Source organism: Chaetodon trifascialis, chromosome 5, assembly GCF_039877785.1.
Source record: "Chaetodon trifascialis isolate fChaTrf1 chromosome 5, fChaTrf1.hap1, whole genome shotgun sequence".
Classification (NCBI taxonomy): domain Eukaryota; kingdom Metazoa; phylum Chordata; class Actinopteri; order Chaetodontiformes; family Chaetodontidae; genus Chaetodon; species Chaetodon trifascialis.
The window spans coordinates 25,615,637-25,687,725 of record NC_092060.1 but is presented as its reverse complement, the minus strand read 5'-3'; the positions used below and the strand labels follow the sequence as shown (position 1 = coordinate 25,687,725).

The 72,089-nt window shown below is 41.2% G+C and overlaps 2 protein-coding genes across 2 annotated transcripts; one reads left to right on the top strand and one right to left on the bottom strand.

Annotated features, from left to right (window-relative positions):
• Positions 1-25,876: 25,876 nt before the first annotated feature.
• Positions 25,877-32,625, bottom strand: tmem144b (transmembrane protein 144b). The gene is made up of 12 exons (XM_070963321.1): positions 32,535-32,625; positions 32,257-32,424; positions 32,030-32,152; positions 30,436-30,535; positions 30,225-30,305; positions 30,024-30,102; positions 29,710-29,786; positions 29,003-29,121; positions 28,641-28,760; positions 27,381-27,478; positions 26,172-26,225; positions 25,877-25,960 (listed from the first exon to the last, which is right to left on the bottom strand). Exons 1-12 carry the CDS (start codon positions 32,623-32,625, stop codon positions 25,877-25,879), a joined length of 1,194 nt encoding a protein of 397 aa, XP_070819422.1.
• Positions 32,626-33,768: 1,143 nt separating this feature from the next.
• Positions 33,769-40,993, top strand: gask1b (golgi associated kinase 1B). The gene is made up of 4 exons (XM_070962905.1): positions 33,769-34,792; positions 35,687-35,901; positions 37,789-38,015; positions 39,707-40,993. Exons 1-4 carry the CDS (start codon positions 33,904-33,906, stop codon positions 39,912-39,914), a joined length of 1,539 nt encoding a protein of 512 aa, XP_070819006.1. The 5' UTR covers positions 33,769-33,903; the 3' UTR covers positions 39,915-40,993.
• The last annotated feature ends 31,096 nt before the right edge of the window (positions 40,994-72,089 follow it).

Genomic DNA, 72,089 nt, shown 5'->3' with positions numbered 1-72,089 from the left:
GTAATCATTTGTCTGCCTGAGTCTGCCTCTTTCATTCTACCTGCTGCATTTGCATTGTTTGAATCTGGATGCTGTTTTCTGCAGCTCTCCTGAACCTTGACATCTCTGACAGTGTCAACTAGATTCAGTTTCATAAAAGTATTGCAGTGTTGTTGCATTACAGTTTTCCAGGACTTTCTGTTAAGACTGTCCTCCACAGAAAGACACAAGCAGCATTTGTTTCAGCAAATGACCCAAAACAACAGGTTTACGTTCAGGTGACAAGGCCGACAAGACTCTTCTGTGACGTCCAAAGTCCAAAGAGGAGGAGGTTATCAGATGGATCAACAAAGCATCTGACACTACCTCTGACCATGATGCTTTTGTGCCTAAACCGAACCAATTAACCACAGTGGTGTTGGATGAGGCAGCAGCAACACATCAGACAGTACACCCCACCCCACCCCAGTACATCCCACTTTTCTTTATCCAGTGCCAATTGTGTCAACCCTCGTTGCCAGTGCCAAGTACCAACTGGATAGTGATGCTTTCTGTTCTGTGGACTCACTAGAATAATTTTTATGTAAGGTAACATGCAGCTATGGCACTGAGGACTGAACGTCACTAATAGCAGATTGTTTTGTAATGAACTGCATTTACTGGGGGTCAGTCACATCGTGGTCGATCAGCTTAATGAGGTTCATTCGGATCATTGCATCCTCATGTGTAACTCGAGGTTTGTCCTTCTCACTATCGCAATCAAAGAGCTTAAAACGACAGTGAAACAAAGTGTGTTAGGCGATGCAGTGTTACCTAATATCCACAGTTAGGAAAAAATCTCTCACCTTCACTGCATTCACACAATTTGTGCTCACGCAACACACTGTAATGTTTTCACAAAAGTCTTTATTCTTCTTCTTTGTGCTGCTCTGCAGAACAAAGGACCAAGATCTGTAGAACTGAGTGAATCCGCTCATGCAAAGATTATAAAGACCCCAGAGTCAAAACGTTAACCAAACCCAAGTAAGCTACTATACTGAACATTTAGAATGGGCTGAAACATTCAACATAGAGAGTGAGCAATATTATATTTCAAGTTAATCTTGTTCCCACTCTTACTCCAGCTCCACTCCTCATCAGATTTGTTAATTATCTACTGATTAATTTGCCTTGCCGTTGTCTGTCTGTTTAGATCGCTCTCATCCTCCCTTTATTTTATCTCTGTAGTAATTATGGTAGTAGTAGTGCTAATACACATATATAATGTACTTGTTAATTAGCAGCTTCTTTCCTCTGAAAGCAGACTCCTTTATATGTTTTAGTCGTGGTGGTTTTGTGTCCGTTCTTGTGCTCTCATCATTTCTAGGACTCATAAATGTAATCAGATCTTTCTCAAAGGCTGAAGGTGAATGTTTCAACGGTTTCTCAGAAAATGCTGCAGAGATACTGAACAATACTGAACCCGAGAGACTGCGGGTAGGGACTGCAGTTGTCAGTGACACAACCTCAACCTTTTCTTATCTTGACGCAATGATCTGTAGCTTAGCAGCAGGGCAGACCGGCAGATTACATTAATATAATGAAGCTCTTTTGTTATGAAAGTTCATACAGGCTGATAGAATGTACTCTATTACCAGGACTGCTTTGAAGTTAAATTGAAGTTTATTATATAGTGGACTCGAGAAAAAACTTTGATTTTTTTTTGGTATACAGCCACATTCATGCTACTATATGATTTTAGATATTTCAGATAAAACATGTCAACATGACAGAATAAGAAGATCCTGGATCTGTGCATGTAAAGAATGCAGATCAAGAGCTTTTGTCCAAAATCAGTTAGAGACTGTTGTTATGGAACAAATACGGTTGTTATGGAACAAATACGGAGAAAATATATTAAAACCTGAGATACATCAAATTATGTTAACATTCAAGTAAAATTGTCAAATGAATGATAAAAAGTGATTTAGAGGATAGAGAGACAAAAAGTCCTGCCATGCAATGCATCTTCACCCGTTCATTTGACACATTCACAAGTGCAAAAAGGCAGATAATGATGATGAATTACGGAAGAATTCCCTTTAAACATAAATCATGAATCACGTTGCAAACCAGCTTGAAAATCTTTGATGGCAGTTAAGATTTATTACAATAGGAAAGACTTAACTAGACACAGCGGATAAAGTTTTTTATACAGACTGTTGCAGCGTCTCCTCCAGCGTGCACCTGCAGGGCCAACGCTTGACAGCAAGCATCGAGGCGTGAACCAAAGCGCTCGGGTTTATGAAATGGGATTTCATGTACCGTCATGTTGTCGTTGCTTCAAAATTACAGCTGTATCAAAGCTGTTTGCCGTGTGACATCAGTTTGACTCCATAAGGGAAATGACCACACATGAAGATTTTATATTTATATAACAATTTACATGTAGAAGCAGCTTTGTGAAAATTTATATCAAACAGGATACTGGAAAACAGATGAGGACGGTGTGATTCGGCTGATTTGTTACCTGTGAAAATAAATAAACTGGTGTTTCCAAATAAAGTTGCTATATTCTATAGTATTAACCTGAACAAAATGTTGGTTTCTACATAGCTGCCAGAGCAAGAGAATGAAAGGCTGAAAGGCTGAAAGGCTGAAAGGCAGAAAGAAAGAAAGAAAGAAAGAAAGAAAGAAAGAAAGAAAGAAAGAAAGAAAGAAAGAAAGCCAAATTTAAACAAGGATTGGCTCGATTTAGTAATAAAAGTTTATGCTGTAAGGAAATCCTTCAAGATATGTTAATATTCTACTGATCTGCTTCGCCAGAAATGCTTTTAATTGTTGCTTGCATGAGGTTCTCTGGCAATCCAAGAAGTCAGGATGGATGGTTGCATCTACAAAGCTGAAGACTTTGACACCAGAGTCCTGTAGCTCACATGTGGTGGAGAACAGTCTGCCTGTATGTTCAAGATCAACATTTCCTCGTTATGTTAGTAGAAAACATCTGATCTGCTTTCTGTTTATCCAATTTAGTTATATATGCAATTTGAATGGAGACAGGGCCGCATCAAGATCACTTAGAAGATGCTATAATCACAAAGAAATCCACACACACTGAACAAAGAAGCATGATGTATGTTATGGACAGATGAGTAAGTAAAGCCTGATATTAAACCATCTCAGACAGTCCATTTCACACAGGAACAAATTACACCACCTTCTGATATTAAAATTGTCATGAGCAACATCCTGGCCAAGGCAGCGTTTAGTCAAAGAAACAAGACAAACTGTGTATGTCTGTATTTTGTGAAGTGTAGGGTACAGTCTGCAAGCAAGGAAAGTCTTAATCCAGTTCTCCTGCACTCTCGGTGTGTGCCTCCTTTGAGTCAGTGTTGAGGTGATGGCCACAGAGAGAACCGACCCTGGTCGCAGATACAGAATGCTTTGCTTCGCTGACACGCAGTAACACATTTCATGAAGCGTCCTTTGATGTCCAACTACCTGCTCTTAATGTCTGAAAATGGTATGGTCTTCAGACCTGAGAGAGTCCACCGGTGGAACGTCTGTCTGTCGCTCAACACCGTCCACTGCGCTGACTCTGAATGAAACCGCTGCTGTGTCTCAAATCAATACTGCAGACTGATTAGAAATAGGTTTTTAGTATGTTGTTTGCTCACACTGGATAAGTCACACAATCAGATTCATCAAAACAGACCTCTACTCTTATTTCAGTTATATGAAGCTCCTATTATATATATATATATTTTCTTTCTCTACTCATCTGTACTGATTTCTGTTCTTGTGCTGCTGCAACAATCAGTTTCCCCTGCTGAGGATTAATGAAGTCTTATCTTGCACTAAATAGCTATTTAAGGACGTCTACTGTCGAAGTCGCGGGTGAGGATTAGCTGTCAATCAGGACTTCACGTGCCCTTTTTATAGCATCAAAAAACTAATTAAAACTTTCACTTATCTGAAAAATGAACCTTTGAACATACATCTAATGGCAGAAGCCATTCATTGATACAGGGCCTTTCATCAAAGCAGAGACCTTCAAACTGAACGTCAGCACCTAAAAGCTTGTTTCATTTGAATTTTGGTGGGCTGGAGGAGAGCCACTGCATGCACCGAGTCTGCATAACCTCTTGACCAAACTGTGTGTATGTGGCTGGTTTAATGAAGCAGGATATTTGTGACATTTGAAAGGCCACGTCTTTCTTTTTAAATGCAATTCTTAGAGCTTGTCCAATGATGCTATATCGTGAGCTTTGATGTTGCCTGTGGACACCGCCACAAAGCTAAAAATGCCAAGCATGAACACTTGTACTGAAACAACACTGCTATTTCAGAGGTAGCATAAAAAAGGGTGACAGTTAAATGTATAGAAACACAATCAGCTGTCTTTATGCCTCCTTCCATCCTCTTGTCTTTCACTCAGTAATGAGGTTTCCGAATAGGTGTCCATGTTTTTTCATTCTCTGAGGGAAAAAAAAGCCATTATCGGACACACATAGGCCTAATAACAGACAAACTGAAATGCTCTCAGTATCTAAACATCCAACCATATCACTAATGTCTCGAGAGCTACTCAGCCCTTTCGAAGTGCTGATCCTCCAGCGAGGCACTCTGTTTTCAGTGTGGGTTGCAGTGGTACTTGATAAACATGGCAGACAGCAGCAGCTAATGATGCTCACATGAAGAGCGCATTTGGATTCAAAGACCTGTGACACTGAATTAGTTGTAGCAAATGAGAAAGCAGTGCGTGGGATCATTTTGAATACAAACCGTACTATAAAAGGTGCTTGGTCCCATCTGGCGGCAGACTTCAACAGGAAGGGAAAACCCAACAAATCGACAAATGCACCTCAAATGCTTACATGAGATTCTGCTCTGAGATGATAAGACATCTAAAAAGATTGCTGACAGCGCAAGCCCCCATGAGAGGTAAACAGCAGCTAGCGAGGCGTCTGTAATGTTGCGCTTCAGTAACGCTGCTGTGGTCAGAACAGGCAATAGAAAAGCAGAGAAGGAATGCTAATGACATTACTTGTTGAAAGGTCTTTTTGTGGTATGCAAAATACTGTGCACTGCTTTTTAAAGGCACTGTGGCATGCTGGGACTGAAAATAGAAAATGCCCACCGAAGTTTATAACAGCTTTTCCCCCCAATTTAAAAAAGTCTGAATTGAGAAAATACTACTATAAACACATAACTATATGAACAAAAGTAAAATGAAGTCAAGAAAAACTCAATGAAAACTAGTAGAAGTTTTCTGTTATGTAGTCACTAAATGATCTCCATGCAGTGAAACAGGGTCAGAGTCAGTCCGTCCTCTCTTCAAAGATAAATGTGGTATTAGATCAAGGACCGAGTAACAGCAAAGACAAGTTAAACAGCACATTGAACATATGTGTCCTTCAGTCCTAAAAAGAGCTTAGAAAATATTATGAATAACAAATAAGAAAACAAATTTTTGATTACTTTCAAAATGTGCACCCACGGCTTTTTTAATAATGAGCAACACTGTGAAATCTTTACTGTTGAAAGAGCGTATCAATCTCGTTAAACATACTGTAAGACCCTGACACTTTCATTTTGTGATGGCGTGTCTGAGAACCTGCAATCTTAATCTTAATATTTGTCATTGTGCATAATGATAGAAGCATATTTCGCCTCATGCTGCCATGAGGAAGAGTTCAGGGGGAGGTTTGACATCTGAGGAAAAGTGGATCTCCAATGGAAAAATTATGCAATCATATATTAATTTCAGTTGCTCTTGTGTTTAGATGCTGTATTGCTTTCCATGCATTGCTATGTGTAAAGAAACAGGCCAATTGCATTTTAAACCTGCACTATTTCATGCAGAAAGGAGCTGAGACTTTCCAACTATTCTGTCCACTGATAACAGCTCTCTGTCCACCGACCGTGTTCCCTTCCTGCTTTGAACCACACACCTGTGCACCAACTGCTCCGGAAACCCAAGGCTCCATCCTTGGCCCCTTGTTGTTCTGTGTATACATGCTGATATACATTCAACACAATATTCCATACCATTGTCTGCAATGACATGGAAATTTATGTCCCATTGAAAACCACTGAAGAAGGCAATTTCCATTATTATGTTGTCTCACAGAAATAATGGGCTGCATGTCAAAACTTTCTCCATTTGAATGAAAATAAATCTGAACTAACTATTTTTGTTCCTCTCCCAGTTCTAGAAAAACCTCTTGGCTCCCTGCAAATGTCAGAAACCTGAATGTAATATCTGACAGTGGCATTTTATCTGAGAGGCTCAGCTGCTCTTAAGTCCCGGCTCAAGACAAAAGGTGACCGGGCTTTTATATTCAGGGCCCCTCTGCTCTGCAACTTCCTGCCTGAACATGAGGATTCTTCATTGATGCTAGCGCACAACTTTATTTCCAGCATGCCAGTAAGGGCTCACTTCACAGCCAGCGTGGACAGGAGGAATGGCTACAGACAGGCCTGGATCAAGAGGGCAGGCGCCCCTGAATATAAACACACATAGACCTGCATCAGCTCCATCTCTCTCCTCCTCAGCTCCATCTCTCTCCTCCATCAGCTCCATCTCTCTCCTCCTCAGCTCCATCTCTCTCCTCCATCAGCTCCATCTCTCTCCTCCTCAGCTCTGTCTCTCCTCCTCATCTTCATCTCTCTCCTCAGCTCTGTCTCTCCTCCTCATCTTCATCTCTCTCCTCAGCTCCATCTCTCTCCTCCATCAGCTCCATCTCTCTCCTCCTCAGCTCCGTCTCTCCTCCTCAGCTCCATCTCTCCTCCTCAGCTCTGTCTCTCTCCTCAGCTCTGTCTCTCCTCAGCTCTGTCTCTCCTCCTCATCTTCATCTCTCTCCTCAGCTCTGTCTCTCCTCCTCAGCTCTGTCTCTCTCCTCAGCTCTGTCTCTCCTCCTCATCTTCATCTCTCTCCTCAGCTCCATCTCTCTCCTCAGCTCTGTCTCTCCTCCTCAGCTCCATCTCTCTTCTCCTCAGCTCCATCTCTCCTCCTCAGCTCCATCTCTCTCCTCCATCAGCTCCATCTCTCTCCTCCTCAGCTCCGTCTCTCCTCCTCAGCTCCATCTCTCTTCTCCTCAGCTCCATCTCTCCTCCTCATCTTCATCTCTCTCCTCAGCTCTGTCTCTCCTCCTCAGCTCTGTCTCTCTCTCCTCAGCTCTGTCTCTCCTCCTCAGCTCCATCTGTCTCCTCAGCTCTGTCTCTCCTCCTCAGCTCCATCTCTCTCCTCAGCTCTGTCTCTCCTCCTCAGCTCTGTCTCTCCTCCTCAGCTCCATTTCTCCATCGTTATCGCTGACTACAACTGTTTCTTTCACCCATTTTTTTTTTTCCCAACTACTTCCCCACGATCCAGTCTGTTCAGCACTGTCATTTACGGACAGTGGCGTGGGGGCGGAGCTGGCTGTTACCATGGTTTCCACACTTGCACTTGATCATTGTCTTTAATTTTATTAGTTTTACATGGTGTCATTATCAGTGACTGAGCGGAAGAGAAACACACATTGCAGGACGGCGGACTTGTATTGTGAGCGGGCATGACAAGACGAGAGAGTACAACGCCGCTACACATGCAGCCATTTTAAATAATATTTATGGAGTATGTATGTGTTTATTCTGTGAATGTACATGCTACAGTTACAGACCATGAAGCTCTCATCCTGGTGTTATCTAAGACTGGAATACCAGCCTATCAGGACTTTCCTCAAGGGCAAGATGTTGTGGCAAGACTTAGAAAACTGCATTTGTGGCAGCCATTTAGTTTGAGCCCTAAACTACCCTCCTGAACTTAAATATACCTAAAAACCACTCCAGTACTCTGTCATGGAGCTGGAAAAAACACACTCTGCAGGATTAGCATCAAAGACAATCAATTTGCTGTTATCAACATCTAACAGATTTCAAATTCACCATCTTGAATTCTGCACATTATTCCTCCCTCATGGTTGTGCATCTGCTATCATATGCATTCAAAAAGCTTTCGACGTGTACTTCAGTTCATCTCTCATGGACTTGAATGTAGCTCCACTGTGGCACATGGAACGATCTGGTGAAGGACTGGGGTTTACGTACTGCAGCCTTCAGGTGTAGCTGATGAGTGGAGTGGCAGCAGGTGCACAGGTGAGCAGGTGGGAGGAGGAGACAGGGTCACCACACCCTGAATGAAACAAACACACCCAACACTCCAACAGAGAGCGGGTGCTTTTCATTACGTTGAATTGTGCCTCCTCGCCTCCTCTCACTGACGCTGTGGAGCGAGGATTTTTCATTTCGGAGTTTCGTCTCCTCCGTCCTCACGTCTCTTCCTCTCATCCCTCTTTCATGTCCTCGCTGGGCGGAGCTAAGACGCGAGGAGAGGAAGCGAGTGGAGGAGACGAGGAGACCAATTTACCGAATGAAAGGTACCCAGAGACATGACACGGCAGGGACAGAAGAATCTCGGCAGCAGACTTTCTTCTCTCTCGTGTGTCACAACAATTGAGAAGAACTTTTTATTCTAATTATATTCATTTAATTGACTCTTTCTTTGGGATTTAGCCAAACCAGAAAATGTAAATTCCTGTATTGAAATGTGCATTTCTTTTTACCGCCTGGAGGGAAAAAAATCTTCTTATGTTGCCGTTTGCCAAATTAGGCCTCAGTGAGGCTGAGCCATAACTTTTATGTTTGATATCAAAGCAAAAGTGGAGCAGTGCGTCACCACATCAGCGTCTACATGCAACATGTCTACAAAGCACACATGTTGACTTTGTTCTCTCTGTTTCAGCCTGTTTTCACCTACAATACTGCACAGTTTTGAAAAATGCTTGTCGTGGTGATTGAGTGGAAGAGGAGGCTGTGAACGGGGGAGAAGAGTGGGCACAAGAGTGAAATATTCAGCAGCAGATGAGGGAGAGAGAGAGACAGGCAATGGATATTTCATCCTTGAAAAACATTATTCCTGATCTAACTGCAGATTTTCACACAACATTTTAGAGAACACACTCGTACAAATGAGCGTGCAGGCTTGAAGAAAGGTTAATCCTCTGAGGTTCACATTAACAGTCTTACTGATTTCTCTTTCTCTGTCTTTGCAAAATGAAAAACTTGATCCTGACGTTTCTATTCTTTTCTCCTAAAAATGTACTTTTTATCAAATAAATATATGAACGAGTGTCTTTGGAAGGACATTTTACAGCTGACAAATACACCAACTCTTTGGTGGACAAAGTATTAAATGGTGACATTGTTTAACATTTATTGGCTGACATTAGTCAGGCTCTGCTGTGAGTCACCAGTAATTTCCTTTTTCCACTCGACTCGACCAGTTTTATACACGTTCTTCCATGAGATAAATGAGAATAGATTCTTCTGTTTTTTTCCCTATATTATTTTTCTATATTTCTTTATCTCTTGAGGTGATTTCAGTTTGACATTTAAGATATTATTGTTCAGCTTTTTTTGTTTTTTTTATTCTGCTTTCTTATATAAAATCAAATTTTGATAGAGGAAATCACTTTAAGATAAAGTTAGTTCAGGTTCAAGTTACTTTATAGATAGATACTCAATACCACACATTTTAAACTTATTATTTAATGAAAGTCTGATGTATATGTTTTGTCTTAGCTGAGGTTATTTCTTTTTCTTTTTTTGAGCTTCAGTTCTTTGGCTCAGTTCAGGTTATCTGTCAGCAATAAACTTAATGTGCACAGTTATCAATTAAAGTCAGAACCATTGCCTGCTTTTAGATGTTCTTTTGGAGAACATGTTTTTAAATTGGTCTCTCCATAACACTGATTCGCTGCGTTGTTTGTTCACAGCTTTAAAATGAAGACAAGAATTGCTCCGAGCACCTGGTGTCAAGTCCTCCCCCGCAGCACAGTCTCAAATGTGTCTGTCTTTGTGTCTGTCAAAACAGATGAAAATCTGACAGACTGTCACACGCACGCACGCACACACACACACACACACACACACACACACACACACACACACACACACACACACACACACACACACACACACACACACACACACACACACACACACACACACAGTTTTCATCCAGCATTAATGATCTGTGAGTAGCCAATGATATCTGTAAAACACATAATTTAACTGAACTCCACAGCTCAGATGTGTTGATTAAAAGTGTGGAAAGTTAAATTGCGCTCTCACACACAGATAACTCTAATAAAGCTAAACATTATTACATGACGCCTCTAAACTCACAGCGCTTCACCACAGGCAGAATATCATTCACTTAGTTGTATTATAAATAAGAGGCATCAAACGTATGTGAGCGCATTAATAACTGATCGGGTATATGTTTTTATATAAAGGATAATCCTCTGGAACTCAATATGAAGATCTAACTCCTTTGAGCTTTCTGTCACAGGGCTGACAGCAGTTATTATTTTATATCCACAGAGGATTCAATTTATTCAAACTGAAGGGGACAGATCTTTTTCCAGCTTGTACCAAGGCCCAACCTTTCAAGATTTTTCTCTATGATTAATTATACGGGACAGTCCGTCCATATCTGCTCCCTGCGTCCACTCGACATGAGGACACCTTGATGAGTGTTCCCTCCTGGGAGCTGAGCTGCGATTTGGACTAAAGTGGAACTTGCTGTCTCTTTGTCGACGATAAAGTTCAAGGACTCAAAAGAGCGGTGAAAAATGTGTGAAATAAGCAGCTGCTGAAGCAGGTGGTGAGAAATGTGTGAAATACGTAGCTGCTTATTTCAGACGTTGTTGATGTTATCGGGGAAGCGATGTAAGGCGTGACAGTGGAATGGAGAGTGGCTGGTTCAGAAGTAAGACTGACGTTATGGTAAATTATCCTCATCCTGAATTGATATCAACATTATTCATGATAAACAATGATGCAATGCTGCTTTACTATTCAGTTGGATGCAATCTACAACCTCACCACTAGATGCCACTAAACTTAAACACTAGTCCTTTAATGCTACATTATTTAAAAATTGGCATTTGATGTCAGTATTGTCAATTTCTCACTCTATTTTTCAATTCACCTACATTTCTTCACTTCCACTCTTAATTCCTAAGCATCGTCACCAGTTCAACTTTCTTTTTTCTTCCGTTTTTGTCACCCCCAGCTGGGAACACTTTCCTTGAATGATCAATGGCAGCTCTGTGCTGTGAATGATGGGTGGTGGATGTAAGATGGCGAAGCTGATGAAACATGACATCATGTCACTATTTTAACTAAATCAGCTTTAAATTAAGTCACTTAATATTTTATTGCCCCATTTTTTGCTATCTCCACCCCCATAGCTGTCATTTGCAACTGATACAAGTCTAACTCCTTGCATTGGAGATTTTTAAGATGAATAATTGACATTAACAATGTTTGATATTATAGACATACCCTTAAATCTGGTTGCGTACTGTAGCCTTTGATGGACCTACTCTGGATGGCTCAGATTAAGACTCAGGGAATATTAAACATCTTTGGTGAAGTCCAGTTGAGATTTATTCTGTTTACATCTGCTCCACTGTTTTTCTGAAACGATGAGCGAGAGGCTTCAGGGCAAAACTACTGAACAGATGGTTAATAAATGAAAACATGAGTAAGAGTACAGCTCAGGGCGACTACTACATTTGAGGAGGCATTTAAACAGCATTTATTTATGACGATCAGCAAATAAATTATGAACCTGCATACACTGTAATCTATGGTGTATGATGAAGTGGTAACAGTTCTTCAGACTTTGGGCATGTTGTGACAATATTAATAGTATATTAGTGTTGTTATAGTCGGTGTTTGGAATATTTTTGCTGTATTTATGCTGTACTCTACAAGAATGTACTGTCATTCTACTTGTTGAACCCTTGTCCTTCACCAGAGCTGAGAGAAAAATATAAACATGTCTACTGCCAAAATGCCAGACCTTGATAGAAGTCTTCATGAAGTCAAATGGTTTTCTGACACTTACACTGAAGAGAAAGATGCTTTTAACTGGCTACAGAAATGACTGATGTGTCAGGTAATAATTTGCCCCGTGTCACAATAAAGAGCTGCTTGTGACATTGCAGTTGTGGAGCTACTGATCGACAGAAGAAACGTGTCAAAAACCTTCGGACAGCTCAGCTAGAGTCATGAGGTCCTGTTCAGAACGGGAGCTGGCATGTAAGTAAGGAGTGTGAGTCTGAGGAGCATGAAGTGGCCTTATATTATCAATGTTAATGTGTGATAACTTCCCCGTCAAAGACGGATGGACAGATTACTTTTGTAGGTAAAAACTGCTCATGTTTTAAAGCTGCTGTTTGCCTTGTGGTGATTTTAGGATTCACTGTCCCCTTGTCTAAATGTAAGGGGTATGTGGACAGAGCTAATGGTCAGCCCAGACGGGGACCGGAAAATTTCCCTTATTTTTAAATCCCAGTGTTGACAGGTGCGGTCATCAGTTTGAATTTAATGATGGTGCTTTGTAGTCTCACTTGTCAAATTCCATCTTATACTATGGTTCAGGTTTGGAAACCAGCCGTGAGAGTATGATAGCCCATGACACATGATCTGCTCATATATGGCAAAACATGTCGGCTAAATCCACAAAGATCAGTAAACCTTGGAGCCACAGCAGCAAAACTAGTGGGATACACAAAAAAACGTCAAGAAAGGGGAGCTCAAAGGAAGGTCAGCCCATCTCACAGCCCGTCCACAAAGAAAAGAAATCCGGAGTACGAGCTCAGAGCTCACAGTATGAACCAGTTAGCGAGGTTTTTTGAGAGGAGTCATTTTCCCCCCACTGCACAGCTGCACTGGATCTTAGGGTTCCCCCACACACTGAATCCCACTTAAACCCCTGTGTACAAGTTGAATCTAATAAGGACTGCTTGCATGAAGTCATTTACATTACAGTAGCAGGATACAGAAATATTCAGCTTTCAGTATTACTGACAAAAGCCTCTTTGATGTCACATCAATCAGGACCGGGTTTTGGTGTTAAATGGACAGTAAGGTGTTTATTACTGTCACACCTGTCCAGTCAGAAAGTGGGATTGCATGTGTGTTGTGATTCCCATCTCAAGTAATGGACCTGCTTTATGTCCAGCGTATGCAGTATTATTTGAGTGTTGGATGTGGTCATTGATGGGGAACCCACTTGTTGCACAGCAGGTAATGAAGTGCAATGAAAACTCACAGCAGTTCCATCCACACCAGCAGGCAATCAGCAGCTGCACACTTTACGGCTTTGCCTTCAAAGATATCTTCACAATGTCGTCTTTGAAATACAAACATTTCATTCTTGCCTTGTGAAGTCACCAACGTGTGAAATTACCCTGAGAAGTTGCAAAGCTGAAACACATTGGATCTTTTACATAAAATAACCAGACTACATATTCAGTGAGGCTTTGGCGACAACAATAAGAAACAACAGGACTTGTAGCAGACGAGACTCCCTAAAAACCCTGCTGCATGAGGCAGTGACGATCCCTGCATTGACTCCTTCAAGACAATATAAAGACAAGGTGGTAAAAATCAGAAAACAGAAAATGCATTAAAACATTTCATTCGATTTTTAAAAGTGTGCTGCATGCTGAGGGAGTCGAATGCTTTCCTTGTGTAATTGGGCGCTCAGGAAGAACTTCTGCATGTGTTCTTTTGCATATTCAATCACTCATTTATGTGTTGAATTCAACACTTTTTGGCAGTGCAGTGTGAATGAATGTAATTTGGCTGCTGTGCAGTGTAATGACATACCTGAAAGGAACCTGGTGATTTTCTAACTACGGCAGCCCTGTTGATGCTGACTTTGTCCAGCACTTGTTTTACGATGACAACACTGCTCTACTGCATTTCTATGCTAATGGAGGCAGTTTTCAAAGTAAACATGCATCAATGCATTGCCAGTTTATAAGGTGTACCTCACTAAAACTAATGCAGTATAACAATAATGTCATACCTTGATAAAAAGTTGTAAATTTCAGGAATTGTTTTCTAAATGTGTGAAATGTTATCCTGATTTAGGAGGCTGTAGTTTGTGGTGCTGTTGACTTATATTCCTTTAAACTGACATGTCTCTTATATTTCATCCACCCCATTTGCACCAATGAAAAAACACCTCTCAGCATATAAATAATTCAACAGCATCACAAACTACAACCTCCAAAATAACCATTAAGTTGAATGAACTGCTCAACTGAACAATAGAACCTTAATGGGGGTCGGATTCATAGCAGAATGCATTAGTTTTAGCAAGATGTACCTCATAAATTGATAACTTCCTCTCTGCTTTGTCGTGATGCCAGAGTCAAGAGCATTTTACTCAGGGACATTCCTGCAGGTGAAAGAGGGGTCATATCTGCAAGACATGACTGACATGCTGTGGGCCTAAAAAAGTAAAAAAAAAAAAAAAAAAAACATCAGGGCCCATGTCCTCTTCTTTTTAATCTTACCAAAAGGACTTCTGCAGATATTTCCTCACAATATTCTTTTTGATGTTGATTGAAAATGTGGGATGGCACATTTTACAGCAAGAAAAAACATTTAAAAAAACATTTTTAATCCAGAATCCAAAATTTTTAATTCACTTTACCTAAATCCAGAGATGTTAGCCGTATTGCCAATTAAGTTAAATCACTTGCTTGCTGTGTTCAAACACTGTGGTCCAGACAATTACATCCCAATCAGGTCTGTTGTTTTGGTCCAGAGTGAAGATTTTTCCCTCACTGGCTCGCAGGGAGTTTAAGTTTAATCTTGTCCTCTTATCAAGGAATTTCTGAAAGGAAAATAAATGAAACTAACTAAGTTAATTAATGACACTTCTGTCACCAGTGTTCTTTATCATTTGAACTGCAGAAAGTGAAGGTTAGTGCTGTGTAAATATGACCCTAGACGGCACTTTATCCCATTTTCTCCACTGAAAAGACACCTCAGAGGGCACTTTATCATGTTTTATCTACCACTTTTGCGACATTTCAAAGATATTGAAAATACGCTCACATTCATCCTCTTTAATTTTCACTCGTATGTATGAGTAAAGCGTGGGAGTCATTGAGCAGAGCAGCAGTGCATCTGTAGCAAGCTGAGAGGAGAAACACAGCAGAGCTCAGTTAAGAAAAGATGCCAGGATCTGGATGCTAGTATACTGTACAAAAAGCTGTATGATAACCAAAAAAAAAGGATGCCCAACTGCTCAACAAATCCCACTTTTTCTTGTGATAAATATCTGTGTGTCATTGATTTCGGACAAACACTCCTCATCAGTCGAGTCATGACACAGCGAGAACAGAGCTGTAAAGAAAATGAAAAGAATGAGAATTTCATCACTACCCACATGAAAAAGAAGTGTCTTCAGAGGTATAAGAAGTCCAATCAAGGCCTCATTCGCATATAGGAAACCCATTTAAATTTTCCACAAGATACAAATAATTTAAATCCTATTTCAGCATTTCATAACCACCTTTGTCCAACTAATTGTATTAAAATTCTAATAAGTGGCAAAGTTTCAGGAAAGGTCAGTCAGGAGAACAGGACAGTGAGCATCTAAGCCCCGATTGAATAACTGAGCAATTTATGCCAAGGTTGGGTTGTTGGTGCTGTTGTTGCTGGTCTTGAGCTGTATTTTGTTAATCATTCAACATGCCCTTGTTGAACTCCATCATGACAAGTGCCATACCATTTCTCTAGAAAACTCAAGTGGCAGATCGACCCTTCGAGGGCTGAGAGAGCGAGTCACCAACAATGTTTGCTTGGCGCTGCAGATCAATCACTGTTCTTTCCATGATGCTTCCATTATATGTGTGTGCAAAACACCTCTTTTTCTATTCAAATCTCGCTCTGCTTTCCAAACGTCCTTCATCCGATGCATGTTACCAAGGACCGAGGAGAAGTAAACGAGGGGAAGCTGGACGAGTCTTTTCACTAACTGATTGTCCAAGTGTTTGTTCTAGTTCGGCACCTTCTTTGTCTCTTTGTGGTGTGCCAAACCATAACGGGCTCATTACTGCCCTCGGGGGCCGCTGGGCAGAGCACCTCCACAGGTACTTGATTACAGCAAAATGCAGCGGATATTTTTTCCTCTAAAGGCCACAAAGGGAAACAATGAGCCCATTCTACACTATATTCTGAAATGTTTGCAAGAGAGGGGAGAGTGTACATGACACCCCCAGTGTGGAATAAGTTGATTTTAACAATGTTAAAATAATCTAAAAAAGGAAATGAACACATTATGATTACATTCTGTGTTGTAATATCAATGCTCTTTTGTGCACGCTTGCTGACATGATGGCAGATTATGTTGGGCGCAGCTGCTGGTCTTCTCTTAATTGAGAACTGCGGGTGTGCTTTTTATCAATAGAAAGCACAGCAGGACAGTGACAACATTACCAAACAGTGGAAACAACTCAGTGTTTTCATCGTTGTTTGCTCATGCGTTGGAGTGCTGAACAAAAGAGCTCCTGCTCTTGACTGAGGAAGGAGAATGTGGACACCTACAGAGAAACACATGTGAAAGACATATATGTTTGTGTAACTGCAGTTATTGTGTTCAGTGTCACATCTGCTGTGCTTTCAATACCAAGTCACAGGATGACTCATTACTGGTTTAATCACAAGAAGTGCTGCAATGAAGATGTTAATTTATATGAAAATATAAAAAGTTCTTATAGTCAAATTTGATTAATGCAAAAACACAGTGTAATTCCATCCATCCATTATCTATACCGCCTATCCCTTTCGGGGTTGCAGGGGACTGGAGCCTATCCCAGCTACAATGGGCGAGAGGCAGGGTACACCCTGAACCGGTCGCCAGCCGATTGCAGGGCCACATACAAGGACAAACAAACATTCACACTCGCACTCACACCTACGGACAATTTAGAGTCACCAATTAACCTAATGAGCATGTTTTTGGTCTGTGGGAGGAAGCCGGAGTACCCGGAGAGAACCCACGCATGCACAGGAAGAACATGCAAACTTCACACAGAAGGGCCCCGCCTGACCCGGGGATCGAACCGGCAACCTTCTTGCTGTGAGGCACGCGCACTACCTGCTGCACCACCGTGCAGCCCACAGTGTAATTCAGTTTAGAGAGTTATTATCTCCATGTGTTATGCTTATTTATGTATATTTCAGATGGATAGGTCAGCTGTCTATAAGAAATAAGAGGATGAATGCTGAAGCCAGTCCAGTTGGCTAGTGTATAGATTATAGTTAGGATGAATTGGGTCATTTTCAAGGTGAAAAACATTTTTAGAAAGCTCACAGATGTTTACTAAATGAATACAGGATATAAATTCAGCCATAGACTGTTGTCCTGTACTTCACTGGCATTCCAGCTTTTTGCATTAGGGTGTAACACACCTCATTTTTAGCATTACATTCAAATTATGATAAGCAGAAACATGCACTCTGGTGCTTCCACACTAGCCATCCAAAAAGCATTTGGTTAATGGCAGCAAGTGGCATGGCAAGTCTGACATCAGCCAAGGAAGCACAAAGCCGTAACAATGCATCACATTTACATGGTTCTTAAATGCACAAAGCATTGCTGTGAATGACTGTGTATATTCTGTCAAGTTTAGCTTTTCAGTGTCAACACAAGCTGTAATATCAGCTCTTTAAATGCAAAATGCTTGCTGAACACTGAACTCTGGCTCTCTCCTTCTCACCGTCTGTCTCTGTCTGGACAGATAAGAACCATCAGGAGATGGCTGTATTATGAAGCACGATAGCATATAATTCCACTGGTTCCACTTCACACATGAGTTCAAGCATCAGAAGAACTGCTGAAAATCACCTCAGAGATCCTCACTTTCCATCTAAACACCCGATGCCATACCAGCTAAAGCTTTAAATATGTCACAAGCTGAGTCATTGCTCTTCTCCCAGACTGCTGGTATCAGGTGGCACTTATATATTCGAGACTGTGCTCTTTATTTAGTCACTATTTTTGTTACAAGTATGCACTGGGACTACAAATTCAGCAAATCGAATGCATAAAACATTGGCAGTAAAATGCTGTCACCCTGTAATGCAGTGGCAGCTTGCATAGACGATTGGAAACAGAGCTGGCCTGGAGGCTGCAGAGCCTTATTGATTGTCATATTATCGGAGAAAAGAGTATTCTTCACACATTTCTTTTTCTTGAGAAAATCATGTGAGCTAATGATAAGGCGCCAATGAAGGTAGTACAGATACTAAATAGACCTGATGGTGAGATTATTCTTTAAGTTACATTATGTACATTAAGTACATATTTTAACCCAAAACATGATCTTTTCCTTAACCTCACCAAGCAGTTTGGGTGCCTAAGTGGAAGCAAATCAATGCTGTCTAAACATTAATGGTACAACGAAGGTTCGGCTTGTCGCAGGTACTCTCCGCTGGTCATATATGCTGTTTTAACACTAGCCTATTCAGTCATTAAGGTATGAGAATGTGCTGAAAATTACTAAAACCTCAGAGCATTACAGAGTCATTACCCAAATGACCAACGGCCGTGCAAATGTGAATCATGGATTCTATAATTCAAGTTTCATACTCAAGTTTAATGGCCCGCGCACCTGAGGGGCCTATTTTGAAGCATTCCTGATATTAAAAACCTCTGCAGGAGCTTGTGGGGGGGGTGGGGACTGGGGTCTGCTCTTACCTGAGAAATTAAGAAAGAGAGCATAAGACGACGGGAGAAATATATGACCATGAACATTTTAATGAACCCCTGGGTGCAGGAGCTGTTTCCACAGAGACCCTCAGCAGCAGATTTCGAAACAGCGTGAGATCCCGTGGTGAGCTGAAAAGAATGGCTGTGGTTTCCATTACACAGATGATGGAGAACAAAGCTGCGGCTTTTCTGTGGGTTCAGTTAACTGCCAGCAGGTATGCTAAAAGTCTGGAGGTAATGTTGGTGCAGAAATGTTCCTGTTTATTGAAGACTGAAAATGTTAGAAGACCAGTATCTGCATTGTTACTTTAAACTGCACCTTTTTGAAGTAGCCCAAAGCTGACCTATGAAAAGACCATTTGCAGGCTTGCTGTGATGTGTTATTTACACAGTCCAGCACAGAACGGGCCTTGCATGCAAAATGAGTTTCACACAGCAAAATATTTGTTTCCTGTGCTCAGTAAAAGGTTGTGAGGGCCGACAGATCACAGTTTTGGATGTTGTTTCAAAAGAAGGTGATGCAAGAAAGAAGCAGAAAGTGATGGAGACACGTCAAATAAAATGTTGCCGGTTGAAAATGGAAGCCCGAGCTGTATTTATATTGAAATAAAACTGCACACTCTGTTGAAATGATCATGAATGATGCACTAAAGCCCAGCCAGTGAGGTGAAAAGAAATATTTTCCATCAGCTTCCAGAAGATAGAAATGCTAAAAAACTAGTAGAGAGCAGTGCAGCAGAGATTTTGTGTCTTGTTTGATATTCTGTGAAATATTAAATTCATTGTTGCAGTCACCTCTGTGACTTCAAAAATGTCATTACTTCAGTAATTGTAGTGCTGTTTGATGCTCTGTAGCAATGGGCGTGACCTTCTTTTTGGATGGGCAGCAAAAATATACAATTATGTCCAAAGAAAGCATGTTTTCTTGATTCAGGAGGCTGGCAGCAAAGGAAGAACAAAATGATTGCAAATGACTGGAAACAGATTGTGGCAATATGAAATATCAAACTGGACTTTTCCCAGAATTCAGTTATTTAAGAGTACAGAGTCTTTTATGTTGTACCATTAAAATATCAGAATTGGAATTACAATGAAAGAAGTTCATAACAAATAAAAATGGAGAAGCACCCTTGAGTCACTTTAACCACACTGAGAGCACACTAATCTTCATTAAGCCCCGTTACGTTAAAACTGCTAGCTTGCAGAGAAGCATGCAGATTTGAACAGGTCTCGTCTATTTTTTGTCTTTTGGTTTTCGGTCCAAAATAGAAATAAAATCCAAATTATAGGCAAATCATGTCAACACTGTCCCAAACAATGGGACACAATGGATTTATTTAAAGTTAAAGACACTTACAATTACTTCAAGGCACACTGACATCAATCAACAGTGTTAGGTCAAAGTCGCGGCGTCTTATGAATGTTAATATAATATGAATGACAAGACCTTTAAAATGACATGACCTTTCATTTTGATTGTGTGAGTCGTCTTGTGTACGGGGGCTGCGGTGGTTGATTGGTTTGCAGGACTCAATGTTATGCTCAGTGTAGCCTTTCATATTAATGAAACTTTAATCCTTACCTTTCCATAAACCTCTGGTCTGAAGTAACGTTAATCTGCCTGCCAACAGAGGACATGTTCATAGATGGAGACTGAGGATCATAACGTTTCATTGAACTGCATCTATCCTGAGCTCAGTTTCTCATGCATTAAGACTGCCTGCTGGATTTCTGTCACATGTGAACCTGCGCTTCACTTCTTATCCAATATGAAGAAGTAATCTGTTTGATAGGATGACAGACGTGAAAGAATTACTCTGAACAAATTTACGAATGTTAAGTGTAAATTAGGTTTTAGCCGACTGACCTTCAGTGACCACATGCCATCCTCACTCATTCCTTATTTAGTGCCACGATGAGAGCTGCTGAGTAACCTCTGTTATTCATACAAACCTCACCTGTTATTTCAGACCTGATATTCCACACCTGTCCACTAGCTGTCACTGTGGAGGATCTTGCATCAACATCATCTGACCAATCCATGTCACATGCTTTACAATTTCACTTCAACCCGGGATTTCTCAACAGCAGCTTAAATTAAGTTCATTTTCTAAATTCCTGTGAATGCAATGGCTTACAGGAGGACAGAGGACAGATTATCGCCAGGCTTTGATCTCAGTCTTCTTCTGCAAACGCTTCTAAGCTGCAGTGCATATGCAAGCTATTACTGCACCTAATTCTCACACACGATACAATCCTTTACCCATCCTCCAACTCTTTTTGTGTACTTCTGCTGTGCTGGCAGACATGATCAATGCTCAACAGAAAGATCAGGTTATGCCCTCAATTTTAGTTATGCTCTTTGTAAAAGAATGATGACCATATTAGCTCCCTCTGGTGCAAAGCGTAACACCAGCTGGTTGACTAATGTAATGTCAAGATAATAAGACTCTGAGGGAGAAAATGCACAAAGCATATGTACAACCACGCATCAGGTTATAAATTAGGTTGTTTCTTATGTCCAAAGAGTTTGTTTGAGAGAAGATAAACTAAAAATAATCACATTAAGTCAAAAAAGCAAAGTTTTATGTTCAACATTTTACAAGTTTTTGTCTTCTTTTTCTCTGTGAGAGTTTGATGAGAAGATTGACGTCTGTTAGACGAACAGTTACAGCCAAACAGCCAGTTAGCTGAGCTAAGAGTAAAGACAGTAGAGAGGGGGAGACAGCTGGCCTGGCTCTGTCCAAAGGTAACAAAATCTACCTAGAAACTCCTTTAAAGCTCACCAATTAACATGTTAATGTAAAAACACTATCACCTGGTTGCATGGCAACAACAGTGATGACAAGACTCCAGGAAGTTACTTGTCTGGACAGGTAGCTGATTCGCAAGATCACAAGACCAAACGAGCTGAGAGTCCATCTCACCAGGCCTCAAGCTATGCACTCACTGTCAGACCATTTGGACCAATTAGCGTCCCACGTAGAACGACTGGCAGCTACAGGTACAGAAGCCAGTGTGAGAAGTGACTGTTCTTTGGAAGACAACAATGGCGGCTCCTAAAGAGGTTAGCATAGATGCTGCTGTAGTATCAGTTGTAACAGAACAAGAGAGTATTTCTTCATTGGAAGAAGAGCAAAGAACGACACTGGAGGCCTTTCTCCATGGAGTAGATGTTTTCACTCTTCTCCCGAATAATTTCAGCAGGAGTCATTTTTGTGATTGGTTGAAGTGTCGGACAGGTGGTTCATCCAATCACTCGCCAAGTTTTTTTTTAAAGTGCCTGCGCTTTTCCAAACAGTGTCCATGGACAACTTCCTAGATGGTTCTCTCCAACAAACCATCTGGCACATCAGGTTAGGAGGTTACGGCGCCCTGCAAAAAACACCATCTGTCACATAACCCCAGACAAAATCACAACTTGTTGTTCTTAATACTTTGGTTTTTGTGCAGATTAAACAAACAAGCTGGAACGTGTTAATTAATGAGGTGCTGCTCAGAAGATTCCATTACTTTCCGCCAAGAGTTTTCCTGTTTCCGGCTAATTTACAAACATCTTGTCTTCATTGCATCATGCCTACATGCACTGCGAGCTCTTAATTGTACGAGTGGAAATGAAGGCGCCTTAACAAGCTGACAGCTAAACAAGCATTTAGCTGCATCTGAAATTTACATGAGAAAGGAGATAGGATTCCCTCGGTGTGGTAATCCTGTTTTAGAGCATAACACCATTATGGGAAATTTTCTTTTCAACCTAAAGCTCTTCACTAAAAAGTCACAGAGCATGACGAATACTGCTCCAGTTTTAGCGACAGCCTGTTTCAATTTCATGCCTCACTCTCTACAGGAGGAGCAGAATTTGGCTTTTAAAGTTGAATGCACTTTGCAAGCTGCTTGTGCACAGTAAACCATCAGCTGTCTCACACGATGACCATGTATTAAATTCACTATCCTAGAATATATTGATTGCGGTCAAGTGCAGGGAGGACAAAGGGTTGGAGATGGCTGTTAAAAAGTGTCTTATCAAGAAGTGAAGTCAGATTTCCCATTTCATAAATTGCACTTTCACTTCTCTTGCAGATTTCAGTTACGTCACTGCAACAGTTGAGGGTGGTCGAGTCAGCCGGTGAATTCTGAGAATTAAGTATGTTTAACAATGAATTACACAAGAGTCTCAGAGTCTCTTAATGGGTTCATTTGGATTCTGGATTCATTTTGATGAACAGGACTGAAGATAACAGCTCAGACTTTGGTCCTTGTCTGTGAGGACTTTTCCTAACGAGGCGCTGCGCATCCCTGAACACGTCAGCTCACATCATCGTGTGTGTTACAAATAAAGTGCAGTTAAGGAGGCTGTTGCTTTCAGTTAGTGTTTGATTACCAGAGCAGTTTCGAGCGTGAAGAAGACAGCTGTCTGACTGAGCTGTTGTCTGTCAACTTTCACCATTGTAGTCGCTGTGTTTGCATTGGTTCCCTAAAACTGAAAACTAAAGTTGAATAAAGTGTTCGTGTTCTTCCCGTGTATTGGCACAAACGCTATGTTCACATTAATAATCACACTGCACAATGTACGTGAATTGATTGACGCAAACCATTTCACAACAACGCAGAAACAACCATTTTTAGAATTTAGGCAACTCACCAATTACGTCTCTTGGTGATCCACAGATTGATAACACTGCAACAAAAACGGTCCGGGAACATCCACAAAGGTCCACATGATCCACTGCAGTAAAAATGTTTAGTCCAAAAAGTGAAAACAATCCACGTGAAGATGTTTCCTCCTTTCAAATTAGCACTTCCTTCTGTTTTCTGGAAACATTTACAGATGGGCGCCATCTTGTTTCCACTTATTCTGTGGAGTCTCAGGTTTCAAATGAAACCTCGCTTGACCAATCACAACCTCCCATTTAAAGTCTAGCAACCAGAGAAGCCAATAAAAGTCTGAGTTCAACAGAAGGGCCGCCTTATCTTCTTTGGTGCGAATATCAAGCCAATTGCAACAGAGTTTGCAGATGATTGACGTTTCAAATATCCAGTGAAATTCTGAACACAATGATATCCAACCTTAAACTTCCAGACAACTACAATTATGGATTTCAGTGCTAATAGGGATAAATAAAGTAAATGACCTCAATATACATAGTCAGAATTTAGGTGAATATACCTTAAATATGAATGAAGGACAACATTTTGATTTCATTAATGTACACATTTATGTAAAACCTTGTAAAAACCTTCTACTTCAGTGTGTTCAAACTTCTATTTCTCAAAGCCAGTAGCACTTAGAGTGATTCTGACTGCTGGGGAGAAAAGTTGTGAGTGTTACCTTTCAAAAGAGACCAAAACCATGCACTCGCACACACGGTTCAAGAACAAGACTGATGGGAAAAGGTCAATTATTGTCTGATTTCTTTATTAATACGACAGTAGTTTGTTTTGCTGCTCCCAGAATTCTGTGAGTGTATTAAACTGCATTTGCTGTGACCACCATTGACTACATATGTCACAAAATCAACCAGGACTGAAATCTCTACTGGAGCCAAACAAATGGAGCATTGGATTTTATTTTCTTACCTAATCTGACCATCATATATCTAGCAGTACTCTCTGGGCCCAGTCGTACCAGCTACAGAGACATTTTGTGAGATTTTATCTGCTGCTGTGGTGCAACAGGTCTAAATTGTATGAAATTTTAAAAATAACAAGAAAGACCAGCAAAGGCTTTATGTTTGCATAAAATGTTCCAGCCAAATGTCATCTCCTACGGTCAAAACCTGTCTTATCCAGAGGAACTATGTCATCCCTCATTTCTATTATGTCTCTTGTCAATGTGACCGGTCCACTGAAGCATAAATGCCAAAAAATACATAAAAAGGGCACTTCCTCAGAATTGCTGGGGGAATGTGCAGGCATGGCGCTGAAAAAACTATTTTCTTTCACACTTTATACAAAAAAAAACAAAAACAAAAATCACTGAATTTTCACAAAACATTTCTATATTCCTTAAATGTTGGACTGTTATCCCCAAACTGTGACATTGTAACCCCAGAAAAAAAACACAGTTTAACAGAGCTAAGTCACCAGGTTGCTGAAAGTGAATATACAATAGCTTGGCCTTTCGTTTGAAAAAGAAAAAGGCCAATTCTTACACTAAAGTGTGCGTGTCTTTGCATCATGTTGTCCTCCTGTAGGCTACCACCAGCGGCACTAACATCTGAAACTTCCAAATCCACAGAGAGAGGCTTAGATTTTCTATCCAATTAAATAAACCTGACCTTTGTGTTGCATTAGCTGTCATAAATTAAAAATGACGCTGGGTTACACAGTGCAAATCAGACCAGTGATAAAGATCTGCCACCTCTTAATAATTCATGTCTGCTTCAGTCTGTCGAGACTAAAGCTTAAGTTCAGGTTTGCAGAGTGTTGTAACAAACATTTTGCTGTTTTTCATCTTACTGTTGCCAAACCAGGAGACACCATCAGGTTAAAATCAAGCAGCTCATTCATTTTTGTTTGAAATATTTACTGTTTTAATTGACTGTTTGTGTAACATATTATGACCTCATTAGCACAGCCTCCTCCACCTCCTACGTGGTTCAATAAACCCAGCATATTCATTCAGAAAGAACACGGCTGTCCAGCCTTGTGCTGCCATCGATGTTCTCCCATGTGCACCATCCAAATCCTTAAGAGCACACTGCTTTAATGCACACAAACTGAGCTGCGCGGGGAGAAGACTGGCATGTGGCCATGAACTGAGAGAAAACAACAACAATGATGAGAGATAGAAATTTTGCATGCCAGATTTCTTAAGATTTTGGTAGCAGGACTATTAAAAGTCATGCATTTTGACGAACAGTGACACGAGTTAGGTGCAGCATTTAAGTATGACAACTTGTGAGGGATGTGTTAAACATGTTTTATGGGCATTCTGCAAGCAGCAGCTGAACAAAGCACAGGTGACAAAATACATTTACAGCAGCAAATACAAGGTTCAACAGCAAAAACTTCTTCTTTCCAACCAGACAGCATGAGGGCCGGTCCTGTGGGACACTGCCACCAAATGTTTGCTCAGAGTATAAACCCTGCTGGCTCAAAATGACATGACCAACTCTCAACAGAGAGCACGTTATATTCAGCTCAACCGGCATGCATTTTGGTTTATTTCAATGAGTTTCATAAAACCAAGGATATTCTTTAAGTCAGTAGGAAAACTGGAGTAAATGTGTATGTATATATATAATATGAGAATCTAACAATCACTAGATCTTGAATTGAGTATTAGAGCTTTGAGATGGCGGTCAGCAAGGAGCCGGTCAGCACGACGCAGGAGGCCACGAAGAAGATGAAGCAGTTGGTTAACCCCTGAGGGAAAAAACAGGGCTTTAACATCACCTCTAATCAAAATGGACTTCTTTAGTAGAGGAATTTCATCATCAAAGCTTCAAAAAAACTGAAAATTTGCAAGAAATGCTGTCTACTGGTGAGCGAACCAGCAGTTGGATCATGTCTAAATTCTCCTTGGTAAACATGTATTAAGAGCTGTATTGATCATGATCAGTGTCGCGATCATTACCTTAATCTCTTTGAAGACTACGGACCCCCACAGTGCTGCAACCAGACCGTATCCCTGCAGAGAAGAACCAAACAAACTATTTCCTGAGCACAAACCAACAATTCAAATCATTTACTCTTAATCTGTTTCCACTTTGACAAGCCTTGAAGGTTTAGTGAGGACACATTTTGAAAAACATGCACATTACTTCACTGTAATACATTTTCTTTCTTTTTTAAAAACCGGTAAGTACCGACTAAGAGCCAAAAATGAATCAATGTGGGACCCACAGAATACCGTAACTATTGATGATTTTTGCTGATCCCCGTCACCCTTCCACTTGACCGGAGTTTTTCTCCATGAAAGCTTTTATCCTGAGAACTAGTGGCTTGACTTCTCCGGTACCCAGACGATGAACTTTAATGTTTTTTTGTTTTTTTTTCTTCGCTCCTTTTGACATTTTTGCTGAACTACCATCACATCAAAACTATAATGTGCAGAAAGCCTTTAGGGATCAGTCATGCTCCTCTGAGAAATTAACTTTTTTCATTCTGGTCTCTCCATAAGCTTTCCTGTTGCGTCACCACCTCAAAGGAAAAAAAAAAAATCTCAACTGATAAATCATGCATGGGAAGGTCTGCACATCTGAGCGTCTCTAGTGTTTTTCATCAGACTACACTGGGATGTTGACACATGTGAAACATCACTGAAACTTCTGAAAAACACAGATTTGATATTGAGTGTTTCTTTATACAACTCTGATTCCTAAAAATTTGGGGCGATGTGTGAAATATAAATATAAACAGAGCCCATGTAGTAATGTCTTTTGTAGAGTACTGCTTTCATACCCAATCATGATACTATCACCTTTTACCAATTAACCTGTTTACCTCCAAAAACACCTGTTTGGAACACTCCACAACTTTCTCAGTCTTTTGTTGCTCCTGTCCCAACTTGTTTGAAACGTGTTGTCGCTATCAAATTCAGAATGACGAGAAAAGTCCGAAAATCAAAGGAGCTGCTGAGGTCAGACATTAAATCTATTGTTTGTGCTGTTTTCAATTGAGTATATGCCAAAGTCAGGGTTGTAATTGACTTCTCCTGAACAAAAATTTTCTGTCAACACTGAGCAATTTCCAAGATTGAATCTGCCAGACCAAGCCGTGGTGAACAGACAGTATTCATTTCCACTGACCAGCCCCCTCAGCTGTCACAACATCATGTACTTACTGCACTGACAATAGGGAAGGTCACGACTGCACTCAGGTAGTTATTGGCCAGGAACCAGCAGTACGTGGCTAATGTCCACATCAATCCAGACAATAGACCTGAAGAACAGAGTTGACCTTGGGTTATACACATAACAGGCAAACAAGTACAGTTCACAATGTACATTCAAGTAGATCCATGATGAGAAGAGGCGCCAGGAACTAAATGTAGCTGTCTTTTAAATTGTACATGCACACAATTGACAGAACTACAGGAGTTGGAAACTGGGTCACAAATTGAGGAGTGGCTCCCAGACACAGTCAGGTCCCTCATTTTAATTTTCAGTAAATGTAAACATGTGGACATGGGGCTCAAGCTGCCTGTGGTGCCTTGAAATTAAGGTCCACTTTGCAGCCCACCCACTGAGCTGCAAACCGAACGGCAGATCTAGATCCAAGCCCACACTGCATGCCAGGTTTTGGGCTGGAGTGGACATGTTTGCCCTCCAGCGGTTCTGCCTGAATCAACACATCCAACCATCCTCTGAGTGGATGTGTTTGCACATGCAGCTTGGCAAAGGAAGCCTCTGCGTTTCCTCTGATTCTTCCCGTCTCGTCTTGATTCATGTCTGGAGTCAAACTCGAGCTATTGTTAGACACTGGTGGCCCCTTGTGCTCGACAGCCTGGTGGTTCCCAGAAATAAATCAGCTGGTGGAAAATGGTGTCAGACTGTTGCCAGGACCCCAGTTTTCAGACTCACCATCCGAGCTGAACATGGTGATACGACCAGATGCCAGTTCTGAGGCAGCGTGTGGTTTGTTTAGACATGTGGTTCCCAACCATTTTCGCTTTAAAGTGAAGACGTGTCTGGCTTCCCCTCATTACAAGTTCAGGACTGAGCGGATGTCCTTTTTAGACAGGTTCATTTAAATGATTTTCAGTTGCCTAAAGAGGTGAAAATATCCAGAATGTGTCAAATAAAAAGTGTTTTCACAGCGTTTCTTTGATCATCACTGGCTACAATTGTTCAGGTCATTTCTGTTTGTAAATAAATCCCAATATCAGTGAACATTGAGAATTTTTGCATTTTTCTAATAGAATTCAAATTATTACTGCTTATCACGTGTGTCAAGCCAAGATGGCTCTTGGTAAAAGGGACATTTTTGCATTGATCTTGTGTCTTGGCATTTCTCTTGAGCATCTACTGAAATGATAACTTGTTGTGAAACAGTTTCAGTGTCAACTAATCATACAAACCTCTTTGGATAAACTGTGTGTTACCTGGTAGGATGGCTCTGGAATAGACCCTGGGCCTGTTATTCATGGCAGCACAGTAGATGGCAAAGTACACTGTGCTGGCGACAAAGATGCCACAGGACTGCGCGTAAACATAGTCCAGGTCTGTGGAGAAGTTCAAACAAGAGTTGTGAGCTTTACATCCGGCGCTGAAATCAAACCGCATTCTTTGGAGTTCAGTCAATACAATTAATATCAAAGTTTGAGTGGCAAGATATTTTATCATCAAACAATTCTTTGAACGGGGGGCTGGATATTCTCTGGAGGACAGTGTGGTGCAGTCTTAAACCTGAGAGGATGTTTTAATGCTCTTTAATGATGGCAGTTATCAAACACTGAAACCATACCATAGACACTGGCTCCATGGAACATGCTGTCACGGCACGACGAATGGCCCTTAATGTAGAGGATGGGCACAAAGGAGGACCCGTACATCAGGCCCGACAGCACAGCGAGCAGGCAGCCGCTGTAAAGAGGAGGGGGCTGAGGAAGTGCATGATGGATGGATTCTAAATCTCCACTGGCATATTGTGGAATTTGGAAAACTAATTCAACCATTGCAAGGCTGATGAGAATGGATTCTCAGGACTGAATGTACATGGCAACACTGGGATGTGCAGACCGATTCAACATTTCAATTTAAGCAAACAATTTAAAAGTAGGTACCGTGCATCGCTTACAGTACTGCCGCTGTACTCGCTTGCACTTTTTAAGCTGATCACCAACATCAAAGTGCCAGCATTTTCCCTGCTTATTGCATTATTTTGCTGCTGCAGACAATTTTCCCAGTTGGATGAAAGGGTTTATTAAGTCACGATTAACAGAAAGGTTTGTCAGAAACACTTTCTAAGACACAAATCATGTTACATTCAAAACCAAGATGGCCAGCAGCTCCAGACTGAATAACATAGGCCTCTGGTGACATTTAAAATTGTTTTGGTGGCGCATTTCTATTGATAATTTAATCAAAATCTATCATAATCCTTCCTTTGTCTGTTCTTTCAGTACAATATTTGTGCACACAGCTCACAGGCTGCTAATGAGTTGAGCTCACATGAACCGCCTGGTCTTTGGTCCGATGACGTCTATCCAGAACTCTGATCTTGGTCCGTAGCTGTCTGAATTTGTTCTCTGCAGAAAGGAACAGCATCCTAATACAGAGTCGCGTTGTCTTTCAAAACAATGACACCATCAGAACACACAAAACAAGACAAAGTCATCACAATTCGAAACCAGGAGGCTGGAATTGATTGTCCTTCAGATTCTCTTTGAGAGATTATTGGAAAATTTGAATTTGCTTTGGCACTGAAGTCAAATAACTTCTTGAAAGGAGGTGACAAAAATAAAACATCCAATCGATGTACTCACTCTGTCAATAAGTAATGGCATTGTCTCCGAGTTAGGATGCAGTTCCACGTCTGTTCTCACAAAGAAAAAGATCAGGCCACTGGAACAAACACAAAAGTTACGTTTGCCATCCAAGGCAAAGCTCAAAATGACAGCAGAAAGCTTCAATATCCATGTTTTTGTTCTTATAGCAGCTACAGTATAAAACTACTACTACTTTACCTGAGCAGACACAACCCGGCTCCACAGTAATTTAATATCGGCCTGGAAACATCCTGCGCAGTAATCCCAAACCAGCCAAATCTGTGAAAAACAGATACACAGAGCAACACCTGACTCGCTTAAAAAGGTCCCAGAAGGCCCCCCAGAATGTTTTAAGTTAGCTTTATCTATAAAACCTCTGGGTGGAAGAACATACATTAATCTGGCTCACCTGGAAGAGGCCCAGCCCATCAACAAACTAGTGGACCCCCAAATTAAACTCCCAAGACCGAGGCCGATCACCTTAACAATGGGAACAACTGCAATGTTGCCTGTAAAGGACATGAGAGAGGAAGTTAGCAACATGCATGTCATAGTGTGATCGTCCCGTGTGTTTTACCCTCTAAGTGAAGCTGGAGAAGCTGTTGGCAGTCAGCAGTGACAAAGTCTGCAGTGCAAAAAGTTTCAGGCGTTACAAGCAATGTTTTATAGGGACATTACATGCGAATGTTAAACCAGCTTCATGGAAAGCATCTCTTTGCGTGTGTTTTAAGAAGAAGAAGAATCCTTTATTAATCACTACACACAACATGCTGAGTTACAGAGATGATTATTTCTATAATTATAATTATTTCTCCGCTTTGATCCCATCCTGGCAAGTCCTTCCTCCATGGCAGACCAGGAGTGGTGGGCTGCCAGCCGACAGCGCCACCCGGGGACCCATTTCCTGTTCGTCACCATTGGTCAGGTGGTGATCTTCTTGCATGTTTTAGTGTTTTTTTTTTTTTTAATGGAGGATACCCCAGGTGAACACGGGGAGAACATGCAAACTCCACACAGAAAGGCCCCTTAAAGGGCAGCAGGCACCAAAGGCATGGTGGACTGCACGCCTCCAGCGCCCCAGGCAAGAATTGAACCCGGGACCTTCTAGCTGTGAGGCAACAGTGTTACCACCATTCCACCGTGCCACCAGAGAGAGAGCCAGCGTGCTTAAAATGTCCACAGTGTTATTCAAGTTTTGATACAGTACGGAAGAAATACACACTTGGTTTGTCCATTAAAACACACAGTTTTGGGGACATTGCATCTATGTATATTAATTTCTCGGACAATTACCATAATCAAGTCAAGTTTCACTCTAAAAATTAATGATTTTCTGATTTTGTCCCCTTTAGGAATAAGAATGTGACTGTGTAAACAGATTCATGTCCCCACAACATGAGGAATACAATTCCACCCACACAAGACTGAGATGAATCAGTCATACATATAATTTGAATTTTCCCTGCAGTCAGTCAGCTCTAAATGCAAAGATTTATGCGCAGTAGTACAGTGTACTATAAAAAGAAAATAGTAATTGGAGTGTGGTGTCATCCCACAATAGAAAGAGATCCTGTGACAGCCTGTGATCTTCTAATCATGAAGCTCTTACTCTATATTCAGGATGTTTGCCTGACAAAGACACTGATTATGGAGACGTTGGCTCAACAAACTATGTCTTTTCCTTTGTGTGCTGCTTTTGTTCTGCGCCCACTGGAGTTGAATGTGCACATTCTCCACTTTCAGAATATAATTTGGATATTTTCTGAATGTTAAATTGTCACCAGTGTTTCAAAGTCAGCTACAGGCATTCAGCGCCACACATCTTGTATCATTTCTGGCACAACAGAAAACACAAAGTATATTAATTTTAAGCCAAAATAAGGCAAAGTTGGTCTCATCGCTCACATTCCAGCGTCCAGCTGGACGCTTGCAGGACGCTGCATGACCAACCACACGAAGAACATGAAGAATGATTTGAGATCGAAGCTCTCATGAGACGATACCTGTAGCCCAGATGACACCTCCAATCATCGCAAAAGGGTAGAATTTGGGCGACTGAAGCATCACGTCTCCAATCATAGACACAAGCCATATCGCTGTACAGGTTACCCACTGAAAAAACATACCTGTAAACACAACACAGGCACATTCTCAAACAAACATTTTAACAGCACCAGACAACTCTTAAAGCAAGATTAAATACTATTTCTTAAAAGTGCTGCGTGCTTACCGTCTCCTGTCTCGAATCTTTTGAGAGGAACAAAGTTGCTTCCATACAACAGCACAGAAAACACATTTGCAGCAATACCATAAGCAAAATGAGTCATATTGGTTGAGTTATAGGTGAAATTAAATGTTTCCAGCTTGCCAGGGGCAGCATTTTCACCAAATTTGGCACCTGGAAGAATTTTTAGAGCAAACAAACACCCATGATGGTTGATTTCAGACAACGCAGCAGCCTCAGGCTTCCTCACATTCATCATCACAGACCAATTACAGCCTCTGTACCTTGTTCAGCAGCATGTTCTCTGCTTTGACAGCTCACCATCAATAATGTAGTGACAAAGAGCAGCAAAGGTGGGTATTTTGCTTCAAGCATGTTAAAACTAAATATTTGTTTTTTTTATGATATAGTCAGTCCACATTAAAATCTGCTACAGGTCCAGAGTGTCTGCAGTGGTGAGGGCTGACACTCAGCCAGGTGCTGCCAATTATCTAATCATTCAATCTGTGAGCTGCAGTGAGACGTGACAGTGATGCACATCGAGTAGAACAGGCAGAAAACACTTCAGTTTGAAGACATCATCACGCCTGATGTCTGAAATAATCTGTGATCTGAGTTATTTTCAATCTCCTAAATAAATTACAGGTTACTCTCACATGTGTGGCCTTTATGTACAGAATTACAAACATTAAGCAAAACATAAACAAATGGTCCCAACATGGTTGCTCACTCATTCGCCTGGTATGCTGAAGAGGACAGCATTTATCTGGACATCAGTCTTTACAGGCCTCAGCACAATAGTTCTATATTTAAACCTGTTTTTACTCAGATCAGGAAATCCTGGCCATGAGCTGCAGCGCCCAGGCTGCATTTCCCTACTACACGAGGAGACATTTGTTTTAAAAGTGTCCCGTCACAAATTTCTATCCTGTCCTGTCCATCGTCTCAACTACCTGCGCTCAGCCAATTAGGAGTGAAGGAAATGGACCAGCAGGTGTCGCCTTAAACGCGCGGATGCATCCATAATGCATCAAATATTCTTTGTAATCTAATTTAAAACGTGCGTAACTCCTCACCTTCACCTCTAACCTCTAACCGGGAGGGAGGCCATTCAGAATATAATGGAACAACTTTATATGACTTCTTTAGAACTTGAGTGCACCTGCAGAACATTTTATAAAGTCAAAGAAACTGAAATTCAAAGCTTTGTCCGGGGGCGCTCAGTAAATCTCGGCAGAAGAAGCAGGCTGGTGCTGGGTGGGTGGTGTCACTGCTTATTATGCATTTAAGCAAATAGTATCGTAGCTATATCTGAAAGAAGAAGGACATAACACACACACTCTCTCTCTCTCTCTCTCTCTCTCTCTCTCTCTCTCTCTCTCTCTCTCTCTCTCTCTCTCTCTCTCTCTCTCTCTCTCTCACACACACACACACACACACACACACACACACACACACACACACGCTGTGAAAGATCAAGTCGCCTCATGTTAAAGGGTGGTTTCCCAGCCAGTCCATCCCCTGCGCTGTTGTCTCCGCGCACTGTATGACCAGAAATCCTCCTTTCCAAAATGAGTTTCGGAAGTTGAGCGCTCCTCCTGCTTTGAGTTTGGGGCGACAAGACAGTCAACCATGAAACTACCATAAGTTCTAATGGGGAAGTCTCGCTTTCACTGGCTGTGCTTCCCTTTTCTAAAACTGACCAGCAGCTTTCGGAGGTGCCCTCTTTCTAAAAGGAGTCTGATAATTGCGAGCGCGTGTGCTGTCTATTTGTTTTTCGTGGTTTCACAAATTGGATACTCGCAGCAGCACCGGAACAGAAGGACTGATAGAGACAAGTACCGACACACCCGTGGATTGTATAATTTGGATATTAATGATGCGCTGCCAGATTCTGTGGATTTGCAGACCGGTGCGCTCGTTGTGGTGCCGACACGATCCAACGTGGTGTACATAACGCTTAAATCCAAGCGCCTGAAACCCGCAAACATTCGGGGTACAATCAGACCAAAACTGAGGAGAAAAGTGAGAAGGACTAAGTCGGTTAATTCAGCTTTTACGCAGAACAAACTTGGCACGTTGGAACGAGACGCGGGCCAAATCAAGCGCAACGTTGCAGGCAAGTCCTCATTGGGAGAAACCAGGGATGTTGATTATAAATCATTGGATATAATCCGTAAATCTCATACAGATGCACAAACAGACTCTCACATTAGCTCTATTCGAATTTACAGCCAGAAGGCACCGCCATGGTTCAGCCCACAGGACGTGAAAGCTATGCGCTTTCTTGCGGATGCCAAAGTTGTGCGCATCAAAGAAGTTTCTCACGGAGACTCTCCATCGCTTCTGATATTTGAGGGCGAGACAAGCGGTTCAGTGACCGACCTGAAACATACAAAACTGAGCAATGTATGTGGGGGGCTGTGTGGAGTAATCAACAGCCCCGTGGACACCACCGAGGTCTTCGCCTTTCATCTGGACAGGGTGCTGGGACTCAACAGGACATTACCAGCTGTCAGCAGAAAGTTCACCTTTTTACACGGTAAGTCAACAGACACGCTTGGTAAAACTCAGTATGGAGTGCTTTTAAAACTAAGATAATGCTGCACTGATGGTGATTATCACAGAGCAGGAAGGCATGAGGGAGAGACAGAGACAGAGGGAGCTGGAGATGGTTTTTATGAGGTTTCCATGGCAAAATACTACTGAAATAAAAAGTAGTCAAAAGAAACTGAGGGAATCCTCACTTAATAGACCTGACCTGCAGTGTCATGGGGGGACAGGACCCTCCTTCTCAAATGTCAGTGACTGGATTACAGTACAAAAGCTGTGTTAAATGTCCTAAAACTGTGCAGTAATGTACTATGATTAACGGGGAAGTCACTGTGAGAATATAGAGATGTAATTTCAAAGTTGTACTTTGTTTAAACCCCTGAGAAAACGTCAGCACACTCTGTAATGAGCTTCTCCAAAGGGTGTAGCTACTGTAGCAGATAAGGAGCAAATACAGAGCAGGTGACTCCACTTCCCCTCCCCTCCCCACATCACCATTATTCCATCTGTGACTCACATCTGCAAAGGGGAAAAAAAAAAAACCCACATTGCTTTTTGAACTTTGCCTGAGATAACACAACATCATGTTTCCGACAGTCTGGTTTGTTGGTGGTTTCATCGAACATCGAAAATGTTGCAACAACTTCTGGAGCTCCTTCATACACTTCGCTGCTCACCATTTGCAATATCTGGACTTTGTCCCTCCTGTCTTTATCTGCCCAGTTCCCTGAGGGACACTGAATGAATACCAAAGAGAGCACCACTGATGAAGTCCATGCATTGCTCTGTAAGATTTTCCTGGATAAAAATAGGTTAAAAAACTGACTGAGACTCAACAGTTGCTGAAACCTGACCATATAATCCCTTTATCCTCCCTCTTTAGATGGCCAGCCCTGTCCAGTGGTGTCATGGGATGCATCTCTCTACCCAGAAGGCCTTGCTGCAGGCTGGTCCACTGTGAGGTTAACATGGGGGGAGTACCAGAGCTCCCTGAAACAGAGGTGCTGGCATAAAAACATCCCAAAGCCAGACTCCGGCTGCTCCACAGTGCATCACTACGAGTGGAGTAAACTGGCTCTGTTTGACTTCTTGTTACAGGTAATAAAAGCAGTCTGAAAATGAACACTTGCTGTGATAGTGACAGACAGATTTGATATATTCCACATTTCTCTCAATGTGAACAAACATGTCTGCAACTTCTCTGCACTTCGGTTGCTTTTGTGCACTTATGGCCTCAGGTTAGCCTCAGGCTTTATTGAATTCCAAAAATGCTTTGCAGATGACTTTTGCAAACATCTTTTTTTTTGGTCTGACATAAGCAATATGCTCCAGCAGCTGTTACTGCAGAAAAAATAGGCTAAATATCCTCAGAGGTATTGTCCTTCATAGCTGTCTTGTTTCCTGTGTGGGAAGCCTGGATCTCTGATCAGATTTTGGCATTGAGGACACATCCCCTGAGAACGCTTTAATTCATCCGTTGATCATGTAGGAGCAGCTATGGCAGAGAGGAATTGGAAAATACGTACTTAAAAAATAGTTTGGATCTTACTAAATCAGTCAGAGGCAAAGTGCCACAGCTTTGATTATTCATCTTTGTCAGGTTTCTTACATCTAGATAAATAATGAGAAATGAGAGTCCACAGGGCTCATAAATCACCTTGTCAAAGTAAACTGATGAAGATGTAACACTGAATTCTTTTCTACTGAATAACATACAAATCACAGCTATTCCTATCATAGAAGGATACTTTCTTGTACTTCCCATGTAACAACAAACATGGCTGAAGCCATGGTGGAGCTCCTGCAGTCCCTCTAATGGCCACGATCATTGCTCCATTGCATTGACGTGATTGACAAGACCTCCCACACACCCCTCCCTAAAAGACCTTCGGGAGTTTTTCCTGTAGTTCTTTCTAACAAATCCTCTGTAAATGAGGCAAAATCATAATTTTCATGCACGTTATTATATTACAGCTGTTCCTTTTTTGTGAAAAAATGTCTCCCTAGTGTCTAAATTAATTAATCTCTGACAGGATTTTCCTCCTCATCCTCTAAATCCCAGCACTTGCTTTCTGAAAGTTTTTAATCCACAAGGAATTTACTATCTTGTGCATGTGGCAGCTCTAAAAGAAAACGTTAGGAAATCAATTTGAAAAATTCTAATTAATTTGAAATCATAATCTGAAATACTTCCCTGGTGTGAAGAAATTATAGTGTTAACTATAGTGTTAATGCCTTACTTTGTCAGCTGGCAGCTAATATGTTGAAACTTGACATTTATTGGTTAATAAAGTCAAATTTTAAAGCTGTATTTTCATTATCTGAGCCTAAATTAAATATTTGAAGCCCATTCCAATGGATGCTGGGTTTGAAGGAGTTAAAAGTTTTAGTTTTTTGTTGTTGGAGGTATTTGGCCTTGCAGACGTGTACCCTTAGACTTGACTGACAGGTATCCTGGAGGTATTTCAGCTTGTCGCACCGTGATGGATGCTCATCGACCCGACTCGACATAATTCTGTCTTCAGAAGTTCTATCTGAAACTTCTGAGTGACATCTCAGATGTTACATCTTTTGTTGTATTTAATCTACCAGTCAAATGGTTTAGCATGGAGAGGGTGAGGGATGTTTGATGGCGTAGTCTGGATTATGGCCAGTCCTCCTGGATGAAGCAGGAGTTACAGTGTGTGAGAGGAAGTGCTGCCTGATAGGTTTAAGAAAGCCCCCTCTGTAGCCATGTCACTCAGCAGTCTGGTAAGTGATGTTGATATCAAATATACAAGCAGTACTCATTCCAAGGAGGCATTAATAACAGCAAAGTCACATGCAGGAAGTGCTTCACATAAAAAAGACAGAATGAGAATAAATCCAGGGATGGAAAATTTCTGAAAAATAAGATGGAGAGTAAACCACAGTCACAACCCTGATTGTATTCTCGACACATGGGTTATAATTATCCTCTGAAGAAATATGAACTCTCTTTTCCAGATTCACAACCGCCTGGATCAGAGCTGCTGTGGGTTCAGGCCCAGGCAGGAGGATGTGTGCGTGGAACTCGGCCACCACACCGAATGTGGGAACCAGGACCGCGTGCAGCTGGCAAACATCATCCACAGGGGTCACGACCCCCGACACCTGGTCTTCACCAACAACAAGGGCTTCTTCGACCGCAATGAGGACAATCTGGACTTCAGGCTCCTGGAGGGGATCAAGGAGTAAGTCTGGATCTCAGCACTGATGAGGCCAACAACATTGTTGAAAAATTCCAGCATGCAAAGATGATTTGAATCTCTGCTGAGCCTGTTAGGAAATTCTGAACTCACAATTTTCCGCACAGTAATCTGCAAACATGAGTATGAAGCAGTTATCACAAAGGATGAAATGCAGTTTTTAAACTTTCAAATTCTGCTGTGATCTTTTTAAAGCAGAGTTTAAACGTTGAAAAAACAACATAATTTCAGTAAATATTTAGAGCTGGTTCAACAAAGTAAATGCACGCTTTGGATATGAATCTGGGGGGCACGATCATGTGTTCTTTCTGTTTATTCTCCGCTGATCTGTGTGGATCGTTCCAAACCACACGGCACAGACATCGCTTTCATGTCATCTATCTTTTGATCAATAAATCAGCGAGTCATACCACATTGGACACAGAACAGAAACTGCGGTTTGGCAAGCGTGCTCTCCTCCTCGCACATGGATCCTTGTGATCCTCATCAAAACCGTAGCTCCTATTCTGGCATTCAAATCAAACATATGAGTCAACAACATGAATCTAAATCCAGACGTTATCAGATGACCTCAGGCTGCGAGACCACAAGACATCATGAATACCTGATTTTTGTTTGATGTTATGTTGATTCTGTGCAGATCTGAGAGGGTTCTTTGACTTATATTGAGGCTTCATAAACTTCCATTTGATGTCTTATTCTGCACATATTCTAACTGACATATGCAGCATGCCGGATCGCAGTTTATTGGAAAAGCTGAGCTCAGCTAACCGCTAAGCAGTGGCTCTTTGCTGGCCGTCTTCAAAGTCCACATGCTCGTGTCCCACCTTTCTCTCATGCGGTACGTTGTTTTAGACATACAAACGTTTCTCTGAGGCTGAACTCCTCTGCAGGCAGCCCTGAAATCCACTCAAAAGACACGGAGGCGAGCCACAACACAGTATAGCCGAGTCAAGCGGCAAATGGCGCTTTTAGGTTTGTTCATTCACAGCCGGCTACCAGCCAAGTTGTTTTATCTATTTCCCGTTGAAAACACAAACCATGTTTATACTTCAGTGAAAAAAAGGAGAGCAACTCTAAAGCGACGGCTTTACATGATATCTGCTTTATCATCTCTGCTGATGTTTTATTTGTACGAGCGCAGCTTTCACCCACTTGCTGTTAAACTGTCAGAAAAGTACAAGCTCTCCGTCGGCCTTCTTGCGCCAGAAATACGACAACCCCCTCATGTCGTATGAGCATCCTCAGAAGCAACCAGTGCAGTGTAGAATACAAAACTCCTTCCTTGAACTCTTATTGCATAGCTGTGCGCCTACTCACACCGTAGAGGGAGGAAGAAGGAGAATAATGTAGTTTGAAGTTTTTATGTTATTTGTCCGCACTCAGAAATGAGCTTATTCCCGTGTTCTTTCACTGCATCTGTTGTTGCTGTTGCCCTCTTGATATTGCAATATACAGTTAAGAAACAACCAAGATAAAGTTGCAGCAAAGACAAATTTGATTCCAGCTGTTTCTTTTTTTGGCAGGTTTGCTGCTGATGTGCTATAAAAACAGGCTACTATGGCTTTGCACAGTGAGAACCAATTGGATTACTTCTGCTCCCGGCCAAGAGCAGCTTGTACCTGAAGCTAAAACTCAATTTGATTGTACCTCTTCTTCACTTTCTGTCCTTCTAGGCTTCCAGAGCAGGCCGTGGCGGTGCTGAAGAGCAGGAGGCTGAGGGAGAAGCTCCTCCAGTCTCTCTTCCTGGACCAGACATACTGGGAGAGCCAGGGCGGCCGGCAAGGCATCGACAAGCTGATTGATGTGATCGAGAGGCGGGCCAGCGTCCTCCTCACCTACATCAACGCTCACGGGGTCAAAGTCATTGCAATGAACGTGTGACCAGGGTCACAGTGGTCAAGTGGCCAAATTACTGAGACACAGATCAAGTCAATGAATTGCTTGATCCCTGTGACTTCACTGGAGCTTTATCCACTTCCATTTTCTAACTGGACCGGGATGAAAACATCAGCTTAAGTCTCAAACTGTCACACATATGGTAATTTTTGACAGTTCTTTCATATAAGTTTATATCACAAGAGCGTGGGAGCATAAGTGGTCAAGTAAAGTCCTCAGGAACGTGCCATTTTACAGAGAAATCTTTAGATAAATTAAGCAATTTTAATGAGTTGTTCTATGTTTTTTTATTTATATATTTGTAAAAATAACAATTACCATATTGCTAATGAAGGATCCCACTAGCCTTTCAAGATAGCAGCAGTTGTGTTGCTGATAGCTCTGTAACAGCCAGCTGCTTCAGTCATTTGAGGTCATTTGCATAAGATAAAAAGAGGAGCATTAGTTTAACCAATTTTCACATTTAAAATGAGCACAACTTATACTTAAACTTCTTTCAAGTCTTCATGTCTTTCCTCCCCAGAGGCGAATACGCTGCCATCTTTATCTACAGAATACGCTGCAGTTTTAGCGTTTCCTCCTGAGGCCATCCAGCAGGAGTGATATGCAAGTGAGTGGCAGGGATTCAGACGTCCTCAAAGCCTCTCAGTGTAGCCACAGCTGGGATCCACTGGGCTTGATTGAAGTCACACATTGCACACTGAAAAAATGTCAATTTTAATAAGTAATTTAATCTTGTGTACAGATTTTTTTTTTTACAACACTCCCAAGAGGTCAAATAATCTTCACAATCTTATGTTTTTACAACATCACTTATCATTATGAACATTGTGTTTTATGAAACTTGTTGGGCAGACCTTCCTGCTTACTGACTGTACACTGAAGAACTTAAAGATGAGAGGTCAGACGATGTTATTCTCATTTACGTGCACTCTTAATTTCAATTTAACTACAGAAACACCTTTCGCTGTAACTGTTTTCACTGTATTTATTTATTTTTGTACTTTCTTTTTTTAATTGTTGAAGATGTTTACTCATCGAATGGTCAATAAAAGCACTAATTTGAGCTTTGATCAGTGAAATCCTTTTTAAGGGCCAATATAACTGACTTCAACTACATTGCATTTTGGCTTGAAACATGGCGACACTTGATTTCAGGTCATGTGTCAGTCACAGAAAGGCCTGCAATTTCATTTGCATCTCCTGCTTTGTGAGTTTCTAAAAAAGTTTACGACAAAGTAAATGCCAAACCCACATTCAAATAATTATTAAAAGTAGATCAAATTTATAAAAGCTGTATTAGCAAGCACATTTTTCTCTGGTGTCAAAGCAGGGTCAGAAATAGTCTGTGGCTGTGACATCTGAGCCACAGCGAGGTGTCTGCTCTTCATGCTGTAGTAAACAGTGTGTTTTGGGCTCTGAGAGTTGGAGTCGATGGGGCTTTGCAGGCTATTTTCTCGTGTCCATTCACTCGGCTGTTGTTTTAACCCCACTGCACCCGTGTTAGTGCGTCAGTGAGTCCGTGCCTCTGTGTGTTTGTGTTAGAAAGACCCCTCTAGTTCCCAGAGTGCTCTGCAGCGGAACTCACTTTCTTTACACACATGTGTGCAGGCATATTCTCACACAATAACATACACGCAGACAAAAGATGACTTTTGACCAATATATGTACGCAACAGTAAAGACATGCGTGGACACATGCACGAGCATGTGGAGCTTCCCTGACAGGCTCCCCATGTGCCCACATTCAGTCCCACTCAGTGAAATTAGACCACTGCAAAAACAGTGTGTAAAGTTCTGCAGGTCAAGTGCTGCACTCCAAACTGACAAACAAGCCTTTACAAGCAGCTACTTAGTCAACTCAAGTAAGCAAGTGTGCAGCGTTATTTAATACTGGCAGAAAAATGCAGTGCAGGGACTGCAGCATGCATCCTGCTGATTCCACTCATTTCTGTAGGTTATGGCTCATTTAACAAAACACAGAAACTGTACTCGATCCTGAACAAACAAAGTGATTAGTTAAATCTATATTGAAAGTTTAATAAGAGGGAGGCATCTTAAAGTTTCTGTGCGCTTAAAAAAAAAAGCAGTGTTTGCAAATTGTATGTCCTCAGGCAAATTAAATACCGTAAAGAGGCAGCGTGCTTTGAGGCTCAGTTTTCACACTCTATTAAGCAGGTTTTGGCTTGAGCACTGAGGATGTTTGTGCTTTTGTTAAGCTGTTAAATGTGATCATTTTTGCATCAGTTTTCAAGAAAACTCACAAGGTTTAGCTCCAGGAATAATTCGTCAGAAGTATGAAATTACTTCTTTTCTCTGTATGACACTAACTTACTCAATTCAGTTACTCAGTGTACTTCAGTTTTGCTTTTTTGTTTTTCTTCTCGTTTCCAAGGGAGAAGATTTTGTGTTTGAGGCTGTGGATGAGAATAATTTGGGACGGTTTATCTCAGCTGAGTCCAGCTGGTTGCTGCTTGGTCAAACTCCAAACAGCATCCAAACAGAGGAGCTCTTTATTCTCCAAGCCACAGCTCAGCGGTGATAATCACTCTGGTTTACCATGATCTCATTTTTCCCATTCCCTGCTCTCCAGAGTTTGCCATTGACCCTCACTGAACACTGCCTGCAGTCAATGAGTCACTTATTTATTCTGAATTTATTCATTTATGTCTTAGAACTTCACACTTCAGCAGCATCTTGTAATGTTTTGCAAAATTTGATCATTAATGTCCCGGGAACATGTAACAGGACGTCAGTGCAGAATTAATACATAAATACTGGAAACAAGAAGAAGAAGAAGAAGAACTTTAGTTTATTAATCACAATACATGTACATGCCATTCTTTCAAGAACACAACAACAACATGCACACGCTTCAGTGAAATTATTCCTCCGCATTTGACCCATCCTGGTTAAGTCCTTCCTCTGCGGCAGACCAGGAGCTGCCGCTGTCAGCCCAGTTCCTTTTGTCACCATTGGTCAGGTGGTGATCTTCTTGCATGTTTTTAGCGTTTTTTTGTATTTTTTATGGAGGATACCCCAGGTGAACACGGGGAGAACATGCAAACTCCACACAGAAAGGCCCCTTTCCTCGAGCAGCAGGCACCGAAGGCATGGTGGAGGACACGCCCCCTGGTGCCCACAGCACGCCATTCGGGAATCGAACCCAGGACCTGTGAGGCGACAGTGTTACCACCGTTCCACCGTGCCACCTGAGGGGACACAGCTTAGCTCTCCTCTGAAGCTGCCACACCGTACCAAAGACTAAATACAGCTCTTTGTAGTTAAATGTGGGGCCACGTGCCAGGCTAGCTGATTCCTCCATGCTAAGCTAAGCTAACTGGCCACTGGCTCTGGCTTCATATTAGAAAGGACTGAGACTGGGGAATTTTCTCATCTAGCTCTCAAAAAGAAAATGAAGAAGCACATTGCTCAAAATACCAACTGCTCCTTTAAAATGAAGAATTATGTTTATAAAAAAAAAGTCTGTGGATTAACAGTTTCTGGGGGTGGAGCTTATTACCTGTTGCAGCCTCACTTCCTCTGATAAGCCATAGCAGCTTTCACGTTTCTTTGAAGCTAACGGGTCTCACTCTTTTCTTGAAAGCCTTCATTATTCTTGGACCACGTAGCCTTGGAAGCATCTGGAACATCACACTGCCTTTCACTGCCAAGAGTCTGCAGGAGTGTTTTACCAACACAGCACCTGGGTGGTCACTGTCAGAAGCCTCCAGAGGTAGATTACATGGATAACAAGAAAAAAGGCACCAAAAGGATTCTCTTTTGTCTCCGTCAACACAGGAACCACCAGACACAACAAAATGTGCTGCCATGTTGCCTCTGTTAGGAAGGAAGTTCACTTTCTGCTGATAAGGAGGAGAAATTGAAAGAATGTCAACATGTGTCACATGGACTCATGTCAAAACTTGCTTTTTTCACTAAATAGCCGCATGAATCTTTGCTTATGGAGTCGGGCCACACAATGAATACGAGTCTTTGTGTCTTTTTTGATGATTTCAGCTACAAACATCTTTTTGCAGGACTGGCACTCTGCCTGGACCTTTTAATCTCATCCCTTCTTTGTGAAAAAGAACAAGTCTGAGGGGATTTAACTCATCTGTCTTGACTGAAATACCTAATTTTACCTCTCATTCCTTGAGTGTTTCAATATCCCATCACTTGTCGGTTGAAATGGCATCTTCTTGATATGATTTAGCTCTCTTCCTCTGTAAAATACCACATTATGTTTTTTAAACTTTTATTTCTTCCTGTTTTTTATTAATTTTGAAAGCACTTGTCTGTTTCATGGCAAATTTGTTGTGTATTTCATCTACTGTCTAAACCAAATAGCAAATTTGAGCTTATCCTCCCGGTGTGGTCCTCAGATCCTTTAGAAATAAATATCATTAGCAAATACGCTGCTCTAATAAGTGGATAATGGCACTTAAAGTTCACCTCAAACTGCAGATGCAGCTCAGTGTGAAGCCCTCTGTCAGGTAAGAACCTACCAAGTGAAACAGGTTTGCCAGAGGCATCGTATGGACGCTCCATCTCAAAAATATTTTAATCACAGATACATTCAATATACATGTAATGTATAATGGGCACTAGCAGAGGCTAATTTAAAACAATTATAAAACATTTTCATTCAGAAGTGATCAAAATGTTCTTCTTTTTGGCCTTTAGTGTATCTTCAGTGGTCCCCCAATAATACTCTATGGTGTGTCCCATTCAGCCAAACCAGGAAAACTCACCCCCGCAATACGATGCCTAAAACACTAAATTGAAGGTCATATTGTTGAAACCTTCCTGTGGTTCAGTCCTGTTCTTAGCGATGTGATCCAATTACATAAAAAAGCTGGCAATGAAAATAAAATGTCATGGCAGGTTTTACAGGTTGTGGTAGAAGAACCTCCATCATATCACCTCAGGTCTAAAGCCAGGCGGAGCTGCATTACAGGGATCAGCGCTCGCCCTAAAAACCGGGGTGAGGCATCTCCACAGACTGGCATCTCAAACATCTGCTCCCGCAGATTTATGGGGCAATCAAACAGTTGTGAGCTCAATATGTCACATTCTATATTTAGAGATCTTGTGATGCGGGAGGTGTGGCATGTGGAGCACGCAGACTCTGAGTGAGGCCATTCAGGCTGATTGCTCATATGATTTAAGACATTAGCTGCCAGCGAATCACATGGGGGAAATGTGTTTTTAGTTTTTTCTATCTGGTGATTTCTCAATGAGTAACTTGTTTTGAACAGCTCCATTTTCAGCGTGGCAATTGCTTACTTACCCTTGCGGTTAAAGGCTCTGCTCTACTTGGCAGCATTTCATGAGCATGTGATGTCCACTTTTCTGAAATATCCACAACTGGCAGACAAATCCTTCATCTCAAACCAAAATAACAGGCTGCAAGAGTCAACTGAACATCCTCAACCTCCACTTTTCCCAATAGATCTCTAGGTCGGACATGTTTTGAACAGGAGTTAGTTGATCCATACAGGCACCCAATACAAAAAGAGAGAAAGGGTTTTGTCTCTCCACCAGATGATTTCACTGATTAGTCATCCCTCTTGAAACGATTGGGAAAAAGTTCACGTTTGGGACATAAACTTACAGTTAGAATAGGTCTATGAACTCTATATGTGAGATTCTGAACATGTGCTGTAGTTTAAATCCCATTTTGGACCCTGGAGGCTCAGTTGATGTATTTCACAGTGACAAACCATCCATCAATCATCCCTCATGGAAAACTTAGACACAAATGAGAGGCTGAAGGACTGAAGGTGTGAGCAGCGTGACGAGAGAGGCACCAAACATTCCTCACCTATCCCATTCCTGACTCGTCTATCTGGGGTCAAACTATGCCAGCAGCAAGACTTTGAACTCGGCTGGGCCTCACTCATGAGCTATAGAAAGGCCTTAAGTCATGGAGGAGGCATTTACTGTATATTTGATCCCAGCGATGGGAAATCAAGACATGCCTCGGAGGCAGGAGCGGATCTCGGTTTTCAGCGTATTCAAAGAGCACAGCAGGGAATACCAGAGATTACGTTCTCCTCTTTGGCTAAGCGTTTTGGTTTTTTAACCTTTGGCCATCCGTGGCATGTGACTGTCTGTCCTGTGTCCAAATTGTACATTTAAACATGACAGCATTGGTCAATTGGTCAACAGCTACCAATTAGTCTTTTTGAATTACGCTACCGCTTAACAATGACAGTCCTCTCCTTAAAATGGCAACATTGGTTGTTCATTTGTTTCATTCAGTAACAATGTCAGAAATAGTACTATGTTCTTAGACTGCTGGAAAAAGGTCCCAAGCTGCAACTTTTTGAGGTGATACAAGTGCATAAAAACTCAATGAAAAGGCGTGAGTAGACACGAACAGAGAAACCTACTGTTGGGGATGCGAACTGACGCACAGTCCAGTTAAAAATGTTTGAACTTGAGCAAAATAAACAAATAAAAAAGCACTCATCCTGCATCGTACTGGACCGTCACCTTCACATCGTCAACGTTTTGAGGTCACAGTTGACCTGTATGGTCTTTTTTCTGGTTAGGACGGGCTGCACACACTGAGTTTGCTAGCAAGCTACAGCTAACAACTAAACAACTGGTGTGCTGGCTTTTTGAATGAATAAACAATAACTCCTCACGTACTTAGCCACATATATATATATGTATATACACATATTTTTTTTACTTAATAATCACTTTATGTAAACGTTTTTTATGTAAACTACAATAACATGTTCCTCATTCTGTCAGCGTTCCGGTTGTCAATGTATTAATTGTCGTAAACCTGCTACAGTTGTTATAGGGTTTCAACCCATGAGAAGTTTCTAATAAAACAAAGACTAAGAAAAGAGACATTAATCAGTGGAAAAATTTGCAGCTTATTACTTTAACATGCGCAGCACTGAATGCCCTGACTGTGGTTAATTTATTGCCTAGCAGCGGCTTGTTTTCACACGAATCTCCATGACAAGAGCAACAGCAGTAAAGTTAGTCCTGCCACGCTGGTCTTTATGATGAAGATGCTTTTCTGGCAAAGTACTGCATAGAGGAGAGGTCGGGTGCATAAACTGAGCACTTGAAAACCTTGGCCTTGGTCAGAGCACGGCTTTCTTTAGAACTTAAAAGGTCATAAATCTAAACTCGCCAAATAGCATCTTGCAAACCGCCCCGAGACGATGACTCGACTATTTTCAGAGGAAATGTCACTGATAAGAGAATACGATGGCTTAATAACAGTTTTTGGTGCTGATACGAAGCAATTTTTTTCAGAGTTCAGACTTCAGAATTTATCTTCCACTTGACTGTTTTCAAAGTAATGAATTAAGGTTAGTCTGAGAGGAAGGAATAAAGCATCCTTGCTTCCATACTTCAGGTCACTGTGACTTTGGGCAGTGCAACAGGATTAAAGCAGCTACTCCTCCGTAAAACCCGTCGTAAACCACCCGGGATAAGAGCTAGCTGTAATATAAATCCAGAGGGTGGAACACTTTATTCTGAAACTAAAGCAGTGGATTTTTTTTCCCTGTCTGTGAAAATCCCTTTATTCCATCCAGATAATCATTAAATCACATAATTTCCCAGTGAAATATTAATGATAATAAATATATTAAGCTTGAAGGTTCATTCGTGACTGGAAATATAACAAAAAATTCTTCTAACAGGCTGTTGTCACTTTTTTTCTTCCTTATACACTCGTATCTATACAGCACCTGTAAAATAAATGATGAGAATAAAAGCATGCTTTACAGAAAGAGGAGGAGTGTTAATCAAGGTGCTGGCAACTGTTTTGCAATACACACAAATGTTTTCGTTTTCAGATCTAGACTCTTTGAAAAACATTAATTTCCAGCAGCAGCACAAAGTGACTCTTCACAGAGCCGAGGAATGCTCTTAAAAATATGATGGAATAAATTTCCACCAGCATGTTTGGCTTCCTATCTAAACGACTTTCTTCCACTTCACATGGCCTTCACCTCCTCAGCCCTGTGAAGAGGAAAGAATGTATCGCCACTGTGGCGACGGCAGCACTCCAAACAAAATCTTCCATGGTGAATGTTACCCACTCCTACAGGAATCCAAACAGGAACCGCCTGGTCCGGGCTGGGCAGCCACACAGGCCAGGCCAGAGAGGAAATGACTGAGAGCGGCCTCGGGGTGCGGCGGGTTCAGTGCGGTGGTCATGCCCAGTAGTCTGCGGCCTCGCTGGCATCACAAGCCAAGAAAATGTTAAACTGGCAGATTCTTAGTTTGTGTGTCTAAAGCTGTGGTATTGACTCCTGAACAGTGGCTGACTGAAACATGTTGGAAAGAGAAGATGAAACAATTGTACTTCTCTTGTTGTCATGTCTGCTTAGGTGACGTCACACACACTTGATGCTATTTCGCTCTGTTCATAGTGCATATGTCGTTTTTGAGGTAGTTCTGTCCATCTTCTGTGCCTTTATGACAGACACACGTCATAGCAAGAAATGAGGGAAAGGCAGATGCATTAAAATTAAATGTCAGTGGAATTATGTATTTTTATTATGAGGCAATGTTGTTAATCAACATATATGGGAAGTAAAAATGTTGATTCTGTTTTCCATCAGAATAGGCAATATCTTTCAATGACTGCAGAATTATTCAGCACTTGTATGTTTTATTTGTTTAGGACAACACTTTGTTAATGTTAAGGAAAAATCATGCTCTGTTTTAATACAGAAAAACCCTGTTACCCTGGATTGTGTTGTATCGTATCTGGTGCATAATTAATATTTCTCTGCCATAAAGGCTCAAATTGCTGTGAGATGTCATGAGCTAAAACATGAAATTCAGCCCAGTAGCTAGACATAATTTGCTTCCCAGGAAATATGAGCCCAATCATCCAGATGGTGGCGCTGTAACTAAGGACCACAAATTTTTCAATCTAAGTCTGGTTGGCTTGAAAGTGGATGCACAAGTCCAGCTCAGTGGGTCTGCACAAATGCCTCTTGGACACTAAATATCCACCATGATTTTATTTTTTGAAAACCAGCAGCGTGGAGAGAACTTGCATTTTCATTATAGCAACACTAAAAAGCTTATACATGGCTGCCAAAAAAAGCTTCACAACGGCCAGGACTTGGCAGGAAAATGACCATAACTTGGTACATATCTTCAGGCAGTGATTGGGAACAGGCCATCCGAAACATTATGAGCCAAAAACATGAACCTCAAAAACCAGTGGAGAAAATTTCACCAACCTAAGTGTCCAAGGTCTGCAGACAAGTATTAACCAAAATCTGAGGCTCTGTATTGATTGGTGCAAGTGGGCGTCACACCTTTTCAATCACATATGTGCTCATAACTCAAGATGCCTTCAATCGATCCTGATCAAACACACTGGAAACATCCCACATCACCTCCAGTTCCGATGGAACCCAGTTATTGAAATGTCAGAGGCTTTGTGCTGATGAAACAAGTTTGTGATTGGTCTCGCTCATTATTTAGAATTAAACCAGCCGGAGTGACTTTGCTGACCTTAGTGAAGCCAGAAAGCTGCTCATTGCTGTTCATGGCTTCGATTTCGGCTGTTTGAGCTGCTTCCTTATGCTGTACAACAAAAGGGCTTGAACCCAGAACACATTTGATGTGCACTGTATGAGGCGACAGTCGATATCTTGACCTCTCCTGTCAACTGTTTCACCTCTGTTTAATGTTTGATTGAATAAAATACTATACAAGATTTAGTAAAGCTACACAGCAGCAGTCAATGGGCAGCACACGTGTGACTTAACTAGCCAACAATGCTGAAAATGGGGGTTTCTAAGGGAGAGCAGCATCTCTGTGGAAGCAGAACAAACTCAATGAAGCTGCTACAGCAGCAGTGTGAAATTATGAATGAAGTTATTTTGGTGGCAGGCAGCACTGGAGCCTGAAGGAGGATAATGGATCATTTCAAAAAGAACTCTGCTGCTCTCTAGTGGCCAAATTTGTGAAATGTTTCTCTTTTACAGGAGTGCCACAAGGGAAATGGAGCTTTTCCGCAAAGACAGTGAGGGACAAAATAAGCAGGCAGAATGAAGCCCGTTTGGTAAAGTTACTGCAGGTTTCAGATGTGAGAATATTAAGAAAATATAGATACAAAGATTAATTAAATTAAACTACCTACTATTTATATTTTTTTTTTCTTAGGAATGATGTTTCTCTTTCTATCTTGTCCTTTTGTATATACTTGCTGTGTTAACTGCATGCACTTGTTGTCTTTTTAACTTTCCATTCATTTTGATGCTGCTGTGAAATTGGAATTTCCCCTTGCGGAACGAATAAAGGCACATTGAATTGAATTGAATTGAATTGAATTGAATTGAATTGAATTGAATTGAATTGAATTGAATTGAATTGAATTGAATTGAATTGAATTGAATAGCACAGTGACAATGATATGATGTGCCAATAATGAATTTTCATTGATGCACACACCTCTTTAGGACCCTTTAGAGTGTGTACATGGAGTCTGTTGGTAAAGCCAGTTTTGAGACTACCTTTATCAGATGAATGATATCATTGGTTCAAATGCTTAAAGCAAACTTTCCTGACCTCTTGTGGTTGTGCAAAAAAATGACCGTCATCTCTCTGAAGCAAAAGTATGCACTGAAATTACCAGAATACTTTAAATCACGCTCATAAACTTTGTTATTTTTATGCCAAAATGTCCCAGAATTCAAAGTTTTATGTTTTATTCTAGACAAGATAGAAGAGCTCTGGCCCATCATGTCACTCTGCAGCACTTACAGGCACTGCTACGTTTTGCTGAAGAATTAATTCACAAAACCAGCATAAATAATAAATAATGAATAAGAACAAATACATTATTTAGGCGTGTCAAGAAAATAAAAGTGTAATGCATGTTTTACTATTCACAACACACATCGGGGGTTCAAACAGGGTGATATTTGTGTGATTCAGTTAAGCAGCTTAAATCTTCTGAGCGCAATAACTCCATTATGCACCACTTTAAGACCTACCAAGACGTGCAGTCATTTTGATCCACAACATAGCCACACACGCTTGTAATATTAACAATTCTTGTATATTGTGCATTCTTCTTTGAGCAGATGAATTATTCAGTCGTCCTGCTCTTTGCCCAAGCTCAACTCACTCCCAACTTCAGTAATGAAGTAAGACTTCAGTAATGAAGTAAGACTTTACTAAAGTACTTAATATGCAGAAATGCCAACTTTCAAACTGTCCTGTATATGCATAAAAATGGGATAAAAAGTTTAATAAATAAGATATCAGGCTGGAACTGTCAGCTCTCGTCTTTGCGTGTACACTGGAGGAAATGACAGGAAAACAGAAGGGATGAGAAGAACAGGGTGGCTGGCAATTTTTGACTGAATGTACACTAGAGATTGTGCTGCATGATACAGGTTTATAATCATTCTAAGAAAAAAAAAACAGCTCAAGAAAAGATTTACCTTGAATCTTGTAAGAAATATGAACGGTTTCTTTGCAATATATGAAGAAGAAAGTCAAATTCACCTGAATTTCACTTTAGGCAAAAGAGAAACTTGGAATTTTAGATCATATACAGAAAAGTGTAAAAGATTTGAGGTGGTTTGTTAAAGTCTTTGTTGGATTCAGTGACTGTGCTGCATGTTGCAGTACTCACTGTATGGGCTCCTAACTGCGCCTTCTCAGTCTGAACCGATGAGCTGTTGCTTCCTGTGTCGGCTAAGATGTAAGAGCAATAACTGGCGTGTGTATTTCAGCGGCGCTCTCCATCTACATCAAATCACCTTCATGATGGAGCGGTCCCTGCACTTGTGGGACTGTTTCTATAGCAACCACCTCAATGTGGGAAGTCGTGTCTCGCACATGTGAGCAGACACATGATTCCCCGCATGCACATGCGCACTCACACACCCCCTCACACCTCATACCAAATGTGTATAAAACGGTACAAATATGGCACCTCAAGTAAAAAGCAGAAAGATCAGAACCTTCTAAAACTCAAAAATCAAGCTTGTGGAACAAAGTAGCAAAAAAAAATCTTTACTTAAATATCTTTACTTACTTTACTATCCTTTACTTAAATAAGATGTTTACATGGTGCAAAAAGTGCTGAAGTAAAGAATTTCTATGATTCATTCATCATCTAAACCAATACAAAGAGGCCATATTGATATCAGGCAGTGATCGTTAGGTAATCACTCAGCTCGTTGGTCAATATCTTACCAAATCCAACACCATGAAGAAACCCCTTTTGAACAATGCATTTGTCTACAATGCATCACATGTCAATAATTCTGCCTCTGCAGCCACAATCAGACTGAAAAAAACAAAAATCCAGCTCAGTGTTCTGCTGAATATACACTCAGGTTCAATTTCTGCTCTCGTCCCTGCAAAAGCACATCATGTAGTACATTACATAAACTGTTAAAAGCAATCTGCACAATCCAACATTAACATGCGAGTGGATGCTTATGCCTAATGATTTCAAATTACTGTAGCATGGCTACAACCAGGAAGCAAACAGTCTGTTGTAGTTCCAGTGCTCTACCTACACAGCTGAACAAGGCCACCACGAACACGGCGTGATGAAAAATGCATCGTTTACACCCACAGAGTGTATCCTCTCTTGTCTCTCTGTTCATGCGGTTTTCTGACACGATGCCTTCTCCTCTGGGAGCTGAGAAACTAGAAATACCTCGACCTCTTTGTGTCAAGCCCCTCCCGCCTCACAGGGTGAAACTCTCCGGTGGCCCAGCTGACAGTGACAAACTGACAATGGCTGAATGCTCCACTTCACATCTCTAACCCTTTTCTGAAAAGCCACCTTTTTTTTCAATTGTCTGTTGAGCTGGAAAGAGAGAGGACAAAGGTTGACTGAGAAAAATAACTTTTAGCCCCCTAAGGACTTCTTACATGAAGACACATGGGTTAATATGACGGATATGTCACTGTAGGTTTACCGTGCACATCTCAAGGACACATGGTTGAACACCTGGGTATTGCAGGGCTCACGGGGCTCCCTGCTATGCAACAAAACAAAAACTAAAGCTGATTTGCAACCTTGATGTTTTAGCATCATGCTGTTGTGCTCATAAGATTTGAATGTTTCTGCACGTCCTGCATTATATTTTGTCGCTGTTGTTGGTCTGAAATAGCTCAGCAACTTTGACCTTTAGCTGTTCTCATAACGCCATCATCAGACATTTATTTTCTGATCAAATACCTGCAAAACTAATGGCACTGATCAACCTCAGCTGTTTAACTGTGTATAATTAACATGCTAACACGCTGACCGAAGGTGGTGAGCATGTTTAACATTATATCAGCATGTTAGCATTATCACTGTGAGTATGTTAGTATGCTAATGTTAGCATTTAGCAAGAAAGCACCACTGTGCAGATGCGGCCTCACAGAGCTGCTAGTGTGGCTGCAGACTCCTTAATTATTGAAATTAGATAATAAAGTCAGACATTTTGAGAGACTCTCACAGCAAGATGGTTTATTAAGGTCGTACTTAATTCTAAAACTTTTGCATTGGACATTTTAACGGCTACAGTATGTGTGTGTTCAGTGATGTTTTGTGTGTATTTGTGTGCACCAGTTGTTAGAAATTCCACAATTAATTCCACTTTCAATCATTGATGTTTTCCTCCTCGCAGTTGCTTGTGGACTTTCTGAACCCTGCGCAGTTTTTCAACTTGGCTATAATATATCCGACAGTAAAGTCCCTTCATCTGACTTTGGGGACGTCAAATACTTTTCTTTAGCAGCATGAGTTCAAGATAGGTGTGAGATAATGAGACAGGACACCAGTTGGCTGGCTGCTGTCACTACTTTACACAGATGGTTTGACATAAATGGCTCATTCCAGGAACTGCTGGAAAATGATATGCACCCATGAACAGCCGTTTTGATGTCCTGAAATTAATTGCTCCGCATTGGACTTGAGATGTGTCAAAACGACCCTCTTGCTGTTTTAAAAAGCACACATGCATGTTTATGAATGTGGTCTAAAGGAGACTCTGAATTTCTGATGTGCAGGCACAGAATAACAAATGATGAAGCATGCTGTTTTCAAACTGCAGCTAAAATGTCCTGATACTTCAGTTATTTTCATCACAGCTTGGATGTTGTCTGATACATCTGAAGCAAAAAAAAGCTGCAGCTGGAATGACATGTTTAATTTCTGACTCATGCTACAACAAAATCTGATCTTGAGGCATAAATTGTGCCGTTATTTGTCAGGACTGTCATGACAAAACATAAATCTTGTATCGTTCACAGGGTATTTTAGGTCTGGTGGCACAATAAATGAGCTGAGCCACGATTCACTATCAAACAAAACTCCTGTCTGCACAACAAGATACAGTAATAAAAGGAAGGAAGAAGATTGGTGTGCGATTGGTGTGCAAAATGTATGTTGGAATTGTTCGTTTCTGAACTCCACAGTGCTGGTGCGAAGGTCAGGTTAGGTTAAGCTACAAAAACCACTTGGTTAGAGTTAGAAAAACATCATATTTTGGTTTAAAATATCCACTTTACTCGCCACAAACACGGCTTGTACAGTGTGTCATTACATGTGTTTTTGACATTAATGCATGTGGATTTCATCCTGGGCGGCACGGTGGAACAGCAGGTATTGCGTGTGCCTCACAGCAAGAAGGTCGCCGCTTCGATCCCCGAGTCGGGCAGGGCCTTTCTGTGTGAAGTTGCACGTGTGGGTTCTCTCCGGACACTCCGGCTTCCTCCCACAGACCAAAAAACATGCTCAGTAGGTTAAATGGTGAATCTAAAATTGTCCTTAGGTGTGAGTGTGAGCGTGAATGATTGTTTGTGTGTATATGTTGCCCTGCGACCAGTTCAGAGTGTACCCGGCCTCTCGCCCGTTGACAGCTGGGATAGGCTCCAGCCCCCCAGCAACCCCGGAAAGGGATAGTTGGGTATAGACAATGGATGGATGGATGAATGGATGGATTTCATCCTGGAATGAATGTGAGACTGAACACCTTAAAATGTAAACACATGCAGCCTCATTTGGAGTAACACCTTCACTTACAGGGCAGCAAACTCGGTTAAACACAATCCTTGTTGTAAAATGTGATTTATTTTGTCCTTTTGAGTGCTGCTATATTTCAAATGACATCGCAAGAAAACGTAATTAACACTGGAATTATGGCACTACAGATTTCATGGTATCCAAGAGGAAAAGGTCCAGAGGGAATTGGGATTGCCAGTAATTTAGCTTGTCTATCAAAGCGCTTTCATCACCTCCCTCTCACCAGCATCCTGCCTCTCCGCTGAGGGTAGAAGCTGGCACTGATGAATGAGATGAAATAACATTTGGACAGCACAAAGTCGGCAGCAGGGCCTTCCCTCTCCTCTCTCCTCCTCTGGGGCTGGGGAGAATATTAAAAGAACTGGAGTGAGATAGAGAGAAAGAGGGAGAAAAGAGGAAAAGGAAGAATTGCAAGACAGCGTTAATCTTCCAGAGGAGAGGGAGGGAGTGACCACAGGTACAGACAGAAGAAAAAAAAGATTCAGAAAGAGAGATTTAATTTTACTGATTTTTACATCAATTTTTTAAAAACCTTTAAAGGCGTAGCTCGACATTTTGGGGAATGAACATGTTTTCTTGCCGAAACTTGGATGAGAAGATTGATTGATTGATCAATATAAGGCCACAGCTTAGCTTAGCATCGAAAATCTGCAAACAGGTGCCTCCAAAACTAGCATATTATATATCATTTGTCAAATCCATACGAAACCCCATTGTAAAAATGGCAAATTGTGGTTTTACAGGGGGGTTATGAGCAGGATTCTTGATTTATTTTGTACAGATTAAACAAATGAGTATAAAGTGTTAAAGAATGAGCTTCAGAGGTGACAGACTAGCTGTTTCTCCCTGTTTTCTGTCTTTATGCGAAACTACCCGGCTGCTGGCGGCAGCTAACGGACAGATATGAGACTGGTATTGATCTTGGGTCAGCAAGTACAAACTCATGCTGTGCAATTCAGCCCGCAACCCTTTGATGATGGAATGGTGCGGCTTTTAAAAACATGATATCTCATAGGTTTCAACTTTGATGAAGAATTTGAACAAGTACAGAAATGCTTTCTCCAGAAGTGGTGCCCAGGAACACAGACACAGTCAAAGGAAAGAGCTCTGCAGAAAGACATACAGAGACATACAGGCACAAACAGAGCAGAGAGAGAGAGAGAGAGAGAGAGAGAGAGAGAGAGAGAGATGTCATAGCTCTGGAGATTGAACATGACACAGGGCAGGGCTGAATCCTTGGATTTGTGAGGGGAACATCCATCATGTGGCAGTCAGGATGAACATTACATTGCCCGACTTCCTCTCACCTGCAGCACAGGAAAGCATGATATCATGTTTCATTTACATGCCACATGTCGTCTGACAGTGAGTGCACCCAGGAAGATGGGCATCATCGTTTCATTTCTGTAAGATCTAATGTTGCAACATCTAATGATTTTGTATGTGGTATTTGATTAAATCGTATATCTGTGTACAAATACTGAGACAGCTGCAATACCTGTACAGCAGGTGTTGTGATTCATAATGCACTAAGACGAGTTAGCAAGCAAAGTTAGCTAAGAGCAATGGATAAGTAGTTGAAATGGATGAATGGCTGAAAATGGTCAGAAATGAGTGAATTTCCTTTAAGGTATTGGTTTGATTTGGCACAATTAGTTCCTCCTACACATTTTTGTTCATTATTATAATCTCTAGGACACTGATTCATTGTTTTGTGGTTGTAGAAACACTTCTGTTTGCAGTTTTTATTAGCATTCACTTTTACTTAAAGAACGAAATACTGATCAACAGCACCAGTGTCATTACTTGAAATACCTTACACACAGGTTAACAGGAAGTGCTTCACAGCTTAGACAAATGGATGAGCGTCTGTATTGAAAAACATCAAAGCCTAACCCTCTCGCACGTTATTGTTCCTCCACCTGCAATTTTATTGATGCTCCAATACAGTTAGCTGCTGGAGAGAAAAAAAAAGAATAAAAAAAGATTGAGATATAATGAGTCATCTGCCAAATATGCACTGCTGAGGAACACTTTGTGCCGCATGAAGCGCAGCGTCTCAGCCACCAGCTGTTAATGCATTGAATTTCACCCACTCAAGAAGCCGATGTACAGGGTGTGAAAGGAGCTGGGGAATATAGACTGGAGAGAGCGCTGAAGGGAAGGTGGACATACTGATGATTTGAGGTAGAAAAAAATAGGTTTGAGGGAACAAAGAGTTGGACAGAGCAAGCAAGCAATTAGAGAAAATACACAAACATAAGCCACATGGTCATAAATAAACAGGAAGATGTACAGACACATTTACTTTGTCCTGCCTCTATAACTGATAAACTTTAGTCCACCAGGTTGTGCTGTTGCACTTCTGTCTCATTCAGGGAGGAAACAGTATTGACCTTACGAGAGGGGGAGGCGGAGGAGGGGTACCTCACACAGCAATTTCAAAAAGATTTACATAGGCGGTGAATCTGAAAAACACATGTTAGAGAAGAGGTTACAGGAGGCGGCTGCAATTAAAACCAGACAGCACCCGGCGGAAGACGGCCACAGGCCTGAATCAACAGGTCACAGAGACAATATATCAGTAAGGGCAAATGCTGACAAAGCAGTGAATAAAATGAAGGAGAATATAACGCAGTGATTGCGCTTGGTGGATTTAGGGTGGCACTATAATTAAATGTCGTCCTGGGTCTGATGATGCTGAACCTGCACTGTCTGATACTCTGAAATAGATGCAACACATATTACTCTCAGAAGGCTGCTTCAGCTGCATGTCTCATGATAATGTCTTGCTAAAAGCCGTGGATTTCATCAAAGTTTAATTTGTCTAACAGAACAACAAGCCTGATTTGACGAGCTTACCCAGATTACTAATTTATCACACAGCAGAATAACTCCTGCCACTCCCAAAACAGGAACTTTGCTCTGTCAAAACTAGAAATCTATTTGTTCACGGCAGCCTCGGAATATTTGTTATCAGTGACAAAATGACCGAAAAGGAATCCTTGAATTCAGAACGACAGGGGTAGATGTAAAACATCTTCGTTCTCCAAAGCTCAGGACAAACCCAAGCTTGTTATTTACATCTTGTGATGTCGCATCAAACCGTCTCTGTCTCCTTCTCTGTCTGCACTCGCAGACACCTTGCATATATTTGCGAACATAATGTGTTTGGCATAAGTAGTGCTTCCCGCTGAATTTCATCTTTACAGAATGCTAATGAAAGAGCACATGCTGCAAAATGCAACATGTCTACTATCTCATTATGCAGTATAATGATGTGTAGACTTAATGCTTCCAAAGAACCAGCTTGTTGTGGCGCAGTCATGTGTCCATCTCGGTGTTTGTTTCTCATTAATGTGGCCAAATACAGGCAACATAATACAGCTGATACTCCAAATGCACCAGCAGTGGGTGTATCTGCAACACCTACAGTAAATGCTGATGGTGTCACTCCCTGCGTATCTAATTTAAAAAAGCTCCTATGCAGATTAATCATGTGGACTAACATTTGGCAGTCATACAGGAAATAATCTATCAGAGAACAATATTTCTCCACCATCAGTCGCATCACCTTCCCCTCAAGCTGCAGCTCTTATTGCTGCTCCCTCCGCCTACACATGGATTCTAGTAGCTGAATACAAGTCTAGCATGTTCTCCGGGGGTGGCTGAAGAGCAGTGTGGGGGATGTAGGAAAATCAACTGACGAGACAGGTTGATGCATACTTCAGGATGCATTTATCTGTTGTTCTTCACGTTGAACTCACAGGTATTTATCAGGCTTTCATACCAAGATGCATTGCCAACACTGGAGTGTGGAGAATTCATTTCAGGATTCATTTAATTGCATTTTTGTGCATCTTTTGTTTACTGAATTGGCTATTTTTTGTTTAAAGGAACAGTTGAACATTTTTAGGAACTTAACTTTGCTTTCTTAACAAGAATTAGATGAGAAGATCAGATTTACTCTCATGTTTGTGCAACGAATATGAACTTACAGCTAGTTAGCTTAGCTTAGCATAAGAAATGGATTGTTTGTGGCTCTTTGAGTGCAACAAGCCGAGTGTCATCTAGTTCCATTCTATTCAGGGGAAAGTAGATGTCTGGTTGATGGTTGATGTCCCCAAAACTCACACCAAAACAATCCTGGTGGAAAAACAACATGACAATTAAGAGGAAAAGTATCTATTTTTGATTTTAGGGTGAAATGTACCTTTAAGCAGTAGCAGTGACTCTATCACACAGCTCACTCAATTAAGGTGTTTCAAAACCCCTAACACCTCATTGCTGCAGTTGGGGTCCAAAATCATACTACTTCTGGGAATCAGAACTCACACAGAGACACGATGCACTTATTTTTCAACACTGTGACTCACACTTTTTGACAATATGAACATGATATAATGTCAATGGTGAATAGACGTCTAGAAATCAGTTTAGAAATCATTGAAAAAAGACGTTTTTTAAGGTTTTCTTCAGTATCAAAGCAATTTGTGATAGTTGTCTGTGGGTCCATGGGCACATTGCAATCAGGAACCGTTGATAGCTGATAGCTGATGTGACATACGTTTAATGGTGCCAATTAGCCCACAGTGTAACTCACTGAACCCATGACAACATTGTACACCCTGTTCAATGTGCATCTCCAAATGGGAGCAGTGGTTCCACAACCTAAGGCGTTATTATTTTGTCATGATGGATTGTGCCAAACGTTTTTGTGTTAAACTATCACAGAATACACATTTTGCAGGCATTTTGGAACAGTGTTGTGGTCATAATCCAATACGATTTCTGCATCTGCATTAAAGTTGTGGTGTAATAAGTCACCTCCACTAGTGGAAAATGGACAAATTGCATTTTTGCATGAAATAAATAATATGAAAATGGTATCAGCTGAATGTCCAGATAAGTTATTGGCTATTAGCAAACATTTTAATGCTGTGCATGCCTAATTTATACTATTTCATGGTTTGGAACCACTTAACGCTGATTATAATACTTCATGCTGTGCAAACTACTTAATTCAGCACATCCAAAAGCCAATTTAAGGTTAAAACAAAACCCCTTGGTGCTGTACGTCACAAATGAACCTGGATAGCGATTGGCCAGCTACCTGCAGACTCCCACAGAGAGGTGGAGAGGCTACCGCACAACACAGCAACCACGCTGAGCCCCCCCACCCACCCACCCACACACAGAAAAGCAGAGATACACATAAAACAAGACAGAGCACACACGTCCCTCCTGGACTCTGACAGCTATACTTGCTGCTATCCCATAATATTCCCCCTGCTGGATAGTTTGAGGCCAACAACCATCCAGCTTCAACAGGCCGGCTGAAGACACGGGGGGGTGAAACAAGGTGTGGAGAGAGTAAAAGGTTGTGGACAGTGAGCTGATACAATCAACGCCTCCTGTCAGCCTCCTGCCTCCACACACACACAAACACACACACACACACGCACACAATCACACATTCACACACAGTCATATTCCCGTCACTTTAGGGGACATTACATGGACTTCTATTCATTTCCTAATAAAGGAGTTATGCTAACCCTAACCTTCACCTTAACCTTCACCCTATGACTTTAATTCTTATGGGATTTGTGTTTTGTCCCTATAAGGATTGTGAGTCCCTACAGTGTGACAGCATAAACATATTTATGTCCCCACAACATGAGTGATACACACACACACACACACACACACACACACACACACACACACACACACACACACACACACACACACACACACACACACACACACACACTACCTGGAGGTCAGTGAGTGGACTAGCTGAGAAATGGTTGCCTTACCCAAGCATGATGCTGATTAAATTAACTCCCACTGTTACACACTCCCTCCCACAAGACATGTCACTCCCACTGCAGAGGGAATTAGACCGGAGAGGGGGGGGGGGGGGGGGGGGGGAGAGAGAGAGAGAGAGAGAGAGAGAGAGAGAGAGAGAGAGAGAGGATGAGGCAGAAAAGTGGAAAGTGAAAGTGACAAGAAAGACAGAGATGGAGACAGAGAGAAGCTTAATCATTTTAAGGATAAACTGTTTGAGCTTCCTCTTTGAGCTCCAGCAGACATGTCCACGCCAAGACAGTCAGCGCGGCCGGCCACAGTACAAAATAATTTGACATCTCTGAAGGAAGCTGTTGGACCAACGAAACCAAATCAGCTCCTTAAGTGATTTAATTGCGTGGTTTAATGCTGCTAAATACTGAAGTTGCCACAGGAAACTTTGGAAGCTCTGGAGGTATGAAAAATAACTTCAACACTCAAAAACACTGACGTCAGTCAGGTGTATGCAGGTTGCTCGTGTTCACCAGCTCTGCTCGTCTGGTGCTTTACACCAGGGGATGCTGAGGGGATGAAAGAGCCAAAAGATCTAACGAGGTGGAGTTGAGCCGTTTCTGGATGGAACGTTCTGACCGCTGCTGCTTCTCTGGTTTTAATTTGTCCTCTGTTGTCGGGAAATCGCAGTGTGTAACTGATGAATTGAAGTTTTAATTAGAAGGGATGGCACACAGTTCTCCAGAATTCTTATATTTCCTCAAAATAACACTTCAAAGTCCGGTTTTTGTGACTGTGCATGTAACTTACACAAAACATCTGCTCAGAAACACTTCTGGACTCTCATTAATGTTAAAATTTACCTGCAATTAAAAGCCCTGAGTAATTAAACATTTTCAGATTACACAATACCACATCAATTACTGTATAATCCAAATCAATCGAATTCTGTTGTTCTTAAAATAGCTATAATCAATGTTTCTGTATTAACAGCGGCTTCGACTTGCGGCTTGCAGTGATGAGTTTCCAGAGAATCACTCAGCTCAGCAGATTCCAGCAGATTTTGAAGCCAACAACTTAGCTGTTTTGATTCAGTCCCATCGCTCTCATCAGCATTGATTTTGGCTTCAGCAGGCAGCTGTTTTCAGTGAAAAAGCTCGATAAACCCAACTCCTGTACAGCTCTGATCATGACGATTACCATGAGAATTCATTGCTTTAAAACACAGGTCAGATACATTACAGTTGTCAGAGACGTGGCGTTTATCCTGAAGAGACACTGATGTGAAGAATTTTAAAACAGAATCTAAAACAAAAAGTTTGCCTCGTGCAGCTTTCTCTTTCTTCAAAGACGTCATAACAGAGGCCACTTCTTTCTCAGGGTGGCATTTCGCTTTAAGAAAGCTAAATACATGATTCATTTTCTACTGAGAGCATTATTCAAATGTTCTGTGGAGTGGGCGCCAGCAAAATCAGTTAAAGTCCTAATTATATGCTGGGATTTCAGTCTCCCAGCCCACTCGGTTCTTACAGCATCAGCAATGACAAATTCTACTGCAGAGAGGAAATGAGAGAAAAATGGTGTGCAACAGTATCGTTAAGCAGCACATTTATCTCGTCAATTTCTTACAACTTTTACAGAAATACATTTAGGTAGAACCTGTTCAAACTACCTGCGGGGTTCCATCCTCCTTCTACCTTCTTCCTTTGCACTGTGTGTGACTCGTAGTCATTAGTTGATCATTTTTACCAGAGTGTGCTTTGAACTTTCCTGTGAAGAGCTATGGAATATCCTTGTTTCTGGTGCATTTTCTGCTTTGACATCCAAAAAGAAAATCATAAGAAGTCAACAACAAAAGATTTCAACGGTGGCTTTGCTGAGACTCTTTTCTCATCTTTGTGGTAGAGATGCTCGAGCTCTGCCAAGGCTCTCTGAGTGAATCCTGTATAATTAAAAGTGAGGCGGTTCATTTAACAACTCCCTTTTTACAGGAGGTCTTCAATGCAATGCCATTAGGCTCCGCCACCCACTCTGCTCATGGTAAATACTGAATGCCCCCGCTTGCGTGCTCCTCTGAGGTGAACCATGCTTTAATCTTCCTTTAAAACATGTCTTCCCTCTCTTCTCTCCTACAACAAAAGCCACCTTCACCCTCATAACCTACACTATCTCTTCCCTCCTTTGGCTGTCCTTGAACCCTCTGGAGCCTTGAAGCCACTTTACTTTGTTTTGTGTAATTCTTGAAACACAGAGAGAGTATCAGTGGTTGGATGATTCTTCATCACAGGCACTTTGATTTTTCACAACTGTTTATGAAGTTTCTGTTGCTCTCAGGAAGTTTATGAATCACTTGGTAGTCCTTGACCATGATTTACCTTCATTGGAGACAATATGTATATTAAACCTGTAAGATTCGTCCTGGTTGATTTGGTGACACCTGGAGCTGTTTTATATTTATACCACAGGTCACATAATTCAGGGTCCTGTAAAACAAACTACTGTTGTTTTGATAAAAGCAATAATTGACCTTATTGCATCATTCTGTGAGCAACTGTGATCTTATTTTATACTGCACACCGCATGAGTCGGCAGAGAGCAGGGCACTGGGAAGCTGAAAGGTGTCCTTGCGGAGAAGTTGGAGGTGAGCAGCCTGTCGCCTGCAGCTCTTCATCTAACAGCTCACTGTGGCTGCTCCTTCCTGTTCCATTGCAATATTTCAGACTGATTCAGTCAAGAAAGGGCCAAAACGTCTTGTTTTGCAGATGTATTTTTGATGACCGATAGTAAAAAATGCTGATCTCACAGACACATTGTTTTTCCTGTGACTGCAATAAAAGTCAGCTCATGTTTCAATGCTTTTAATGTGAAGCTAGAGCAGCAGGAAATCTTCTGTTTGCATTAACGGTCACTTAATACAGCATTTTTCCTGGGAATGTTGAGACCAACACCCCGTTTGTGATACCGCAAATATATAAACATTGCAAACACCATTGGTGAACCTTATTTGATGATAGATAGCAACTTAACAGATATGTATTCATATGAAAATCTTCAAGATTGTTACTTCAAGTCAAAGTATTGCAATAATTGTAGTGGCAGACTTTGAGTTTTAGAAAAATCTCAAAGCCCACATATTAAAGTCCCAGTGCAAACTTTATGACAGCTGGTGTGCCAGCAGTTCCTTTGCATCCCACCTGCCATGGAGTGATGCCAAGTCAAAGATCAGATTTCCACTGTGCCCTGGTGCTTCCAAGAGACAATGAGATTCAATTAAAGCTTAATATCGGCCCTCTGAGGAACTCCTAGCAGGTGTACACAGCAGATGAGTGCTTGAGCCAGTTAATGTCACATATCGCACACACACACGCTCTTCACAGCTTGAATTAAAAATCATGGGTTTTAAAATGAAAGTTTGTTTGTGCAAAGTAAATGGTTTCTGAAATAACTGAGTTAAAAAAATAAATTGACAAGCTGTTCTGATATGAAAAAAGAAAAAGAAAAAACAAATCAGCGCCTGCGAAGACATCGTCACGCCTCTTTGGGTAACACTTGAACCGACGGCGGTCTGAGACAAAGTTGAACACTGCTGACAGTTAGCTGTGTTTCTGGGAGTTGTTCAGTGTCACGAAGTTCTTCTTCTCTTTTTTAAATGTGAGAAAAGGAGACAGTGACAGATTATGAGTGAATGCATGGCTGCATATCCGGCCTGGATGGAACAATTTTAAATGTCAGTTTGGATCAGCACCTTTGTGACCTTTTTATTGAATGGCACCCAAACACACTGCGGGGCAATGTTCTGTATACAGATGTTATATTTGTGTGTCCTGACCACGGTGGATTTAAGGGATATATGTTCGTCAAATGCATCATGTAATGTGAAGGAAAGCTATTTTTTCCTATTATCATGGACTATGAGAACTCACTTCTATGTGTGTGTGTGTGTATGTGTGTGTGTGTGTGTGTGTGTGTGTGTGTGTGTGTGTGTGTGTGTGTGTGTGTGTGCATTTTAATCAGTGTGCAGTTTGAAGGTATGACAGTGACCTCATGTAACTCAATTACTGGATATTTCTGGGGTCAGACGTGGCTTTGCTCACAGACAGGGAAACACACCTCCTCCAACACTGAGGGTTAAATCCTAAGCCTCTATTTCTTCAACAACAGCTTTAAATACATGTAAAATACAGAGATTTTGGTCATCAAGTGGAGTGACTGTTTCTACTGGATCAGATGTTTGACATACAGTAATGTGATTTAGCCCTCCAAACTAATTCTAGTTGTTATAAAGGGCAATACTGGCCTGTACTGGAAAACTTCAAGGAGATGTTGATGGAAGCAGCAGTGCAGGCTGGAGTTTTGTGCACAGAATGTCACATTTGTTGAATATTAATGAAATAGACAAAAAACCCAGAGGAAGTCAAAACTGAAGAAAAGAAAAACAGATTAACCACATACTCTTATATGTATATAACCTTTATTTAATCTCAGTGAGATCAAAATCTCTTTTAAAGAGAGACCCGAGTGCAGCAGAAAGAAGAATAAACAAAGCCAGATGTGACAAAAGAGCAAAAATCTGTCAGTGTGATAAGACGTTCGAGTTTTTAAATCCTCTGTAGTTCACTCCATTTATAAGGCAGTCTTCCCAAGTTCAGTATTTACCTATGGGGTAACGAGAGTTTAGCAGTCTGTGATTGGGCGAGCACTGGTTTTAAAGAAAAGGAAAGGAAAGTGATATATGGAGGATGATTTTGCAGGAGAGCTTCATGAATAAAAAAGACTGAATGTCGTTCTCTTCTTGTTGCTGTGGTGGGCACCAGCCTACGTTTTCATATACACAAGGATGATATTTGTCTCCTGTAATGAAACGCAAAGCACACTGATAGACTGCATCACGTTGTTTAAAGCAAGACTGAGCAGTATGAGAATAAAGCATATCTCTATAGACAAGCACAGGTTTTCATTTCTCATTATTTTTTCATTATTTTCTGCTCCTGGAGACAGAAGCATGCAGAAAGAAACCCCATTTTTTATCTTACAACTGAGGCTGGCATGTTACCATTTCAGTCTCACCTGCCACTTATCGCCTAGGTAAGCACAAGCCGAGCCAGACACTAGATAATGAGCACACAAAATGACATAAAAGCCTTAATTAAAGATTTTTCAGTTACTTCTGGAGTTACCTATGGGCACACATGTACCAACTGTCTTTACTGCAGAACAATTTTACCCTTCCTGCCACAGCTTGACAGAGTGCCATCAGTCACTGCTTTGAGGACCTAATGATGCACACCTGTTTTCAATATCAGTGATTGTCAGAAGCAGAGCAACAACAAAACAACATCGTACATCACTACAGTGAGGCTGACTCCTTTAACAAGCATATTGATCACAACACAAACAAAACTGCATGACTCAAAAAGAGCTTGTGTTCCATCATTTCTAGAAGCTGACCGCTAAACTAACAGATTCACTGGAACACTAAGCGGAAATTAATGATTTAATGCACACAAACACACACACAGACAGTCAAGTTTCCATTACTTTTGAGGACATTACATAGATTTCCATTCATTTTCTGGAGTCCATAACCACAGTGTGCCAACCCCTTAACCCAAGTCTTTACCCTGAGTTTTAGTGATGTACCTTTCCCATAAAGAAGGTGTGTCCTCACAAGTGACTGTATTAGCAGATACCCCCATAACGTCAGTGATACACATGCATGCATACGTGCACACAGCCTGTTAAATCTGAAAAACACAGCCTAGTGAAAAGAGAGGTGAGCAGACTTTTTACAGATAAATAATTCTCCATGTCATTTCCTACAAAATAACACGTTTTATATTTTGTTGCAAAATGCGTTTGATCATTAGAAAAATGATTCAAATGACAGTTTGCTGAGCTGCCTGAGGTAAAAACACCTCTTGGTTATAGTTAGGGAAAGATTGCGGTCATGATTAAAGGAAAACAGCGCTGACTGTCAGCAGGAAATGGGATGCAAACAGCAGCCCCCTGTTGGCTGTAGCTAAGCAAATAATTGGCTGAAACGGCGTGCCAGATCTTGTTCAGACACTGATGATACATTTCTGTATTTCCTATTTGTCAAGATGAAACTTAGGTGCATGTAAGGACACACAGACATGAAGAAATGATGAATTCTAACATAGGAAGGAAACTGTTGTTCTAGCAGCAGTGACAGCAGCGAGCTCTGTGTGAGCAGCAACATGTGCCTTTACCAGCCAAAGGTCAGACAATTAGACAATAATGAGTGAAGACTGACAGACTGCTGAGCCACAGGAATTTGATTCACAGTTGTTCGAGCTTAAAAACAATTCATGACTTAGAATCCAGCGGAAGACGAGATGCAGCTCAGCGACTAAAGCTGCTACTATTTACAATTTTGTCCCGATTTCAGCGCTCAGAAGACCTTATTGCTCTGGGCATCCGAGGCAGACCTGTCAAGGCTGTGTGCAGATCCTGCCCACTTGGATTATTACAAACTATAACATCAACGACAGCATTAACCTTAAGCATAACTATAAATCAGTCTAATTATAAAGCATTTGATCGATTGAGGTTGTCAGGGACGAACACAGCCTGCCTGGAAAGCTCAGTTTAGGGGAAAAACAACAAGAAAAAATGCTGCTTGCCACTGTAGGAGTTGGAAGTAAGTATCGCAAAAAAATACTTAATTCATTTTTATGACAGTAGGTGTCACTATAGTCACAGAACGGTTTCATGTTGGCTGTTTTTGAAAGCAGGGAGGACAATTTACACATGGTGAAATTACATAATGTTCATTTTTCTTTGCCCACATATGTATTCAAGCCTGCTCAGCCTCAAGCTTGCGTCCCCATACACTCAATAAATACTACACACACCCACACACCTTTGTACACTTGTATGTCTGGCAGAATCAAAGGACTCACAAATTCTGTTTCTCCTCTGCAACACAAAACAATCCAGACTGTCATTGTTAGAGCAGATAGCTAAAACATAAAACAGGCATTTTTCTTCAGATACCAGGCTAGAAAAAAAAAAAAAAAAAAAAATTCTCCTCTTTCCAAAATCTCATCTTTTTTCATGGCTTCCAACTGCAGGCACACAATGAACCTGAGCTGAAACCACACAGGAAGATCAGCAAGAGCTAATTCTGCCTGTGTATTGGACAACTCCATTAACCATAATCCCCTTTGCTGTGCCAGAGGTGGATCCAACACGCGGCTGCTATTGAGGAGGAATTAGGCTTCACACTGAGGGTTTGCAGCCTGATGTCACCAGGGGACAGGAAGTTTTTGGTGCGTTTTGAAAGAGGTGATGAGGAAGGTGGAAGATGTGAGTTGGACGTGCAGAAGTGAAACGATTCGAAATGAAGACTTTACAGGATGCATTCGTAAAGCCTTTACTGGGCTTAAACTGAATACTGAACTTTTCCAGCCATTTACATTTAGGCACATTCATCAGGATGGTGGGAGAGTTTAAGATGAACATGGCAAATTATGCATGAAAGCATAACGTCAGCTTAATATTCCAAAAGGTGCTTTGAAGAATATTTGAAGCCTGGGAAGATGTCAGAGAAGGTTTGAACATTAACTGAAAACTTAAGTGGTATTTTTTTTTTTTTTGGCTCAGATCTGAGAGATGTCAAAGGCTTTTTTCATCTTTATCCCTCAAAAAAAAAATAAAAATAAATAAATAAATCAGTCAAATGAATTAATGTAACGTTAAACCTGTAGCTAAGGCTGAAATAAACACAATAAGTGATGTCATCATCTCTCATGAATCTAAATATGTATTTTTTTGTCTGAACTCCCTCAGAAAATAACAAGGTATCATGAGGAGATTTATGATGAATCTTGCTTTTACAGCTTCTCATTCTGTGCACCACAGGTTGCAGCTGAATGTTGTTGTTTGGCTTGAAGCATCTGTTCCTCAGTCTAACTGAGCCAATTTAGACAGCAAAAAGACAATGCAAGTGCTGGTGATTCATCATTATGTCGCCCCTAACAACCAAGTATTTATGTAATAGTATAATTGTCAAATGTTCAACATAAACAGGCTTTTATAATTTGGACTTGATGCCTGAGCATATTTCTCAGTAACTGGGACATCTTGCCTATATTTAACTTTTTTTCTTTTTTCTAGAAAGTGGTTCATCTGCTGAATCCTTGCCAGGCGGCTTCTCTGCGAAAGGCTCTCAGTCTGCCTACCCCAAAAATGAACTTAGAAAAACAATTCATATGGGTTTGAAATATTTGAGATATTGTATGTTAAATCAGCATTCATTGATTTTTTTGTCCAGAAGGGGTCAGAAAAACATTAAAAAGAGAACTTGACAGATATATCATTACTGTTAGCGTTAGCAAACAGTTGCGTACTGATTGCAGCTGCCTGGTAGTGTTTTTGGCCACTCAAAGAAGCTAATTGCTAAATTTGTTGTTTGTAGCATATAAAATGAAAATGAGCTAAAAACTCAGAAGTCAAAAGACTCAACATGCATAGCCTACATTCACACTGCCAGCATGGTTTTGGCAGCTTGAACAACCCGCTTTCATCAGTACATGAATTCATTTAACCTGCTAGAAATATTGATTCGGCGTTTAATCTTAAACTCTTGCAAATAGTTGATTCAAGACACATTCAGGAGTTTCTGAATATTGTGTTTTGTTGTTTTAACTTCTTATTTTCTTCAGCTCTTGCATTAATTTACTTCCATTTACTCGCTCGGTTGACCCCTAGAGAGTGTGTTTGACTTTATTTATCATCAGCTCTGGGCTTTGGAGATAGTGATAACAATATCAGCCGTGGAGTGCAAGGTTTCCTTTTAAAGACATTATGGCTGCATTGTGTTCTGGTGAATTGAGGCTACTGTCAGAGGGGAAATTGATATCTCCACCTCTCCATGATGGATTTCTCGCTGTATTGTTGTTGAATGCTGGAACAAAGTGTTAAGACTAGGATAAGCTCTTCTTTGTGTTTAAGAAAGTGAAAACTGCAATTAACTCTGCTGTAGAGGCTCTAAAAATGAGTGATGTGTCATTTCATTAAGCATTTCTCATCAAAAAACGTAAGACCTTTTGTTGGATTTTGCTTTGTTTCACTCTAAATGGACATGAATCTACACGTCAATAATGCTGTTTACCCTTTAACAGAAGCAGTGTATCAGTCGGAGCACACATTATGCTCAGTACCAGGGTAAGAAATAAGTGCAAGGCGACTCCGATTGTGCAGATGCTGACAAAGCTGCACAATGAGTTAGACGAGGGGAAACCCAGCGGTGCTTGATAACACGGGCCTGCAGAAAAGCCTCAGCTCTAACAGAAAGGCCGCATTGATTTGCGGTAGCAACCACACACAGCCCAGTCCGCCCCGTCTTCCACCGTGCTCGACAAACGACTTTATCTCCCGGTGAGTACGAAAGCTGATTAAACATTTTCACCTGCGGCTCAGCCCCCCCCCCCCAAAAAAAGAAAAAGTCTCATCTCAGCAGACAGGAGGGTAATTGAAGTTTCACCTTAGTTTCTTCCACAGTGGAGCTTCACAGAATAATACGCTGGAGATAGACGTTCATTGTCCCTGGCAGCTTACATTTTCACTTTTTTTGTGGACTGACTAGTGACGGTGCTGATTTCTCATGACAAAAATGATGATGTGATGATGAAGATGATGATGCGTTGCTTTGTTCACCTCCTCAGAGGTGAAATCAAAAGCTTTCTCTTCAGAGGCCTTTCACCTTTTTTAATATGTTAAAATGTGGACTGGGTGTTATCACAATGTGCTATAGAAAAAGGTGTGATTGAGGCTAACACACAAGCAGGATCACACTGATGTCACACTTGGTGGGTGGTGGCTGACTCATTTAGCCGCCAGGAGTTTAACCTGTGGCAAAGAGACTTCGGACACGCCAGGAGGACGTGGAAGGCGTGACATTTCAGAGACAAAAAGAGACTCACCACCACAAACTGCTTGTACACCTGCCTAAACTCACTCAGACCAGACATAGCCTGGTCTGAGTGAGCTGATCATGAGAGGCAAGAAAGCGGCCTGGCGGCGACTTAACCACACACACATCCCCCTCAGATAGAAAAGGGTGCATTCACACAGGGAAATTTAGCTCACATTTTAATGCAACACGCTGGAGGGAGAGGCACGAGGTCACAGACATGCAAGCCTTAGATTTAGTTTTTGCAAATGTAGGTTAGCATAGCAATGTAGCACCAGGTCCCAAAGAATGATGTGGGAAATCTTTAACTTCACAGTTAAACGTGCAAATGGAATACAAGTTTTACAAAGAAGATGTCAAATAGGACATACAGCAGAGTTTTCTGTGATCTTATGAACCAAACACAATTAAGATTTATGATTTAGTCCCTGTTCCACACTCTGAAGCAGAAAATGGCGGTCATGCTTCCATAACGCTTGCTGGATGTGTTGTGAATGCTGATTGGATTGGAAATGCTATTGCAGGTCTGTATTTTGCTGCACATAGTGACAGAAAAGGTCTGCACAATGGCTCAACTAATCCTAAACCTCTTCATTTATCTGCCATTATTGGCCCAGATGACACGGCGCAGAGTGACAAAAGCAGTGTGACCTTTTCTGTCTGAGAGGTCACTTCATCCAGCATGTGCACATATCTGCTGTACCTTAAAGGCCCAGAAAAAAGAAATTCTTATTCAGTTTCTTACGATGAGCAATGAAGTCAAACAAGAACAGACGACTTTCTGCCATTTTCTTTCATTACATGAGCGATTTCTGTATTTGTGCTTTTCTCACTGGTTTGATGTGGCTGGGATGGGAGAGGCCAATGTCACCAATGTCACAAAAATGCCACCTATTTATGTGCACCAATCACAGCTGAGTAACATTTAAACTAAAATATGGACAGATGTCTCATTTAGTAAATATGTAGAAAGTTATAAAGTTATAATTTTAAGAAAATTCATGCTCATAAAACTCTCTAGCTACTTCTCTTCACAGTAGTATTCCATGTTGGTGGCAGGGTCCGCCTTTCCAGCACTGATGCATGATGCATGCATGTGCTCCAGGGTTACTCATTTTTTTCAATTATTATCTTATCCCAGTGATATTGGCCTCACTGTTTACTGTTCACTCTCATCAGTCACTGCTAATGCAAACTGAACGTCCTGCTGCTGCAGCTTCGCACTAAAGCATTCAACTAGTCACTGAGGTGATAAAAAAGAAATTAAAAAAACATCTGTGAAACAAGGCAATGGTCAATTTTGTCGTGTCTCATCACCGGATCAGTGTTAAATGTTGCGGGGAGTAGAGAGCCACAGTGGGCTGTTAAA

Coding starts and splice junctions, on each gene's coding strand:
- tmem144b (XM_070963321.1), bottom strand. CDS start 32,625: ATGCTTGAAGCAAAATACCCACCTTTGCTGCTCTTTGTCACTACATTA. Junction 30,103..30,224: donor GCCGGGTTGTGTCTGCTCAG/GTAAAGTAGTAG, acceptor TGTTTGTTCCAG/TGGCCTGATCTTTTTCTTTG. Junction 25,961..26,171: donor TAGTCTTCAAAGAGATTAAG/GTAATGATCGCG, acceptor TTTTTCCCTCAG/GGGTTAACCAACTGCTTCAT.
- gask1b (XM_070962905.1), top strand. CDS start 33,904: ATGGGGAAGTCTCGCTTTCACTGGCTGTGCTTCCCTTTTCTAAAACTG. Junction 34,793..35,686: donor AAAGTTCACCTTTTTACACG/GTAAGTCAACAG, acceptor CTCCCTCTTTAG/ATGGCCAGCCCTGTCCAGTG. Junction 38,016..39,706: donor CTCCTGGAGGGGATCAAGGA/GTAAGTCTGGAT, acceptor CTGTCCTTCTAG/GCTTCCAGAGCAGGCCGTGG.